This window comes from Scleropages formosus, chromosome 7, assembly GCF_900964775.1.
Source record: "Scleropages formosus chromosome 7, fSclFor1.1, whole genome shotgun sequence".
Taxonomy (NCBI): domain Eukaryota; kingdom Metazoa; phylum Chordata; class Actinopteri; order Osteoglossiformes; family Osteoglossidae; genus Scleropages; species Scleropages formosus.
The window spans coordinates 31,322,172-31,379,536 of NC_041812.1; the positions used below are offsets into that span (position 1 = coordinate 31,322,172).

The 57,365-nt window shown below is 42.7% G+C and overlaps 1 protein-coding gene across 1 annotated transcript; it reads right to left on the bottom strand.

Moving 5' to 3' along the window:
• Window positions 1–1,729: 1,729 nt before the first annotated feature.
• Window positions 1,730–55,624, bottom strand: LOC108942003 (fibrillin-1-like). The gene is made up of 66 exons (XM_018765006.2): window positions 55,380–55,624; window positions 54,741–55,009; window positions 53,271–53,353; window positions 51,960–52,058; window positions 51,206–51,301; window positions 50,911–51,006; window positions 43,889–44,086; window positions 42,660–42,785; window positions 41,109–41,234; window positions 39,703–39,855; window positions 37,983–38,243; window positions 37,588–37,728; window positions 37,167–37,286; window positions 36,460–36,585; window positions 35,881–36,003; window positions 35,024–35,146; window positions 34,100–34,252; window positions 32,939–32,992; window positions 32,728–32,853; window positions 32,504–32,629; window positions 31,658–31,777; window positions 31,076–31,213; window positions 30,822–30,872; window positions 30,414–30,539; window positions 29,752–29,979; window positions 28,353–28,478; window positions 27,991–28,119; window positions 27,766–27,891; window positions 26,910–27,035; window positions 26,650–26,772; window positions 26,074–26,199; window positions 25,571–25,696; window positions 23,072–23,194; window positions 22,863–22,985; window positions 22,523–22,648; window positions 22,161–22,283; window positions 21,886–22,008; window positions 21,573–21,740; window positions 21,380–21,448; window positions 21,072–21,197; window positions 20,388–20,510; window positions 19,965–20,123; window positions 19,819–19,890; window positions 19,506–19,631; window positions 19,140–19,262; window positions 16,027–16,152; window positions 15,799–15,915; window positions 15,396–15,521; window positions 14,752–14,871; window positions 13,974–14,099; window positions 12,723–12,875; window positions 12,312–12,374; window positions 12,080–12,205; window positions 11,879–11,998; window positions 11,658–11,780; window positions 11,145–11,276; window positions 10,577–10,702; window positions 9,548–9,754; window positions 9,166–9,291; window positions 8,932–9,054; window positions 8,085–8,201; window positions 7,600–7,728; window positions 5,401–5,520; window positions 4,631–4,862; window positions 4,135–4,318; window positions 1,730–3,021 (listed from the first exon to the last, which is right to left on the bottom strand). The coding sequence occupies exons 2-66, from the start codon at window positions 54,899–54,901 to the stop codon at window positions 2,641–2,643; spliced, it is 8,697 nt and encodes a 2,898-aa protein (XP_018620522.2). The 5' UTR covers window positions 54,902–55,009; window positions 55,380–55,624; the 3' UTR covers window positions 1,730–2,640.
• Between the last annotated feature and the right edge of the window lie 1,741 nt (window positions 55,625–57,365).

Genomic DNA, 57,365 nt, shown 5'->3' on the forward strand with positions numbered 1-57,365 from the left:
GGAGCAGTCCAACTCTAGTTACGAAAGGTAGCACATTGGTTAGTGTTGTATACTCTTACAGCAGTGGGGTAAAAGCTGTTCCTGTACCTAGCTGTGCGGGTTCGAATAGACCCGAGCCGTTTTGCAGATGGTAGGGAAGAGAAGAGCGCCCGTGCTGGGTGACTATGATCTTTCATGATGCGCATCGCCTTTCTGAGGCAGCGCGTGGTGTAGGTGTCCTCGACTGCTGGTAGCTGTGTGCTAATGGTTTCCTGAGCTGTTTTGACCACCCTCTGCAAGGCTTTCTTCTCCTGTACGGAGCAGTTGCCACACCAGGATGTAATACACCCTGTGAAGACGGACTCCACAGCACACCTACAGAAAGTGGTGAGGACTGTAGTGGACATCCGGGCTTTCTTCAGACACATGAGGAAGTGGAGATGTTGATGGGCCTTTTTGATGGTTGATCCTGTGTGCTCAGTCCATGTGAGGTTGGCAGTGAGGGTGACCCCTAGGAATCTGAAGCTGTTGACCCTCTCTACAAAGGCCCGTCCTATGTAGATGGGTGCCTGAACCGTATCCTGTTTCCTGAAGTCAATCACCAGCTCCTTAGTTTTACTGACATTGCGAGACAGGTTGTTGTCCTGGCACCGCTCTGCCAGGAGCCTCACCTCCTCTCCGTAGGCCGTCTCATCGTTGTTGGTGATCAGACCCACAACGGTGGTATCGTCAGCAAACTTTATGACGGTGTTGGAGCTGTGCCTGGCCACACAGTCATGTGTGAACGAGGAATACAGCACCGGGCTCAGGACGCTTCCCTGTGGAGTGCCAGTGTTGAGGATAAGTGGGGAGGAGGTATTACTGCCAATCCGCACACGCTGGGGTCTGTTGGTGAGGAAATCCAGGATCCAACTGCACAATACGGCACTCAGTCCCAGCCCTAGTAGTTTCTGGATCGGCTTGGTTGGGATGACAGTGTTAAATGCTGAGCTATAGTCTACAAACAATAGCCTTGCATAGCAGTTTTTATTATCCAGGTGAGACAGAATGGTGTGAAGTGTGTGCGATATCATGTCTTCGGTGTATCTGTTGTGGCGGTAGGCAAACTGCAGTGGGTCCAGAGTGTCTGGGATGGTGTCCTTAATGTATCCCAACACCAGCCTCTCAAAGCATTTCATTGCCATGGGGGTCAGTGTCACCGGGCGATTGTCAGTAAGGCAACTCACTTTGTTCTCAGAAACGGGGATGATGGTGGTGTTTTTGAAACAAGTGGGTACAGTTGAGCTTTTTAAGGAGGTAGTGGCAATTTGTCTACATTTCATGTCTTCATCCATCTGTTTTGTCTGGGTAGCTAGTCGTGTAGTGGTTAAAGCCTTTGGATCTAAAGGTTGCAGGTTCAAACACTGCTGTAGTACTCTTGAGCAAGGTATTTCAATGATTCTATATGTGTACATCAGAGCATTGGATTGTTTAAATATAGTTGTAATTGTAGGAACATAATGGGTTTTACTGAACCAAACAACTACCTTGTGTCACATCTTTAATACCGGTGGTTCTTGATTTACAAGGGCTGTCCCATCAACTTTATTTTCAAGTCCTCATGTTTGATCATATCTTGTAATGACAACTGCTCTTTCTACTGTATGATAACAAGCTGGCTGTGCTTTTTTTGGCTGCACCCTTTGCATTCTACACTTCCTTACACAAAAGATTTAATCTCAAACAGGTAAAGAACAACACAAAGTCACACTCCTGTTATAATCCAAAAAGGTTTTATTGTAAGGTTATGGGAACTGGACCTGTGTGTATGTGTGTCGGACAGTGAATGAAGAGACACTGGAGCAGGAAAATGGATCCCTTGATGACATCTCCAGTGGCAGCACTGAATGTTCTTATGGAGATGCGTGACCTTCAAGGCCTCAGTGCAAATACATTTGAGTCACAGGAGTCCTCAGATTGGAATACACAGTTAAACGGAAAGAGCTGATCATAAAAGCACCATAAGGAGACCCTTCCATAATGGGCGTCGCTTAGTTTTAAAAGTTTTTTGATTAAAAAAGTTGCATGATTACAGTATAAACACTCAATTTAAATGTAGCATAGATATAACATGACAAGGCATATCTGACCCAACTTTGGTTGGCTGCAAAGAAACAATCTTTTGACAGTAGAAAAGTTGCATGGCTACTGCATTAAATATTACAGTGCATTTGTAAATCTAGAATGTCATGTTGCTAGCACCAACTGATATAATACAATGCTGTTTTAATTCAGTGAAGGAAATGGAGAAGCAAAGTTATGGAAAAAATAACAGTTCCTTGAACCTGGACACATCTTCAGCCTCTGCTAAGTGGCGATGGGTCTCAGCAGCAGTGCCTTCTTATGATGAACGTGCCTCACGATGCATCATAGCATTCAACATATCACTGTACAAACCCTTATTGAGGACAGCGTTCACAATGAAGCCTGAGGAAGTGGTTGCTTCGGGAAGGATTCTCCTCAAGCCTTTTCATTTCCTTTTTGCTATCTGCCTGAAGAGCATAGTGCTGCCTTGTAAACCGATTACGCTTCATAAGAGATTATATTCATGATATGTGGACCTATCTTTGCAGTCCCTTCATTTCTTACCTGGCGAGCTAATTCCATGGTTACCAGATGCTGCTAGTGAAAAACAATCTGCACCTTCATTTTCAGCATCTCTCCTAGCTGTCCCGTGAGGTAGTCTTTGTCATGTTGGTCCTCCAGCCTCATCAGATCCATCTTGGTGTACAGCGGAATACTGCTGACTTGTAAGTAATAGGCCCCAGGAAGCGGCATCTTCTTGGTAACATGAAGGTAGCTTAATCCTTCCTTGTGGTTGATCTTGAAGAAACCCTCATCGTTCCCAAAGTCAATTGCATACCGGACATGTTTGGTGAGAGCGGACAGGGCTGGGACAAACTCCAGCAGGTGGTCTTTCCTGTTCAGGTCAGTGAGGTTGAAGTGGAACAGCATAGTGTGATCAGTGTCAATGCTGGCAAGACTGACTGACTCCTCTTCACTCTGTAAAATCCAAAACAGTTTCTGTTCCCATTACCTGTATGATAATTTAGAAGAGCCCAAAGTTGAGCTCGGCAATGAACCGAAGCTTCTAGTTCTCTGACGTGCCCGTGCGCGCACATACACGCACACACAATGTCAACAACTGCTTGTCCTGAGCAGTGTCACAGCAAACTGGAGCCTAACCTGGCAATTCAGAGCACAGGGCTGGAGGGGGAGGCCAGGACAGGATGCCAGTTTGCCCCAAGACACCACAAGCAGGACTCAAACCCCAGACCCACCACACAGCAGGCCCTGGCGAAACCCACCGCGCCACTGTACCCCCCTTACTGAAGTATGATTTAGCAATTTAGAAACTGACTGCGCTCCAGAACTTCGCATTAACAATCGCAGATGTTTGGAATTTCTTGTAGAAAATCGTGGCTAAAATTTCCTTGACCTGCACAGAACCATGCAGAGCAATATAAAACAATGAGTCCCATACATTTGCAACCCATACATTACAAATCCTCAAAGTGTCTTATTTAACAAATGTTATCAGTGTGGGTTGAATTCATTTCTGGCTTACTCTGAACATAAACTAGCCCAGTTCTGTTTTCGTTAAGACTGGATCACAGATGTGTTTATTCAGCTCTGTGATTCTTTTCTAGATTGTGGTTTTGTAGATTTTAGCAACTATCCTGTAAAGTGTTCATCTGTTCCCGGGTATTGTGTACAACTTGTGACTGCTCATTCCAGTCAAGTTTTTCCATATTTAACAGATGCTGTCAACAAAATATGTCTCACCTGTGTCTTAGCAATTGTAATTATTATTGCGTTATTGGAGTTTTTAATGTCATGCTTCCATTATGTCACCCATTCCTGCATATGTATATTTGTGTTAAATTATGTTTAATAATTCTAGTGTTTGCTTAAAGTTTTAAACAGAGAAGAATTTTAGATGTGTGTCAGTGCTAACTTATCCATATATTAACTCCATGTGTACATTAATGCATACATTCATATATTCCCATAATCCTACAAGTTTGTTTCTACTAATTTTGCTTGCACGACCATTGTTCTTTGGTTGCCGTAAGGGAAAGAGGGAACATTTTAATCTGAGAAGCATCAGGGTACCTCTGAGCTTCCCAAGGCCTCATGGTCTGTTTTATTAGCACTCCTGCGTCTCCTTCCCTTTCTGGGGTAACCGTTGATTTTGCACTCATAGCAGGCTTCAGGAGAGAGGGTGTTGTCACTGGCTTCTCCTTCCTGGGCTGATGCCAGGCTTCCACCGCTGAAGCCCAGTCCAGACACACAGTGCCTGAGTATGAACAGACATGGGGAGCATCAGGGTAGCTGCACATTAACACTGACAGCATGTTTCAATGCAAGTGTAAGTGTGGGCTGCATGCACTTGAAAATATTCATTCAGTAGATGACATCTAAAACCTATACCTCAAAGAAAATGTAGTGACAAGAGACATTGCTTTCATTGCTTTCATTTTATAAACACAGTTATAGTTTTCAGTGATGGGGGATGTTTATGAACATTAACATTTAGGAAGTTTTATAATCCAGCTTTGCCCTGGCCAGATGAAGACACTAACACGTACACAATGGCACCGATGCTCACCCTTGTCCAGCTCGATAATAGCCTGGGGGGCAGCCACAAAGGTAGCCCCCGTCAGTGTTGGAGCAGCCATAGTTGCAGGGGTTCTGAGTGGAGGAGCACTCGTTAACATCTTGGCAGCTAGCGCTAGCCTGCTGGAAGCTAAAGCCACTGGGACACAGGCAGCGGAAGCTCCCCAGAGTGTTGTGGCAGGAGGCCTCTCCACACACATTGCTGTTCTGGCACTCATTCTCATCTGCTCACAACAGGACACAGGACATCAGCAAAGGCACATTCAACTGATCCAGAAACAGTCCTTAAGCCAGGCAGATTTCTGAATAAAGTGACGAGGGAAGGGTTGCACAATCTACATCAAACTCATAAGCAACAAAGCAGCACTTTCTATAGAAGTCTAGAACTGGTCAACTCCATGATATTTTAGTTCGTCAGTTAAAATCACTGAATTCTAAGCCGGAATCTAAAAGCATTTTTAAAACGTAGTAAAACTAACACACATATTTGCTTCTATTCCAACTAAATATCATTTAATACTTAAAGTTGAAAAGTTCAAGGCGATAAAAATGTTCTGTTACTCGGAGCAAGTCTGACAACATAAAAATAAATGGAAAATCACATGCAAAATAGGCTGTTTTCTGGTATGAACAAATTATATGTGAATGAGGTACAAAGTGCAAAAAGTCTGGTTATTCACAGCTTTCATGAATAATGCAAGAAAGAGAGTGTGACCGCTGTTGACTGACTGTTGTCTCTTAGTGCTCCTTTTTAGGACTCACCCACGCACTGGTTCCACTGGTAATGCTGCAGGTAGCCGTGGGGGCAGTTGCAACGATAACCCCCAACCAGATTCTGGCAGCCATGCTGACACCGGTGGTTCCCATCACATTCATCCATGTCTGCCAGGGGGTGCAAGTGAGTCATGTTAACAGACCAAAAGTTTAAATCAGGGGTTTCCAACCTCTTTTGGCCAAGGCCACAGTCATTACTGTGAAATGGTTTTAAAGGCCACGCATGTAAAATCTGCAGTATGTAACACACTCAGTGTTAAATGTCTAAGCTGAAAAATATTTATTTCACAACGGTTTTAAATACAGTAACTGTTCCAACAAGACAATATTATTGTTTAATCATTTATTCAGTTGAATTCAATTTAATTTTACAGAGCGCTCTTCTCACGCAGTGACACAGAGGGCTTGAACACAGGCACAGGACAAAGAAACAAATACATCTGGATACATCAGCTAAAAAAACATTAAAAAAAGCAATACATCAGACAATTTATCTGCTATATCTATGGACGTATGATACTTTTCTTGTCAGATAGAATTCTTGAAATGCCCAATAATGAGAAAATGTTAAACTTTTCCTTGAAGTTAATCACATGCTGAAAATCGCCTCACTCCCAATAAAAATACTGCCGTGCACTGGCATCCTGTCCTGGAAATCAAGGTCAGTAGAATATGGAACGTCAAGCTAAGGTGGTACCAGCAGTGAAGGAAGCTTTAGGAACACTCAAGACAGGCTGCAATAACAGCATGGAGATGTTCCCAGGGCAACTGATTCAAACTGAACTTCAGAAACTTGTACTAATGAGAACTGCACATACTGTATCTTCCACTAAATGCCTGGATGAAATTCTTTGCTCTCTTTTTGAGATCTGAATTAATCAACAATCAGTTGAAATATTTGACTGAGTAATAATGGAACAACAATAATAATAAAATTGGAACCAATATGGTGAGCCATAGTCTGTTGAAATAAAGTTACTATATTAGCAAACTGCAATTTTTCCCACTCAAAACATTCTTTACAAATTTGCCATCCGACATCAGTTTCTGTTTCTGTTTCTGTTTCCTTCCAACAATTTCAGCTAGTACACAACTTCCTTTGACCAGTGATTCTGACTGGGGGGCTTGTCTTAAAACCAATTGCTGTTTCCAAAGTTTATTCATTAGTTCAGAGACCCTGTTTTCACAAAATCAGATGTGAATTCTATCTCTTTGTGTCAGGTAAGATTGGTGACTCTAAAGTCACACATAGTATGTGTGTGTGGATGTGTGTGTCAGTGACAGAAACTGTGCTTCACTGGAAGATGGATGAGTGACTCACTGTTAGTAGTGTATCAAGCATTGTAAGTCACCTTAGGTGAATGAGGTGTGGGCTCATATTACTATGTAGTGTTCATTGGAAGTCACTTTGGAGAAAATCATCTGCCAAATGAATAAATGTAAATTTTGAAAGATAATGAATATTCTGTTGCATATCTTTTAGCTTTTTTTTTTCCTAAGGAACTGAAAATGGAAGCAAATTGACTTGCTCATTTCAATTCATATCACCCATCTAGTGATGCACTTGGTCACATTATCAGTGATCTAACTCGGTGACACTGGGTGTTTTGGGTCTTTCAACATCAGACACTCTTACCCACTAAAGAAGTGCAAACGTGTCATTCCCTCATTCAAAATGTCTGACATTTGTCAGAAACGTTTCTTTTCTTGCTTGATTTGGAAGCCATTTTCAGCACTCAAATTAAAGTAAATCTGTGTTATTAAAAAAGAGTTCTGTAAAACATACAGCCATGATAAAATCAGAGAATACAAAAACAAACTGCAGTACACAGTTGCCGCTGAGGATGACTGAGCTGCAGCTGAACACAATGCTCAGACTCCAACGTAGACCTGACTGGGGACAGCAGGTCCACCATCCTCTGCCTGCTGTTGACCACTCATCCTTACTTGCAATGGCATGCCATAACTATATTACATATTATTATATATTATATAAACTCAAACTATTACTGTAAGATTCAGTTGAATTTATAGTATTTATTGAGGGTACAGTATATTCTTATAATTTACAACCATTCTTGCATGCTGCATGTTGGACATTACTGGTTTAATCAGCATAAACATGTGATCTGTATTTATCTATAAGTAGCCACAAAAGTTTACTGGATGGACGAGAGACCACCTTACCTTCACATTTCTGTCCAGTCTGGTCCAAGGAGAATCCACGTTGGCACTCGCAGTTGAAACTGCCGGGGCTGTTCTGACACACTCCGTTGGACCCGCACAGGCCTGGGTCGGTGGTGCATTCATTGTTGTCTGCCCAGAAAGAAACAAGGCTCTGAACTCCTCCTGTACTTTTGCTCCAGTCAGAGGGTCACATTTTCCCATAATCCCACAGTCATTTATCCAGTGACCGATCGGTTCTCCTGTGGCCTTTCTTGACGAAGGCCTCCCTTATGCTTCCAATACTAGAGGACAATTTTTACTCCAAAATGAAATCATAACAACTAAAGTTACACTGGACAAATGTAACTGTATCCATGGTAACAGACATTAAAGAACACATCAGCTAAATACCCTTAACTGGAAACACATTGATAACTGAATATCAGTCAAGAAACATACTGTAATTTTCAAAAGCACTAAACTATGAAACTTGTGAAAGTGCTTACCAATGCAAGCCGTGTGGTGCTGGGTGAACCCGGGCGGACACTTGCAGGTGAAGCCTCCAATGGTATTGACACACAGGAACTGACAGTTGTGTTGTTTTGTAGAACACTCATCCAGGTCTGGGTGAGCAAGAGCACACAGGAGGATCTACTATATGGCATCTGAATGGAAGGTCCCCTCTAAACCAAACACAGGCACATAGTGCTAACTCTCGCTGCAGTAAAAAAACACTGCCAGTTTCCCTCAGACACTACTTATGCACTGCCAGTTTCCCCCAGACAGTGCGTTTCTTCATAGTGAAATGCAGCGTCTGGGTAAATAAAATGTGCATTTGCCAAACGCTTGAGACGTCACCTAGGTCCAAAGCATACACTCTGACCAACAGCGAGAGGAATGAATTCCAAATAAAGTCAGTGAAACTATCTGTGCCTCCTGCAAAGCACTGCATGAAGTCCATAGTTAACTAACACTGGCAAATACAAGTCCAGGGAATCAGGGCACAGAGCCAGTGGATTGCTGGCCTTATTTGATGCTTTACAATTCTATGTGCTTTTAACCACTTTGCTTAAAAGTGCTATATCAAGAACCTTCCTTGAATATGACCATAGACCTTCAGCTAACAAGCTGGTGTCCTTAATCACCGTGGCGCACACTGACTATTATGTGTTATGTTTAAAAAGATAAATGAAAATTAATTCAGTAATAAACAAACACTAAGCGCAGACAGAAAAAGCTGTTGTCTAATCAGCTGACAGATCCATAACGTTCACTCCAGTGTCTCCATACAGACCAGGAAAACTGCTGGACAACAGATAATGTCCCTACCCCGGCTGGTGAGCAATGCGTTACCTCTACAGCTCTTGCCATCCTCCTGCAGGAGGTAACCCCTGGGGCAGGAACACAGGTAGCTCCCATCAGTGTTCTTGCAGAGGAAATTGCAGGGTTTTGGTGCCTGGGCGCACTCATCCACATCTGCAAAAGCAAGAGCAAATCTATATTCCTCTATGCCTAAATGTGGACAGTCATGTGGACAGATTGCCTGTTTATGTTTTCCAAAGTTTAGGCCAGCTGTGAATTACTTACCTATGCAGGTGGTGGCCGTGATGTCAGTAGTGTAGCCTGGCTTACACACACAAACGTAAGAGCCCAGAGAATTTACACATCGGCCATTGCGGCACAGGTTGCCCATGACACGACACTCATCAATATCTGGGAAAAAGCAAAAAAACAGTGGTTGAACATGACCTTCCATCTCACAAAAGTGCATTGTAAACTCAAGCCCATGATCTGGGTTATCAAGTGCCTCCTGCCACCTGTATTGTAACTGAAGGAAAGTTGTTTGCCAAAAAACATAAGAAAAGTTCTCTTGGGATAAATCAGCAGGTGACTGGTGGTAGATGCATAATAATATAGCAGACATTGAAAATATTTGTGTTATAACCATTATCAATGCATCTCCTCTCACCTTTTCCATCAGTGGTGTAGCCAGGCCCCAGTGGGCACAAGCGCTTGTACTGGGTGGTCCCCGGAAGAGGGCAGAGCTCGCAGTTGGGCCCCCAGCCACGGCCACCATTGCAGCAACACTCTGACTTGGTGACACTGACCCGGTTGCTTGATGTCATCTGACAAAGGGTCTGTAGCACCTCTGTGAAGCAGAAGCCTTGTCGGTTGTCTGCAGAGAGAGAAAGAAAAAGCAAAAAAGAATATTTACTAGGCACAACGTCCTTTGCTGAGAGACACTTCTGTCCATTCTGCACTAGAGGGAACAAGAATACATAAAAATTGCGAGAGAACGAAAAATATTTGCAGATTGTAAGTTTTCATTTTCTTGGAGATTTTTACTTTAATGTACTAAAAACACATGAGGGGAATAAATACAGTAACAGAAGAAAAAAGTTTTGACAGACCACTTTTACTATTGTGATTGTGTGACTTCTGACTGAAGAAGTCTGAACCAAAAAGTCTTTGCTGGCTAACATGGAAGAAGTTTCTCAGGCAACACTGACAGGGCCGAAGAAACTTCGTGAAATTCTGACGTTAGAGCGGGAGCATAGATAAATTACAAACATCTATAATTTTGTTGTATTGCACAGCAGTACAATGACAATAAAGTCTTCAATTCAATTAAATTCAAATCAATTCAATCTTCAACGCTAACTAGTAAAAGAGAGGGTCAGCACATACCTACAACTATTGCCCAAAAGTGTTGACACTATGGATGAAGTGATGAAGGCACAGTAGACCAAGTAGGGGCACTGTTGTTTTACCCCGATTGGCTACACTAAATGTTCAACTTTATAACTGAAAAAATGTACAGTTCTGTAGATGCTTACCATGAATAAAAACTTATTCTGTAGATATACAGTAGAATATACTTATTCTGTATTTTTTATACAGAAAAAAAAATTTTAAGGTGGATTTTTGAGACACTTTCTGAAAGGTGATGGAAGCACAAGGGATTTCCAAGTGTGTGTCCACACAGTGTAGTACTCACCAATACACTCAGTCTGCGTGGGGCTGGCGATGAAGCCCTGGTCACATTTGCAGCGATAGCTGCCCACCGTGTTCTCACAGCGGCCGTTCAGACATATGCCTGGCTTGGCTGCGCACTCGTTCAAGTCTGGCAGGAAAAACAAAGGTCATGGTCAAAAGTTCTGGACCAAATATGCTGGCAGCAAATGACCACATCTGAGACAGATTTTGTTTTGGAAGGTCCTTTTCTGTAAGGGCAGTTGAGATCATATTCCGTCATTTTCTGTGGTGTAACAGGGTCACTTAGCGATGTACATACGCTAATAAGAACAGCATTTTAACTGTGGCAATGTAAAAGTAATCCACTGGTGTTGTACTGGAGACTTTTTTTGGACCAAAAGGTCTTCAATAGGTCTAGCTCTCTCATGTTTTACCTTAGAACAATTATAAGATTTTAGGTATTTGTACATTTTTTCTTACAGTTTATTAATTTGTTCTGGCTTGAGTTTAAAAATGGTTACTACAGCAACATTAGCAAAGGCTTAGCCCAAAGGGAGAGTGACTACAAACAAAATGACAGCCTATCATACCCATGCAGCCTTCCCCATTGGGTTGTCTGACGTAGCCAGGGGGGCAAATGCACATATAGGTGCCTATCAGATTCTTGCAGGTCATTCCCTTGCTTTCACAGTCATCAATCCCGTCCTCACACTCATTCTGATCTGGAAGACAGAGAACAGGGTTTACATGTTGTCCTTTTTCGACAGGCCACAGAGAGTTGAGTGATGAGGAAAACTTTATGGGTGTGTAGGGGCCAAAGCCATCAATTATAAGGCAGAATTGGACACAGCCAACGCTACCCTGCAGGACTTAATCTGGTGACATGCTTAAAAGCTAGCATGGTTTATGTGTGAGATGTAAGTTATACTGTAAAAGAAAAACATTTACACTTACAAACATTACTTTACAGAAGTATCTGTTTCAAGAAACATGGGTCAACAAAGTCCATACTTTGCTTATTGTTGACAATGGAGTTCTTTTCATGAGTGTGTCCAGACTGTATTTCCCAACCTATGGTAGTGGGAATGATGGGAAGCCATTACCTCTGCACATCCTCTTGTCCTCCCGCAAGACGTAGCCTGCAGGGCATTTACACTCATAGGAGCCCACTGTGTTGACGCAGCGGAATGCACACAGCAGGGGGTTCTGTGCGCACTCGTTCACATCTGGAGTTAAGGACACCACAGACATGAGAGTGTGGCATAATGGAACATGACTCTGTTATGTTGTCCTGATGCCAATATGCAAATTTAATTTCATGTACCTTCACAGGTCATCATTGGCCCAGGTTCAAAGCCTTCATCACAGGCACACTCAAAAGCTCCAACGATATTTGTGCATGTCCCATTTCCACAGGGGTTACCCAATTCACATTCATTGGTATCTACAGAAATGAGAAGTTCCATCACAAATCCCAATCTATATTCACAACTGTCAGGATTAGGATAGGATAGTTAGCGCTCACCTTGACAGTTGTTGCCTGTATAGTCTAATCGGAAGCCAAAGGGACACTCGCAACGGAAGGAGCCATCCGTGTTGATGCACTCGCCATTATTACAAATATTGGAGCTTGACTGACACTCGTCGATGTCTGGTTAAAAAAAAGATTACTCACATGTGGCCTAAGCAAAACTGCGAACTTCAAGATAATATGGGACAACCGTTAAAAAAAAATCTAAAATCAAAATCTAACCCACCTACAAGAGAATCATCTGGACCAAGAATCTGGCCAACAGCAGGGCAGAGTAACGAAAAGCCCTCTAGAATAAAACACATTGCAAGTCTGTAAGTCACACTGCTATTTTTGGACTAGAAAATCTTTTAAATAGACCATTCTGATGACATGTACATAGTCTGACACAGTGATATGGAAATGCCTGTCTCTACACATCAAAAATTCATCTGTAACACTGGCAAAGGCTCTCTGCTTTTCATATTTCCATGTGTGAAACCAAACATTTTCAACAAATTAAATTTTCAAATGAACATCAAATTTTCCAGAGAGTTCTCTAAGCAAAAGTACTAATAGGCAGTCTTGGAGAAGTACAAGTGTGGTCATAGCCACGCAAAACAGCACTGAAGAAGAAATGGTAGAGACTTTTCCTCACTCTCTTGCATGGTAGGGCAAATCTCGCAGGGGTCACCCCAGCCTTGGCCAGGCATGGCACTGCAGCAGCACTGGGCCTTGGTAGTATTGTGGGGTTTTGGGGATAAACAGCGACCGTTCTCAAACTTGGTGTAGCAATAGTTCACACGAATGTCTGTTTGAAGAGAAGAGTGGGAATGTCAATCTCAGAACAATGCACATCTCCTTCAAAGATGCCAACACCATTTTGGACGTTTAAGCTAATTAGTTGGATATAGACAATGCAAGCAAAAGCAGTATTTGATGCTACATTTGAATCTGCAGCCTGCTGGTGGCTCTTTCAAAACTAGATTCTAATACGCATTCATTATGTCAGCTGCAGGTTCTTATAAGTTCTTGAGCTGAATTTCATCAGAAAATACTGAAAAATGTAAAAGGGTATTCATATGTTCCATAGTATGTATTAAGACCCATTATATGTTATGATATTTATATTAAATAGATGTGGCAGCTTGGTGTGTTATGTCATCTCTGAACATGGAGGAGCTTCTCTTTTTCCACCAGACAGGAATGGACAGAACATGACTGGATCAAAACCTTCTGTTTCTATGCCCGCCTCCTTGTACTTAACACCAATACTATCTTGCCAACCTCTCACAATTCATACATCTGGACGGATGTTTTTTAAACTCGGAGGGAAAATTTACATCCGAATGACATCTTCCACACCTGCGTACTTGGGAGGATTCTGTGGGTGGAGAGACTCACAGGGAAATACGGGTACACAGAAACTATACAGTAAATAATATATGGTGCACTCTTATAATATAGGAGAGACGCTCCGCCAGTCAACACACTCCCCCAGTCCCATGTTTTTAATTTTCCAAAACTGCGATACTCCCAGTTGCACTATAGAACAGCATGAGAAACAACAGTGAAATGTATACGCTTCTCCCTTACAGCTTGTTATGTCATCTGCAAATTATGGTCAAAAGGCTGCTGCATGACACAATGAACTCTGCATCAATTGCATAGGTGGGAAGAAGGAAAGCAGACACACCCTTGAGTACGGCACTGGGAAAGACACAAGGAAACACCCCTGGATACTGAAGTGGATTATATGCATGGGCAAACCGCGGGGTACTGCAGTGGGGGGAGACATACAAATATACCCCGGGTTCTGTAGTGAAGGAAACACAGTGTAGCAGGAAAAGAATCTGGACAGTATACCAAGACAGTATTCTTCCAAAACAAGTGATAAAAAGGAACTCACCCACACACCTGATCCCCGACGAAGACAGCTGGAAGCCTTCGGGACATTCGCATTTGAAACTGCCCTCCGTGTTCGTGCACGTGCCAAAGAGACAGAGGTCTGCATTCTGTGCACACTCGTCAATGTCTGCACAAATCAGCACAGGTTAACAAGTAGCACTGGTAATAAATGGAATAGAAAATAAAGGAAGCCTGTTGCCCAACTGGTGTCTACAGCCACAGTTCATGTGTAAGGCCTCTGCAGGGATCCCAGGTCATGTTTGGTTTTAGAATTACTAAAACTAGATTTTACTGTTATTTTGGAGACATGCTGTGACCTTGGTTTCTCCCATGTTGATGAGAAAAAAAAACTGCAGCATATGGGATGCATTTCTGTAGTCATTGATGTAACAGGGAATATTACTGCGGTAAAAGATTTTTGACTGAAGAAAGACTGTTTGGGGGGGAGGGGCAGTGGCACAGCAGGTTTGGCCGGGGCCTGCTTTGTGGCTTGGGGTGCCTTGCGACAGACTGGCGTCCTGTCCTGGGTATGTCCCCTCCCCCTTTCAGCCTTGTGCCCTGTGTTGTCAGGTTAGGCTCTGGCTTGCTGCGATCCCACTCGCGACAAGCGGTTTCAGACAGTGTGTCTGAGTGTCTGTGTGTATGTGAAAGACTATTTGTGAGTTGTTTATGGTGGCTGATGAAAAGTACATAACGACTATCTGCTCTGGTATCCTATGTTTTACTTCATGCGTAAGTAGAATGTTTTGGTTGGCAACTAGCACAAAGAGAATATATACCTCGACACTGCTCATTCACCAGGTAGTAGCCAAATGGACATATACACCTGTACGTTCCCTCTAAGTTCTGACATGTTCCAGGACCACAGGTGCCCGGGTTTACCAAACATTCATTGACATCTGTTGGGGAAATACAGAAAATAAAATATTTACATACAGTTCTAAATCGAATCTAATTGAATCCAGTCTTGTTTTTTTTTTTCGATTCTTTAACTTCAATGTTAATTTGCTTAGAAGATTCAGAAAATACTGTGGCATGTCCCTTTCATCTTGGTTCTAGTATTTCTCCAAACAAGGAATAGAATTTTGTTTGGTATAAACACTAAACTAGACAAGCATTGTGCTCTCATGTACAAACCAGACAGAGACATACACAAAGAGTAGGAGTCACATCAACTCTGTCACAGGCTATCAAAAAAGAATCAGATCTAGTGCAAAAGAATATAACTGATCTCACTGATAACAGACACTGAAAATTTAATAACACAGATGCTGCAATTTGCATATGTCTTCCCAAAGAAACCAGGAATGAGTAGAAAGCAGTATAGACAAAGTGAAATGTTGAAATGGTGTTTAAGGTATTTTACAACACTGTAGTGGACACCAAGAGATGTGACAGGACTGAATGGTACAGGCAGTCTTACCAACACAGCTCCTCTTATCAGGTGAGAGTTCAAAGCCATCATGACAAACGCACGAGAATGATCCTATGCTGTTGAAGCACATCCCATTCCTGCACACACCCCTTTGTGTAGCGCATTCGTCCACATCTGTCAAAAGATTCAGCCAACACCGTCACACAGAGACCAGTTTTACATTCACAAGGAGCAGTCACAAAACTGGTATACAACATGTTCCACAAAACAGTCACAAAGAGACATAAAACTTGACATATACACAGCAGACTCACAAACAGGTATTTTCAGACACAAATAAGCAATATGCATTGCGACAGTTACTCAACACTGCACAGTCTGCACATTGATTTGTATGTAGTGACAAACAGGGAAAATAGCACACAACAGAAAAAGCATTGTCCTTGCTCACCAACACAGTCGTTATTGTGTGACAGCTCAAACCCAGGGTTGCACAGGCAGCTGTATGATCCCACCGTGTTCTTACACGTCCCATTTCCACATGGCTGCCTTTCGCACTCGTCCATGTCTATAGTGACACCAAAGAGCCTGTTGACAAACACCCATACACCCACACTTCCGCAATCTACCCGCCTGCTCAAAACTAGGAATTGGCTTGAGGAAAGCAGAAAAGACTCACCAATGCACATAGAGGAATCTGAGGTTGTTTTGTATCCACTGGGGCAGATGCAGCGGTAACTCCCCACCACGTCAATACACGTGCCCGGACTGCACACATTGGGATTCTCTATGCACTCATTGCGGTCTGTGGGAGAGGAGAGGATGTTGGTTATAAAATCAGATCTTCATAAAGGTGACGTAGCTACAAAATTAAACCTCACTTGCTTTAATTGAGCAAAAAGGGTGAAAATGACCAAACATTAAGAGACACCAGAAAAGAATTGTGGTCATGTCAGGGTCCATTATAGAATCAGTGGCAGAGGACAATGACTTGGCTGCTGAATCTTCCCCACAACAGACTCTGAAATTACTTGCACATTTTCCCATTTCCTCTCAAACTTAATCAAAGCATGGCATTAGACTAAAATCCATCTACAATCCATATACAAACACTCCCATTTTTAATTTCTCCACTTACTTGCCTCAGTGATGTCTGTGAGGGTGTAAGAGAATCACAATGGTGACTGTCACCCAAAATATATTTTCTACAGGGTTAATTTCAAAGCATTAGATTTGAACTAGTGTAGCTGGCCATTGTACTGAGTCTCTTGATTGCATTTTCATTGCAAATAAAAGGAGGAAGTAAACAGGAACCAGACTAGTGCTATGTAAAAGAAATTATTAAGTCCACATTGTGAATTGGCGTCGGTTCCTGAAAACAATATTCCATTGTTTTCACATGGGGACATAGAAAAAGAACCCATAAAAATAACAAGTGATTTTGAGAGTAACAACCATACAAAGTAATGTGCAACTTGACTGGTTCACGGCCCCTTTACTTTCCTTTTCTGTCACTCCTACAGAATATTTCCCTGCAACTCTCCACCTTCATCTCTAAGATTATCAGATACTCACTCTCCTCTCGCTGTTTCCCAGTTCCCTTCAAAACCGCTCTTATTTCACCTCTGTTAAAGAAACCCTCCCTGGATCTCAATTCGGTCCAAAACTACAGACCGATCTCCCTCCTTTTTCCTGTCTAAAACTCTAGAGTGGGTGACCTGTGATCAACTGTCCAATTCCTCACCAGGAACCATCTCCTCAATGAATATCAGTCTGGTTTCAAAGTTGGTCACTTCACTAAGACAGCCCTTCTGGCTGTGTCTGATGCTCTCCAAGCCGCTAGAGCTGCCTCCCTCTCCTCGGTCCTCATCCTCCTCGATCTGTCTGCAGCATTCGACACCGTCAACCACCGGATTCTACTCTCCTCTCTTAGTCAGCTTGGGATCAAAGAAGCGACACTAAGATGGTTTGAGTCCTACCTATCTGACAGATCCTATCAAGTGGTCTGACGGAGCTCTCGTTCTTCTCCTCTGCCTCCCTCAACCGGTGTCCCGCAGGGCTTGGTATTGGGTCCTCTTCTTTTGATCTACACTTCCTCCCTCAGCCCTGTCATAGCCTGCCATGGATTCAAATACCACTGCTATGCTGACGATACCCAGCTCTTCTTCTGCTTTCCACCTGAAGCGTCAGACATTTCCGCACGCAATGCTGCTTGCCTGTCGGACATCTCTGCATGGATGTCTGATCACCACCTCCAACCCAACATCTCCAAAACAGAAATTCTTCACCTCCCAGCTGGCCTGTCCTCCTGTCACGATCTAATGATCAAACTGGACAACTCACTCATTTTGCCTACCTCCTCGCCTAAGAGTCTGGGAGTAACAATTGACTTGAGTCTGTCTTTCTCTCAGCACATCAACCCGGTCCTGCGGATACATCCAGCATAATATTCATAAGATCCTTCCTTACCTCACTACCGACTCTGCGCAACTACTTGTCCAGGCCATGGTGACTTCCCGTCTGGACTACTGCAACTCTCTCCCATGTGGCCTTCCTGCTACTGCCATCAAACCTCTGCAGCTGATACGGAACGCTGCTGCACGAGTTGTGTTTGATTTGCCAAAGCCTTCCCATGTATCTCCTCTACTCATTTCTCTGCAATGGCTTCCTATAGCTGCCCGGATCAAATTCAAGACCCTGGCTATTGTCTACAAATGGATCAACAGAACTGCTCCCAGCGATTTACAAGACTTGATCAACCTCTACACCCCAACCAGACCCCTTCGCTCGTCTACTTCTGCTCGCTTGGTGGTCCCGCGCACGAAAAGTAAAGCACGGAGGTTCTCTGTTCTGGCTCCGCTGTGATGGAATGACCTTCCCCTCTCACTCAGAACTGCAGAAACTCTGTCTACATTCAAGAAGGGTCTGAAAACTCACCTTTTCTGGACCCACTTCGCCAAAGATCTCTCCAGCTCATGTATGGTGTGAATGTTTATGCACCGTAACTTCATGATCATCCCCAGATAAGCCTTTACACAGCAGCTACTCCGGCATTCTATGTGAATGTTTGTTTGTGTACCTTATTATAAAAAAAAAAAAAAAATTTTTTTGGTAGGATATCATCAGGATTCATATCCTGAATTTTCTTCACCTACTCAAGAGATGAATATCGGTGCATCAACTGGAAAGTAATAAACTAGGTTTACTTAAGAATCACGTGTCTGCAGCCATGTCTCTTTTCTCTTAATTCACAAATTGTATTTTTGCTGAGATGTATGTTGCTTGAGGGGTGCGGTGGCGCAGTGGGTTGGACCGCAGTCCTGCTTTCCGGTGGGTCTGGGGTTCACGTCCCGCTTGGGGTGCCTTGCGGCGGACTGGCGTCCCGTCCTGGGTGTGTCCCCTTCCCCCTCCGGCCTTACGCCCTGTGTTGCCGGGTAGGCTCCGGTTCCCCGTGACCCCGTAAGGGACAAGCGGTTCTGAAAATGTGTGTGTGTGTGTGTGTATGTTGCTTCGGAGAAAACCATCTGCTAAATGAATAAATGTAAAATTGCTAAAATGTCATGGCACGCTTCCTTAAGGTTTCTTCTTTGATGTTCAGGTTGCTTTGAACCTGGGTATTACTGTAAGTGGTGTGCAGACCTGATTTCAGCCACTGTTATACTGCTTGCTTTGCCATAACTGTCTGTGTTGTAGCTTCCAGAAGTTGACAAAAGTACCCAACCCTTTAAAGTTGTAAGTTTACCAAAGGAACATAAGCAGTTATCAAACAATGATTGGAGAAAGTCTGCATACCAAGGCAGTGGCCAGTGGAGGTGAAGCGGTAGCCAGGCTTGCACTCGCAGCGGAAGCTCCCCGGCAAATTCAAGCAGCGAGCGTTTTGCTGGCACACAGGCCCATTCTGGCACTCATCGATGTCTAACACAACAGGGAGCGAGACAGTGCAGGTAGTAAAACATGAGGAGGACAATTTATGTAATGCATAAATTGTACTTTTGCTGAGATGTACATTGCTTTGGAGAAAAGAGTCTGCTAAATGAATAAATGTAAATGTAGGACAAATGACAAGGTACTTCTCACAGATGGAAAGCTTTCTGTCTCAAGAGACTGTGCCTCCAGCAGTCTGGTGAACTGGCCCTATCACACATGAGGTGGACTGACCTTCGCAGATGAGAAACTTGTCGTTGTAGACGAAGCCCATGGGACACTCGCACCTGAAGCTCCCAACCATGTTGATGCACACACCATTTTCGCATATGCCTGGAATCTCCCTACACTCATCAATGTCTGGCAACCAACAAGAAAAACCTGTGACGCTGCTAATTTTTCACAGGAGAATATCACCAGACAATCCACATAGCTAAAAATCTTTCACAAGATAATCCGCATTGTTAGTGGACTCACTTGCTGCTGCTGCAGCTACTACTATTACCAGTTTACTACTGTCACACTTCAGATAATATTAATACTTTACCTATAATCTTTCCAGTGTAGATGTCAATGTAATACCCTGGTCTCTCACTGCCACAGAGAATGGTAAACTCATCTGAGGAGAGACAAACAGCACAAGATTAGCAGTCTATTTCTAGCTGGTAGGCCTACCTGGGTGCCAGTACTCACTGGTACTGGGGACTGGACACTGTTCGCAAGGCTTGTTCCAGGCCCGGCCAATGTTGTATGAGCAGCAGCACATCTTCTTGGTCATGTTGAAGGCGAGCTCGCCGTCACATGTGCCATTGTCCGAATGGTAGTTCCTGTAACACAGGCTTTTCCGCATATCTGAGGCAAAAGAAAACAAAAGCTGTATGAATTTGTCTCTTAAGTGGGTTGTCATGGTAACTGCAAAATTAAAAGCCCTCACACAGTTGTGCTTAATCTTTTTTTCACAAAAAAATGAGCCAACAGGCTTACATCTATTTGCTAAAAAAAGTCACACTGGTCTGCAGTATATTAGAAAAATAGATGTACAATCAGCTAATATACAGCTAACACCTTGTGCCTTTACGCAAACCCAGAGGTAAACAGACACATGCACGCACTCACCCATGCAGTTGTTTCCACCATTGACCTGCATATAGTCTGGGGGGCAGATGCAGGTGTAGTTCCCTATGCTGTTGTAACACTGGCCAGGTCCGCAGATCCCGGGCCTCTCACACTCGTTCACATCTGGAGCATAAAGGGAGGAGAGGAGAATCATTCTTAGTCTACAGCAACAAAATTTCCACAGTTGTCTCCATTTAAACTAGTCTATGACGCCATCTTAAAAACATACATGGAATGCCCCTTGTCTCTGCAAACAATTCTTCAGTGTTCACATTCAGAGAACAGGCCTACATTAAAAAGACATTAGGCACAGACTTTTTATACTTGTTTCCTGTTCCCCAAGGAACAGACATCTGAAAGCTTGGCCATCTCTGTCACCCAGCAGCATAGACCAACGCAGAGGCCCCCTTCCCACATGTTGGCGGAGAGCACAGTCCCTGTGCAGTGGCTCACACCAGGTCCACCAGACACAAGGCCATGGATTTCAACACTAGAGCTTTGCAGCCAGGCCGCAGCCATTGTTAATTTCCTGTAGTCTCTAAAGATATGCTCTCAACATAAACAACCAACAATAAAACATCTGGTGACAACAAAAGATTTTAACAAGCTGTTGCCTCAATTCTAACAGAACTAGTCAAACTCCAAGCCAGACTGGGCTGTGTACAACTTGGTTCAGTTCAGTACCTTCACAGATCCTGGTGTCCTGGTTGAGCTCGAAGCCCCTAGGACACTCGCACTGGAAGCTTCCAAAGGTATTGATGCAGTTCCCCCCTTGGCACAGGCCTGGTAGTTCCTGGCACTCGTTTATGTCTGCCAAGGTACAGGTGCACAAACGGCACATACACAAACATCACACAAGTACATACAGACACAGAGGCAAACCACACTGTGGTTAGTGTTCTGCTTCTAGAAACAAAGCAAAAACACATGAAGGAGGTGACCTGAGGGAAACACAGCTGTGGATGCCCAGAGTAAATCAGAGCTGGGCTCACCTTCTAGAATAACTGTGATGGGGTTAGGGCGAAAACCCTCCCCGCCTGGACATAAGGTCTTGTACGCCGCTGAAAGAGGAAGAGCCACAAGAGGAAAATCTCATTAAAAAAGTGTTTGATGTCACCTGTTACAATAAATATAAATGAAAAATCTGCACTTGTACAGCACTTCAACATAGCCAGTCCAACTCACAAGAGTTGAGAGAAGGACAGGCTTCGCAAGGATTCCCCCAGGCTTGGCCCAAAGAGCAGCAGCAAGAGGCCTTGGATACACCCACTCCGATCTCATTGGAACAATGTAGGCTTTCAGATGCGTCGCCTCGGAAACGTACATCCAGGTAACAGCTACCAGATCGAGTATCTGGAAAAAGCAGCAGGTATTACACTTTCTGATTGCAAAATCCCTAGGATTAAATTTGAAATTGTTCGTTGTAGAGAGTGGAAACACTTTTAAAGAATGACCAGACTTGCGAAGCTTCTGCGTGCTGTTTATTGCAGTTTCTCACCTACACAGCCAACTTTGGTTGGATTGAGTACAAAGTCTGGAGGACAGTTGCAGATGTAGCTGCCAGGAGTGTTCACACAGATGCCACCGATGCACCTCATTGGATCTGCACACTCATTGATATCTGGAAAACATAGCGCAACACCCAAGTGACTCATGATGAGAGTGTCCGCCTTAGGAGGTTAGGCAGGAGGGGCACAGACCCTCAATAACAAATGAAACTGACCAAAACTTTAAGTTGAAAAGTTGGATTGAAAAGACAAAAAACACAGTTACCTGTGCAGTTGGCTCTGCTGACGTCCAATTCATACCCTGTATGGCAATAGCACCTGAACAGACCTTGCATATTCTGACACCTTCCATTGACACAGACGCCCTCAAAGGAGCACTCGTCAATGTCTGTAAAGAAGAGATAATATACTCTTGCTTTTGGCAAAAGACCGCAGGAGAGAACTACCAGTGTCCACTGTCTCATGTTAACAGCACTTGTGACAAGTTTCAAAGAAACATTAACTATCACATATTAATGTCACATGACTGCAAACACTGTCGCATGCAAATGCTCCGTAATAAGTCTGTGTGTAATGTGTTAACATGTCAGGGCCACACCTCATGTCCCTTGCGATGGCCTCACGTACCTTCGCAGGCCTTGCTGTCCAATGTGGGAATGAAACCCATGTCACACTCGCAGTGGTAGCCACCCGGTACGTTCAGGCAGTTTCCATTTTCACACAGATTGAGGTTGTCTGCACACTCATCGCTGTCTGTCAGTGAGAGCACCATTCTCCTATGTCAACTTCCACCAACAAATTATTACAGCTCCACTAAAATTATTAAACTTTTTTAAGTTTTAAGATTTGTACAAGTAAAGAGCGATTTCTAAGAGATGAATACGAAGCAACTAGCACTGCCTTGCATTCTGTCACTGCATATGCATGTATGAGAGCGTGTATGTGTAACATATGGTGTCACCATTACCTGTACAGGAGAATCCATCCCCACTGAAACCCTCCTTACACAGACAGCGGTAAGAACCCATGGTGTTCTTGCACTCTGCATTGTTGTTGCACATGTGGGTGCCATTGGAGCACTCGTCCAGGTCTGAAACACACATCAGGGATCACTTAGGTCACATGGCCACATCATGGCTCAGGAGACATTAGAGACTGTTCCATCCAGACACTGACCTGTACATTTTATCCCGTTCCCAATCCACCCAGGCCCGCAGCTGCATTTGAAACTACCGGCAGTGTTGGTGCAGGTGGCATGGCGGTCACAGTTGTGAGCTCCAATCTCACATTCATTTATGTCTGCAGACAAGACAAAATATTTGTTCCAAGAGGAAAGTTAAAGTGGAACATGACTAAACAGTCTAGGGGCTGACAAAGAGAAAAAGAGTAGGGAGAGAAGTGACATATTAAGTCAGGCTATGTGGAGCGGGATTCTGTTCAAATGAGGTTATGGGGGTAACCAATTTCCCGTCTGAAAGAAGGAACAGCATTTCCTGCCTGGTATTTAGTTGACATCTGTAACTTCTGGTGACCTACATAACCAGTTGGCATAGGCATTCTGTTAACAATCAACACCACAAACTCTGGAATTATAAAACCAACCTAAATAGTGTCACAACTGTTCCATTTCAACAAGCAAACCATCAAGTCATTACTGTCAGGTTACTGTTTATTGTTTAAAAGTAATTTAATCCCACCAGAATAGAATGGAACTCTGGAATGGAGCATTTTTTCTGCTGCACACTGTGTTCTCCAGTGCTGCAGAACAGAATTGGAACCCTCAACAGTCTCCATTAAACAGAAGAAAACAAGCTACTGAAAAGCATACTACAAAGGATGCTAAACATACAGGTTCAGGAGGTGAACAAAATAACCTCATCAAAATGACAAAGATCAATGGTCCAACCCAGAATTCCTTCGCATTCTGGAGGGATTAATGACTAATGATTCTGCATCTAATAAGCCATTTAAGTATCATAACAAAAATGCAATTTTCAATCAATTCACACTTCGTATGAGCAAAGGGTATATACTGTCACAAATCTACTGGCAGACATGGTCACCCATTTTATCTCAAACCAGTCAAAAGAATCCTTAAAGTGAAAAAAAAGAAAATCTGGAAAAGGAGTGCTTTGGGCCAAGAATGCAGGAAAGCCCATAAACTGGACGCACAAGCTATTGCATGCAGAAACTCTGTCATGGTCACATAGCTCTTGGGTTCCAGTAATGACAAAAGCAGACTGGAATGGCTTTAAAGAGGCCAATGCTTTGCACATGAGTTGGGGGGCGTTGCTTGAAGAGGTATGTATCTGTCCAAGTAGACGAAGAGTGATGACTTTGGGCATTTGGAACCCTTTGTGATTTCAAACAATCTGTTGCTCACTGCCGACTTCCCATGTGGACTACAAAGCCAACTCCAGGAACATAATCTAACACAAGCCAGTAACAGTGTATTTCTCATACCTTTGGGATTACCTCAATAACCATGCCAGAAGCTTGATTTTACTGCCCTTTGACCTTCTTTCTATAGCAAATGTACCTCCAGGCTACACCCCAGAAAACATAAAAAAGTGCTATCTTTCAGTCAAGGCAATGACCTGCAGCTGCATCACAGAACAGCTCCTCCTGTGACAATACTACAGACAGAAGTCAAGATGTGGATTCTTTAGGAGTTTCTGGGATTTGTGTGTACAATCACTTAATTTTTTGGTACGAGAAATGATCTTAATGGCAGTCCTAAAAATGTCAATAGAACAAATACGGCATCACTTTGATCAATGGACACCAGTTCACAGGCATTGAATAAAGTGGAATTAAATGACAGTGGGGAGGAGCGGTGGTGCAGTGGGTTTGGCCGAGGCCTGCTCTGTGGTGGGTCTGGCGTTCGAGTCCTGCTTGGGGTGCCTTGCAGTGGACTGGGATCCTGTCCAGGGTGTGTCCCCTCCCCCTCTAGCCCTATGCCCTGTGTTGCCAGGTTAGGCTCTGGTTCGCCGCAACCCTGCTCGGGACAAGCAGTTGTAGACATTGTGTGTGTGTGTGTGTGTGTGTGTAAGTAAATGACAGTGACCCGTCCTTTACAGGGATGCGGACACACCAGCATGACAGACAGTCGATATACATACAGTAATGTACATGTCAAGCAACTTGAAGAGGTATCAACATAATGCAATGGCAAGCATCTGCTTTAAATGAGAGTTGAAAAGTTTGGCAACTTAATTTTGTCTTTGTTGTCTAGGCACATTTTAACAACAGTACCATAGAGGTGGAAAGTTATATTTTCTTTTTCAGACTAATTTGAGTCTAAACAAAAATAATTTAAGAAGCCTCATTAGCCGCTTAGAGGTCTTCAAGCCACATCTGGGCCTGCTATGGAAGCAGCTAAAGTCTAAAGGGCTCTAAAGACAGTGATACCTAAGGTCAGGGGACACTTTTTCTTCTGCCTTCATCCTCCTGAGCAGTTTGCTTCCAATCTCAGCTAATCTAACACTGTAACCCATGCAACAGCACCTCTGTCTCAACTTTGACATGAGCTTCATGGAAGCAGAGGCCTGTGAGCTGTAACACTAACACCAGTTCTTGATATCTTCAAAAGTCCCATTTCATAGTGGTAAAACCCAAATTCTCACCCTGGCTAGACCTAAGGGCAAGTGTGCAGGCAAGCTGGGGGGTGCATACCTGTGCAACCAGTGGTCCCTTTCCTGACAGAGTAGCCCAGGTCGCAGTGGCAGATGAAGGAGCCCTTTGTATTCTCACAGTTGCCACTCAGGCAGATGTTCGAGTTGAGCTCACACTCGTCCACGTCTACAGATTGGGGTGGGGTGGTCAGTGGGGAGACATATTTCACAGGCTAAAAATTCTGAGGCTGTTTGTTCAGACCAAAAAAGGAACCCCTCACTTTTCTAATGAAACACCAGAATCTGATTTCATCAGGCCTGCCAGGCTTGGATTTATCAGTCCAGGCCACAGAATTTCAAGCATACTTATCATGCTGTATAATACCTTTTGTACCTTCCAATCACTTCTGCCCTGCAGGGCAAATACAAGAACATTCTCCATAAACATATTGTATGTGCCGTTCACTATTTATTAAAGAGTTATGAATATCTGTTCCCAAAATGATAAATGAATGAAAAAAAGAATATCCTATATTAACTGTTCATTACTGAAAAACATATTACCAAGACATGATTTCATGTCCTCCGAGGACATGAAGCCATCAAAGCACAGGCAATGGTATTGTCCAGGGATGTTTGTGCACTGGCCGCCATCACAGATGTCAGGTGTGTTCTCACACTCGTCAATATCTGTAAAGAGGGGAGTGAATGTCAGCAAGACCTCTGGAATGTCAGGAATGAGGTGCAGGTCTACAGACTAAAAACCATGAGCAGAACAAACAAAGAAACCTGCATGAACACCCAGGTAAACTTGGCCAAAGTGGAACAGCTGCAATAATATGGGGTACCACAAAGGTCTACTGTTCAGTGGAAGCCATTTGACTTATCTTTAGCAATCTTCCATACTGCAATAATTTTTAATAGTCAGGTGTCTGTAAAGTGTTCCTGTACAGGCCGGGAAGCTTTTTACTCACAGTGTGTGTTCCATCAGTACAAACTCCTGCCAACTAATGGCTATTTGTGACGATCCAAGACATGCACAATTAACCATATATCTCTTACTGTAAGAAGGCAGTAGTTAGCAAATTTTCCTCACTTTTTCACCAGATGTGAATACATGCACAGGCCAGAAATACTCACCTGTGCAGCTCCTCTGGTCAGGCATCAGGGCATAGCCAGTGCGACAGCTGCACTCATAGCTGCCTTCGGAGTTGGTGCAGAAATCCTCACACCCCCCATTCTGGATGGTGCACTCATCAATATCTGGAAGCACACATTTAAGATGGCACAGAGTCAGATTCCCACGAGAACTAATGACACTCAACACTGACCAGAACACTCACTAATATCAACCACTGTGGACTAATAATAGGTGGCAATTTTACAGGCGTTACTCATACCGACACAGGAAAGCCCGTCTTCTGTTGATTTGTATCCTGTGTCACAGGAGCACTGGTAGCCTCCTACCATGTTCACGCAGTGCCCGTTCTTGCACAGTTTGTCACTCAGTTCACATTCATTGATGTCTGGTAGGAAAACAGACAAGCAAAAGCAATTAAGCATTTCCATGCCTGCAGATTCACACCTTAATAGGCAGCTGGGGCAAAGGCAAAGCAGTTGTCATCAACACTAAGGATGTTTTTCTTCCACTTGGTTATAAATAAACCATGCCACTCCTCACCAGGGCATTCTTTCTCACATACAGATGCTGCTCAGGCAGAAAGATGCACTAAAACAATCTACAAAATGATGTCTGCACAGATGTCTGGATATGGTCACTGAAGTCATATTCTTTTGGGGTCTTATATGGAATTGAATACATCTGGGGTCTGCTTTCAGACAGATTATTTATTTTCTCTTATTCAAGACCTTTGTGGCTTGAAGCCCTAGCTGGCAGTGAGCTCTTTCCATCTGTAGAACTGGAGCTCATTGCAGCACCTCATCTCCTCCACTGCTGGAGCAAGTTCCCCTGGGCCAATGGACAACCCTGTCTAGACACCTGCAATCTCAGCTACTCAGACACCTTTGGACGTAGAGCACTTGAATCTCTTTCTGGCCATCCAACAATAACTAAGCATGTTTTTCCACACAATTGCAGCAATGTGGACCTTGATCTAGATATTACACCCCTGCCTCCGTTCTGCAAAGCCCTTCTAAGACACCCACAACAGTTAACAACATCAGAGAATGATGCAAAATCTCCAAGCTTCAATTACTGAAGACAGATGCTGCAGAATAACCATCCAAACTGCTTACCCAGGCAGGCAGATCCATCAGGAGCAACCTGATGTCCTTCAGGACAACTGCACTGGAAGCTTCCTTCTGTGTTCACACAGTCCCCCCCATGGCACAGCAGCGGGTTCTGCTCACACTCATCAATATCTGTTTGGTAGAGACCTGGATGAGCATAGCACTGCCCCTTGTTGGTTGACACTCACAAAGCAGTCAACAACCTCTCAGCATCTACCCTTGCATGCTCACCCATGCAATTCTTCATCATCATGAAACCGCTCTCATATCCTTCAAAGCATTTGCACTCAAAGTCCCCTGGTGTGTTCACACAGGTTCCCTGGCCACACAGGTCTGGTGAGATCTGGCACTCGTCAATGTCTGTGGACAAGTGACAACAGTTAAAAAATTATTACTTATTGCTCTGGTAAGCATTCTTATCGATATTTAACATGAGAACAAAATAAAAGTATAATTTTGCAACAGAAACCCAATTCAAATCATTCAATCATTTGAAGTCAGAAAAGTGAAAAAACAGATAATCAGCATAATAAAAATAACTGATATATCATAATATTTAAAACGTACTGAACTGCTGTTGCAACTTAACTTACCTGTGCAGTTCCTTTCATTGGAGTCCAAGGAGAAGCCACTGTCACACTTGCACCTGAAACTGCCAACAGTGTTCCTGCATTTCCCATTGGTGCACAAACTATGGATCATCTTGCACTCGTTGATGTCTGGAGAACCAGAGTGGGATAAGGGAAAGGTAAAAGGTAAAATATCCTTATGCAACAACAGAAGTTAGAGGTGAAAGGTTATGCTGGTTATATGAAAGTAAAAGACAAGGAAAGTAAATGTTATCATTTATTGTCTACTATATATTGTTTACACACTTACATATGTATGTATATATGCATTGTTTTTTAACCTAAACAAATTATGACATTACAAATTATAGATTATAAATTACATTATAATAATGCTTTTATTTATAATTATTATACTTATACTGGGCATCACTGAATTTTGTGTGATGTGTGAGGTCAGGATCATGGAGGCACAGGTGAGTACCAACACCTTTTTTTAGCTTTGACCAGGGTTCTCTAATGGACTTTCTTATTTACACCACGCCATAAATACTCATGAAAATACTCTTGACTCGCATGCACCATATGTTGTGTTCTCGCTAACCCAGTGTGGCACCCCTGGGCTACGGGGGGGGATCAGGAGGAGGGACTTTAGCACACCTACAGCTAATAATTGCCCCTATTTTATCTCAGCTTTCGAACAGTGAAGCCGGAGGCTGCAGCTGAGTGCGAGGACAAACCACAGAGAGCCACAGTCACTAAACCTCGCAGCTCAGCGCAGCTCGCACAGCATGGCACAGCAGCTGCACCCAGGGTCGGATGAGACCACCTTCCCCTGCACAGTTCCCCCTTCCCTGACCCACTGGACATATGTAAATAAAGAAAAGTGCATTCACCTACTGGATGCCTCCTGCAAATTTGTGACAAACTCAGACACGTGTATGAGCCATCCCGGCTCACCAGAGGGAGGGGCTGCCCTCCACCTTGCCATTCAATATTTGCTAAATAACACAGTCTCGTGCCGCTGTTGCCAGTGATAATGAAGGAATCCAAGACAGCTCCTAACCATTCAAGTTGCTGACATTTACGTTTATTCATTCTGTGGACACTTTTATCCAAAGCAACGTACAACTTCAAGTAAATAAAAGACTTAGTTTATTTCACCAATACACACAGAGCTATGGATGCAGTCCAACACCTCAGTTTTCACCAGCATACATGACACAAGTAACTGTAATTGATAACGAGCCCCTCATCCAGTCTGTGTCACCTTCAACTTACGGACTTTTTGAGCAATAAACCAGCTCTTAGCCCCTTTTAAGTTCATAAGTCAAGGAGAAACTGTATGTAGCTAGTGTGTAACTAGTGTATAATAATAGATTGTGAAATGCAATGAAGCAAAGTGACAGTGGTTTGCGCTGACCTTTGAGGATAGGCTTTCCATTTACAAAATCACCCCTGTGGGAGAAGCCTGATCCGCGTGGGCAGAGTAGGCTGTACTCAGGACTCCCCTTCTCTGGGCACTCATCACACTCAGGACCCCAGGCTACACCCACTGAGCAACAGCATGCATCAATGCGGTGGCGACCTGGGATCGGAGAGGTACAGCGCTCGTCTTCATAGCTCAGGTAGCACTGCTCAGTGCGTTGGTCTGAAAGGAGACACATACATACATTTTCATTCACATCATTGTGAGAATGTTGCAAATGTTGATTCCAATGCAATAAATTACTCTTAAACCCAATGTTGTGATTAAGAGAATTCCCCCACAAGTTCAGTGTTTCACTATTATGCAATCGTGAAGGGATATTTTCCTTAAAAATGTCCTGCAATATTACCAAAAATACAGAGACATACATAGAACCACAGAAAGACAAAGAGGGATACAGTTCAATTTGTATGGTACCAACATCAAAAACCTCAGTACTAACAACATTGGTGAGACAGGCTCAGAGCTGGGCTCTGTGCAGTGGGATGATCCCCCCGTGCTGCAGCTAGTCATAACAGATCATTTCACAGGAGGGATCAAGAACAACAGACCAGAGAGTGAAGTCATAACAAGAACTGTGACTGGGGAACTCCTACCAATGCATGTTCTGCCAGAAGTGTCCAAGGTCTTTCCACCGGGGCATTGGCAAACAAAAGATCCCACCGTGTTTATACACTTCCCGTTAATGCAAACTTCGGGAAACACCTCACACTCATTTACATCTATCACAAAAAAAAATGAACAACATACCTCACAAAATGTCATAAACATCGAGGAGACATTAGACAGCACAGTGAAAGTTCACTCTGAGCACAATTATAAATTCAACTATTTACTCATAAAACATTCTGTAGATTAGACAAATTCATATATAAAGCTAAAAAAAATTTAAACATTTTAAAACAAAATTTAAACCACTGATTTAAAAAAAAATACATTCAAGCATAAATTTCAGTAGAAAGCATAGAATCAGTCAATTTCTCTGAATCCAGAAATAAACTAACCTTCACAAACTGTCCCCCTTACTCTGGCATATCCCTTAGAGCAAAATGGATCTGAAAGAAGAGGACAGGAAGATAAGATATCTGAGAGCCACAGATGTGCCCCCCTCAGACATACACGCAACAACATCCTATGGATTTGTCACGGTGTGTTGTGGAAGCATAAGTCATCCATTCAACACAAGTAAACACCTTTCTGTGACTATGTTGGTGGAGGTCATGGGTTCAGGTTTACAGAGTCTAGTCCGTGTTCTCACCTGGTTGGCACCGAGCACACGGGCTGCCCCAGGCTTCTCCTAGTGTTGCACAGCAGTGTGACCGCAATGTGGCCCCATTGATGTTGATCTCACAGTGGTTGTCAATCACCTTCAGCCAACATGAACCCTTTAAGGTTTCTGCAGATCAAGCAGAAATAAAGGATGCTTGGTTGTTTCAGGACAGGAGAATGGGTCATGATGTTTAATGTTAACAGAACGCTATTGTTATTGTTATTTTCTGACATAGTTTTGTAGCTTAATGAAAAACAAACTGGTGTGAACTTGTGGCACTGCATGCTTTACCACAGATAAGTCCTCAGACATAATTCAGGCTTGCCCTTTCAGTACATATTGGGCCACATCGCTCTGTCAACCCACAGAAGCAAATTATCAGCCAATACCAAGATTCAGCTTGCTGCCACACCCACTGTTACCACCTTGGCACAACACAACATTCAGTATGTAAAAATATAATACACACACATTGTGTTGCACAGTAACCTTGTAAACAAGGATAAGCATAGATAAACACATTACACTTATATACACATTCAGATTACCATCATGCTGACACTGACATACCTACACAGTGAGTTTGTGAACTGTCAAGCGTGCTGCCTGGTGAACACTGGCAGAAAAAGGACCCGATGGTGTTCTTGCAATCACCATTTATACAGGGGTTGGATTTACACTCATCCACATCTGCGAGAAACACAAAATGAGTTTCACTCCATATCGATCCATCACCCATCAGTTATCAATAACCACTTGTTCAGTGCAGGGTCTTGGTGCTCTGGAGCCTACACCATGGAAGCACATTGCATGAGGCAGAGTAGACTGAAAAGGGTAGCAGACCATCTCAGAGCAATCACACACACTCATTCATTCACTCATTATTCACACACACATAGGCTAATGCCAATTTAGTCATACACTCCACAAAATGGAGCGCCTGGAGGAAACCCACATAAACATGGGGTGAACTTGCAGACTCCTCACAGCTTGACCCAGACTTCTTTACACAGCGACCATTCATGCCCATGTCAGAACCCACAACTCGCGTGAAGTGCCAGCTCTTCCTGTTGCACCCCCATGTTACTCTTTACTTCACATCTAAGTAAAAACAGTTTCGGTCCACAAAGAAATAGGAAGAAGCTGTCAGTTTCAGCCCTAATCTGAGATATTAAACATAATCATCTTCACTCTACATTGTGGAAAGAAATATGTATTTAGTTTTCTTCCATATCTGCAGAATGTACAGCCCCTGCACCCGCATCCAGCTGTTTTTGGTCTTCGAGGCCTCTTAAATTACAAAAAAGGCAAGGCAGGCTAGCATCCTGTGATTCCAGAATAGGCTCCAAACCAGCACAAACTCTATCTAGGATAAGCAGTTATCATTGGTGAAGAAGAGACAAGGCGGGTGATGACCTTCACAAACATCAGATTCTGGCTGAAAGACGAAGCCTCTGGGACAGGTACATGAGAAACTGCCAGGTGTGTTCCTGCACTCCCCATTATCACACAGCAGCCGGCTCCTGGCACATTCGTCGATGTCTACAGATGGACCAAAACCAAAGCTGGTCAAAGGCATCAATACAGCATGAAGCTGCACAATGCAGAAACAGCCAGCCAAAGACGAGCAAGCCACCCACCTACACAGCGCTTGCCCGTGGAGTCCACCTCATAGCCTGCATTACAGTTACACTTGTATGTCCTCATCATGTTCTCACAATTTCCATTCTGACAGATTTCTGGGTCCAAAGCACACTCATTTATATCTATAATGTAAAAAAGGAAAAAAGTGAGGCACCCTATAAAATATATTTGAAGTTTATAGAATGAATGACGCCCAGTGACACCCACCTCTGCCATCGCTAGTGATTCCTACTCCATTACTGCAGAGCGCCTGGAACTCCGCTGAAAGACAAGCAAAGGTAGCATTTGCTTTCATTTTCAAACATGACAACATGTCAGACTCAACATGTGTTAAATGTACTACATTATTACTGACTGTATGGAGAGGGTACCCTTTCCTCAGAGAAAAAATTATGTTCTTGTGCTGAATATGTCAGGCTGGACTACAGTATTGTTTACTATGCATCTTGTAGACAGTAAATAGTTTTACCCCAGTATCAGAAAAAGACACAGAGGATGATATGGCGATGTGTTTGTTCATTACAAGGACATTTTTATCTTTAACAGAATTTTAGGAAGAGTACAAAAATAAAAAAAAACTTCAAAACGGTTGTGGAAATGGCAGTTGAATTATTCTGAGGCTGTTGATTGGCAAAAAATATTGATGTTGACAAGAAAAAGAATGCTTTTCTTTCTAACCCCGTTTGAAGGAGCTGAGACCAGCTGTCCCAGAGGAAGTCCTCTGTAAATATGACCACACATTCGTAGAAATTGTGCTTTTGTGACTCACTTTACTGAAATCCAGAACTGGAGAAACACCACCATAAATATCATCTTTTGTCTCTGCTTTTTATTGTGAGAACAACATTTCTGCAACCAATTAAGCCTGACCATGGGTTCAGGGAGTCAGGTGATCAAGGATGGACACTATACAATGTCTGTCTCAATTTTGGTGTTCTACACAATTTTCCATGCAGTAACCAAATGTGTTGGCACCAGTGGTCTTCTAATGTGAGTGCAGCAACACTGGTTTAGCTCCTATTCCAGATGCTATGATCTGTTCAAATGTGTCTGACATCCCGATCAGCTCACTGTGTTGATGAGGAAGATAAAAGCTAATCTAGCAGTGTGTTGTTTGGACAAAAGGAGGAACTACTTCTAGAACTCTGGAAAGAAAAGCTGGCTGGTTCAATATACCTTCCCAAGACCTTAACAGAAAGCAGAAAAAAAAAAAAAAAAACATCTCCTTGGTTATTTGGGTACAGATACACCCAGTGCTATCAGTTGTTGACTGCCTTACATAATCTCACAGGAAGAAAATACACCTGCAAAGCAAGCAAGGGACTCATACATTTGCTGGAGGGAAGTTATGGAAAACTGGCACTGTACCTGAGCTCTGTGAGGGGCAAGGCTGGCAGGGGTCCCCAAAGGCGTATTCAGGGTTTGAGCAGCAACACTCAGACTTTGTGACAGCACCAGATAAGGGCCGCACACACTGGCCCTGCTTATAGCCACCATAGCATGTGCTGCGTGTGTGTGTGTCTAGGAAGAAACACAGGGAGAAGAGATGTGACTTAAGGCTTCTGTTTAATGGAACAGCATGCTAATTGTGTGACAGTGACAGACAGACCTGATGGAATGTTCTTCAAAAATGACCTCACAATAGTTGTTCTTGTGACTAACATACGGATGTTCAAAAACTTCGTGGATAACATAAAAAATGAAGACATAAGCAGTACACAGGAATCCACATACAGCATTAACAAATGGAGAAAAAACTGACATGAACATAAAGTAACTGCATGCCATTGTACAATTTTGATGAATTTCTGGGTGATAAGAGACAAGAGATTAAGCAACATGTATTGAAGTCTGGGAAATATTACGTTTTTACAGTGAGAAAGTTAAAATCGATTCAATTATGTATTATTCCAAATATTTTTGTTGTACATTTAATCTAAGTCATACAAAATGTATGGTATTTATGCAAATGAATGACTCACTAACAAACTTCCTGTGTAAATTATTTTTTACAAAATAATTAATTAGAAGGATATATAGGAGTTTTATGTACCTACTCGTGTGATGAACATTGGTGCATAAAGTGGAAAGAAACAAACTAAGTTTACTTAAGAATCACATGTCTGCAACTGTCTCTTTCTCTTAATATAATGCACTAATTGTACTTCTCTGAGATGTACGTCGCTTTGAAGAAAAGTGCCTGCTAAATTAATAAATGTAAATGTAAATATAATCCCAAGTGTCAAGGAGTGGGACACAGTGATTCAATGTGCAAACAGGCATCAGACTTACCCACACACACACGTCCATCCAGTCCCACCGCCAGGCCGGACATGCATTCACAACGGAAGGAACCCTCTGTGTTTACACAGCGGCCATTCATGCAAATGCCTTGAGTTTCACACTCGTCAATGTCTGCAGTTGGATGGGCCATGAAGCCCAGGGTCACAATTAAGAAAGCAAATCAAACTGTTAGAGTCACATTACTTAAGAGTGTATCTTACAAAACTTTTAATGAGTAGCCCATCTTCATAAACAGAGAACAGTCTACACTCAACAGCAGGTTTCTAGCAGATGATGCTTTGGTACTGCCCAATATCGTCTACTTCTTTCAAGACCTCTGCTTCCACTGCACTTACTCTGACTCAGTTCAAATAAAGAGTGATTGTGTATTACAATTCTAAAATCAATTCTAAACTTATTATGTTAAAAAGAAAAAAATCTGAAGACAATAATAAAGCTATTATTTTTCTACCAAAAGCTGCAACTTTAAAAAGAAACAACCATATTTAAAAATCTTGCTCCAACACATTCATTTAATTACATGTTATTGCGCTATTACGTATTACTGGTACTGAGACACTGCAGGAATTCAGCTGTCTCTAGGGAAATGGTCAAATAAACAGACTTGCTTTCAGAACAGAAGGGATGTATTCTGCACCCTGATACCTTGCAGCAGTTTGTGCTCTATTTCTCTTGAAATCCAGGTCTGTAGTTTTTACCTTATTGTCTTTAAAACACATTAACTTCAAAAAGTGCAGCCACAAGAAAGTGACTTTCTGCTTAACGCTGCAGAAAAAAACATGCTTCTTCAGTGTGGCTTCTCTGGCCAAGTAAAATGGAATCTCTCAATGCCACAACCGACACACCTGTGCAGTACCGTCCAGTGGAGTCCAGGATGAAGCCAGGCTTGCAGATGCATTTGAAGCTGCCATCTTCATTAATGCATAGTCCATTTAGGCAGATGTTTCTGATCAGGCACTCATCTTGGTCTGAGAATAGCCATGTGGAAAAAACCTTGATTAGGTACTTAAACATTAAGGAACACATAGCATGTAGAAGGAATCTTTAAGACTGCAGGACATCTGCTGTCTCAAAGGATAGATAAACAGACCAATATCTTCATTGCTCTTTTTTGCTGTCAGAGTTCTGATGCAAATCTTATGACTGACGAATCTACAATGTAACAGCTCCAGTACAAGCTCTGTGACTCTGGGTTGTTAGTTACCCTCCACCATCCACTCACAATCACACTCTGCACTTCTCCTCATAATATAGGTAATTTATCGCAAAAAGCTGTAACACAACGACAAGAAGACACCAAAGTCTACAGGTAATAATTAAAAGAAATAATTAAAGTCAAGTTGAGACACCAGAATCAGAGCAAACATCAGGATGGAAACAACAAAGCCAAAGCATCAGTGTGACGATGTCGCCAGGTAAGCGACCTTGGCAGTTCTTCCCATCAGGCGAGACCTCAAAGCCGGCATTGCAGACGCAGTGGAAGCTGCCATCAGTGTTGACGCAGCGGCCATTGTTGCAAATCCGCCCATTGGCCACACACTCGTCCAGATCTGAAGGACACATGGGAGGTTTTGGAGGATGTCACTGAATCCCGTACTTCATTTACAGGTAGTCCTAATCCCACTATATCTGATACAGTCTGGCCTCAGAGCAGGAAGAAAGTTCTGAGCACAAAGGGATTGAGCTTGTCTTCAGAACATTAATAGTTCATGTTCCTATATAGACAGTGCTGTTTTACCTTGAGAAGAGTACATCCCCTAATTCATTTAACATCTAGCTTCAAAACATGATGAGGTAGCTGTTGTACTCAAAGATTACAGATTTGAATGCCAGTTCCAGCTTTAACACCCTTGAGCAACATACTTACCCTAAAGTTATATGAATGGGTAAATAATTCTAGGAAGTGTAACATTAGAAGTCGCTTTGGAGTAAAGTGTCAGATAAATGTAAAACTACAAAAATAAACATCATCTATGTAAAAACTGCCTATTTAAAAGGTAAACTAATAAACATTAAAATTCTTGGTTTTGCATTTGTTTGGTTCAGTGTTGTCTAGTTTGGATTTGTGTGGTTCATTGTTGTGGGGTTAATTGCACTGAGGTGTAAAGTTTTTTTGTAAACTTTTTCTCACCCCGACACTCGGTCCTAGTGGCAGTGCTCTGGAACCCAGGAGGACACTGACAGAAGTAGGAACCTGGCGTGTTCACGCACTGGCCATGTGTGCATGGGTTCCGCTGACACTCATCTTCATCTGGAGCACAGCGGCATTGAATGGATGCACAAAGAAAACTCAGACCACATGTCACAAAGCTGTCCTTTTAGAGCTTGGTGTTACAGAACAATTACAACTGATCACACAAGCACAAATTCTGTCTGAACACTGTGGAAGTGCTTTGAGAATGATTTATGAAAGTGACAAAGAATTTAAACATCACAGTTAAAAGCTTTCTATAGTAACTCGGTGGACATTGGTTTACCCCTATTCTGCCATCATTTATGTCTATGCTCTATTAAACTAATAATCTTAAGTGCTTTGTTTTACAGCAACACACCTACACACTCATCCTGCCTGTCCTGGCGATAGCCCATGTTGCATTCGCAGCGGTAGGATCCAGGAACTGGCACACAGCGGCCATTCAGGCACAGACGTTGGTAGACTTCGCATATGTTAGTGATGTTTTGGGGCAGGATTACTGTGGGAGGACCATAAAGCGAACAACCATCTTAGAGCAGATGCAAGCCACTCTACAGCTAACATCCTGAGAGGAAAGCTTGTTTTAAATTAGACCAATAGGTACTTTAAACTGTACAGACACCTGGGTTAGAAATTAACAAAATGAAGTATAAAGTTAAGCTATATAAACCATGTTTCATTAACAGTCCAGAATGCTATTTTTTCAAAACTGAAAATTATTGAGATCTTTTCACACTTTGTAAAAAGACATACCTGGAGGATGGACCTGGAAAGGAAACCGGATATCTGGTAGGACGGGTACTTGAGGTTGGCCAGGACCTCCACCCACATATACTGTTCCACCTGGCCTTCCAGGATCTGTTGGACTACCAGGACCACCATAGATGACTGGACCTCCAGGTCCCAATGGACCTCCAGGTCCCAGTGGACCTCCAGGTCCCAATGGACCCCCTGGGCCTACTGCAATCCCAGGGCCACCAAGTTGGACCTGAGTGCACAGATTCTGGTACTCCACTAGAAGTAAAAAGGATTACAGAAAACTTCAAACCTCAAAGACCCAAAAATCTTCTGAAGCATAAAAATCAAACCTCAACTTGTTCCACAGACACCCACACACACACACACACACACACACACATATATATATTTCATTACTGAAAAGCACTTCAGCACAAACAGAGAAAAGCAAAAATGAATCCCTGTAGCACAAAGAGCTGATGCTGTTGACATGTGATATGACCATGCAGGTTGGGAGATGGATTTTTTTTTTGAGAGCTGTGCAGTCCCAATATCCCTGCACTACACTCCAGCCCAGTTGGTAGCACTAATAAACATTTTCTTCATCTGTGTTCTCTTCAGTTATAACATTCTTGGCATTTGTTTTTGCCCTCCACAAATGCCAAAAAGACCTCTAATTAAACACACTTAATTGTTCATTGAAACCCCATGCATCTGTAAGGTTTACATTATTCCTAAAATGTACTTAAACTATAACTTGCTGTCCTGAAATTCAAAGTTGGAAGGACAGCTGGTAGTGTAGTGATTAGTGCAACTGCCTGCAGACCCAAAGATTACAGGTTTGAATCGCACCTACAACTTTGGAGAAAAGCTCTAGGTACATGAATAAATATAAGTTGTAATACTTTCTACTCTAAACAGAAGTTGGAATGGTAAAATGTACAAAACACAGTTGATTTATTTATTTTCATTTAATTGTGCCTTAGTTTTGGGTAGCAAATTAGGAAGAATATATTTTTATTTATTTGCTGGATTTCAGCAAATATGTTTTTTTTAAAACTCAAAATGTAATTAATATGGCCCTTAATGACAACACAGGTTTAGTTTGCAGAATAAATTATACTTCTGCTTTACACTTAAAAAGACAGCAGACAGCAAGTATAGTACAAGAAATCCTGGACTTGTGATATATGTAACCTAAGACGACCCGTGCCTGTGACAGCGATCCCATCAACCTTATATTATTTTTGAATCCTGATGTCAAGTCTTAACGCCTAACAACAATTGGTTCATCTGACAAACTATAACATTGGCTGGCAGCGCTGACACAAGGCACCCATAGTTCTTATTGACTCAGTAAGCCATTGCATTTTATTTACAAAAAACATTGTTTTATTTACAAAACTTTTTGTTTGTGATTCCGCTAAAGTTACTTTTTTTTACGTATGCTAGCAAGCATAGACATGAGTATTCTGGTGGTCCAGAAGAAAAAGTAAAAGAAAGTACATTTAAAAATTCAAGTTAAAATACTGTACTGTATTTATCTTACTATTATTCTATATTTACATTAACATGAATAATTAGTGAAAAAATGTAACAAAGCCTTGTTATACATACATATATACCTATTAAATTATATCCTTATGATTTATATAATACAGTACGAGAAGGCTTACGACTTTCAATAAAGTTGATGAAGTTTGCAGCTATTAGCAGCAGCTCTAGAAAAACTGACCTGTTCCTGCCACGGGGCACAGCTCCGGAGTGGACCCATCTGACCAACACCTGGCTCTATCACAGCAGCACTGTATTCGAGTCAGTAGCTGGGAGTTCTGGTTGGTGCAGCGGCCATTCTCAAAAGTGGCAAAGCAGTAGCCCACTCTGCTGTCTGTATGGGGACGAAGAAGCACACCACAAACCCAGGGTCAGCAATTTCCACATTATATGCTGTGCTGGCAACCAAGGAGAACAATGTATGTCTATGAACTCTTAATAGTCAAAACATCGCTAGCAACAACCACTGTCATCAAAACCTGCTGCCGAGAAAAGTGATAGGGACACTTGGCAAAGGAGCTGTTCTTGAAAGCACAACTAACTCAACAGCAGAAATTATTTTCAAACGTTCTCCAAAGACTTGGTCCCTGGGGCACAAAACAAGCTCTCTGTCCAAGATTCCGTCAGTGCGGTCTGAAATCTAGGCAGAAATCAGAATTGTTTTAATCTGTACTTCTTTTTCAGTGTTTCAGTAAAAGGTTAGGGCATGTTGTCTTATAGGGTCAAGACTTAAAACTGTCCTTTAAAACTCCAATCTGCAAGTTGGCAAGGTCCTTCTTCAGTTAACTGCACTACATTTTTTTTTTTACATTTGTTTAAAGGATTGAACATCTCTTAATGGTTAATATATACAAATGCTACTAGGGGAAATAACTTTCTTTTTCACACTCACACTGTGGGAAAGAACTTCTACAGTTTCAGTGTCACACAGTCATAAAATTCCCAAGTCCAATTTTCCGTTGGAAGGTAAATGTTTCAAAATTTGAAGCTGTACTCAGCACTGCCAAGGTGAATTAGTTTGAACTATGTTTTGTGAATAACTACAATGTTTTGTAATAAAAACCATAAGCGAAAGGATCTTTTTGTATCTTTACTGTCTCCTGGATAAATTCTTTCCCTAGACAAACCCTATCCTCATTCATCTTAAAGGTAGTGGTGTTTGTTTTAAATCTTTCTTTGCCTTGAAGTCAGCACTGTGGACTGATGGTTGGCAGGTTTATGTAGTTCTTAGCTGTTGATCTGGGCAAGGAGGGGGCTTCATGACACACATCCCTCATCCTTATCCATTCACAGTTACTGAACTGAATTCCTATGATATCAGAGGCAATGAACTGGTCTAAATTCTTGCAGTTTGAAATTGGAGAGGAGACAGCCACAGTTCAGCACAGACACTGCCAAACAGGAGTGAGAGGCTATCTGAAGACAGGTTTTTTCTTCAGCCATTCGAGAACCAGTCCATAGGTTTAAAAATGCCTCCTTACTTTCACTCTAGGCATAATTAAGCTTTGGTCTGCACAACCAAAGAGATTCCACTCCCTAAACCTCAAAAGGGAACAATCATTAAGCCCTCTCGTGGCTAGTCCTTACCAATGCACCTGGAGCCATCTTGGGATGTGAGGTACCCCTGAGGGCACTTGCAAAAGTAGCTCCCGATAGTGTTAGAGCACTCGCCCCCACTGCAGACCCCAGGAATAGTGACACACTCGTTCACATCTGAGAAAAGGTAGAAGGAAACAGATCCATTTAAAGCCCTATTATGTGTTGATTTTAGCACACTCTTGTATTAAGATTATCAAGAATGTTATAATTGCCAAACTGAAGCAACTTAAAACTGCAGATGTGACATAAAATATTTTATCAGTAGTATAAGACCAGCGCAGAAGACATTTTTATGGCAAATCTGTGAGTCAGCGTTAACTAGGGTTGCTGGGATTTTCAGAAAACAGTTCTCTACATGAATTCATGTTAGCAAGTACAACTGAGGCGAAATCTGATATTTATGTCTGAAGCTTCAGAACTGTTCTAGAAACCAGCTTATTTCTTCTAGGCAAAATGTAACACAGACTTTTAGCTGCAAATGATCACCACGAAGACATCTTTTACCGTTTTAGCAAATCTAATTTTGCAGAGTTATGGCAAGTCTGGAAGTCATCACAGTTCTTTGTTAATCGGCCAATAATTTTTTTGAGTTTTAATATCTAGTTGAACAAGGCTTTCATTTAAGTGCTTCAGAGATGCAAAAACTAACTTTATAGGAACTTGTTTATTATAACACAGACAAACAAACATTTAAAATACCCTCATTCTAGATGTCTTTAAACTTAAAAATCAAACTTATTTGTGAGCCAACAAACAACTTTCCATTTGAAGGGTTTGCACTTCAACCTAATCACCATGAGCCTTTGTGATGACTTGTCTGGTTTCTAACAACCGTGGTCCTCTCTGTGTACCCCAGCAGACAGCTCAGGAAGCACAGACACACCCATGTGGGAAAGACCAAACTTTCTCTGTGATGTTGAGTCTGTGGGATTTAGGAATGGAATGAAAGGCAAAAAACTGGACTAAAGAATACAAAAAAGATTGCACTGATTAACTTTACTCCTCTACATTCAGGCAGGGACAAAGGATTTAATATGACAAGGACAAGGTTACACAGAACAGAAAATATTTTTGTGCATGTCCATCAACCGCCTCATCAGGTGTTGTAAAAGTTAAAACACTCAAGCATATACCTGCTGCTGGAATACCTCTGTATAATGTGGTTAAGATGAAAAGTTGTATTGAATATCAAGATGTCTGAAATGAGTGATAATACACACACACACATTTTCAGAACCGCTTGTCCCTTACGGGGTCACGGGGAACCGGAGCCTACCCGGCAACACAGGGCGTAAGGCCAGAGGGGGAAGGGGACACACCCAGGACGGGACGCCAGTCCGCCGCAAGGCACCCCAAGCGGGACTTGAACCCCAGACCCACCGAAGAGCAGGACTGCAGTCCAACCCACTGCGCCACCGCACCCCCTGAGTGATAATATCAAAATAATATTATAATATCAAAAGCTTCATACACTGCACGGAATGAAGGCGTTAAAAATAAATAAATAGCAATAATGTTTTACTGCCACACGAACCTTACCTTCACACTTCTGAGAGATTTCGTTTAACTTGTGGCCAGCCGGGCACTTGCACTCAAAGGAGCCGATGGTGTTGATACAGTTTCCACCCTGACACAGCCCAGGAATGGCCTGGCACTCATCCACGTCTGCCAAGGACCAAGAACAACATCTTTTACAAATGCAAGACGTATGCTTTCATTTTCCAAGAAAGAATCCGTCTCTAAGGGAATGCTGCCTCTGTAAGCAGGGATGTACAAAAAATAATACAACAACACAGCTGAATTTTTGGACTTAGGTATACCAGTCTGTAATTATAACTTTTTGGTCTTTCCATGCCTGGAGATTTTAGTGTTAGATAGACTTTTAAGGTTGAGCAACATGACTGGCAGTTCTATGCCTGACATCATGGTAATAATAACTCTGCAAAACCTTTGGTACCTGAAAAAAAATGCTCAGCTGATCTTAACTGAAACAGTTTTCAGGGTTTCATAAAGTTATATTAACTCCAGTCTAGTCTAATTTGGTATCCTGTAAGAGGTCTCCAGATTCTTTCAGGGCAATTAGACAGAAAACAATAAAAAGAAATGGAAGTGGTATGTTTGAGAGGGAATATAATGACCTCAGAAGGAGGAGCTGAGGAGGTAAGAACAGCAATATTAGAGGAAAGGGGAACGCTTCCCAAGGAGCAGGACAGGACTCTAAGAGTCACTTGTTTAAACCCCACTCAGAGACACCCAGACAACGTGCCATTTAAACAGCTGGCGTTATCACTCAAGAGGCTAAAGGCAGCACATGGACCTTCCAAAACACACTGGGAGACCAGCCCATTCCACATCTGGAGGACCTCTCTAGACTTGACAGGCCCTAAACAATGGCTTCCACAGGGAGTCGCTCAATAAAACTTCTGTGGTGGTTCCACTCCTCCTCCCATTGCATTCAGAGTAGAGTGCTACACCGAAAAGTGGAGAGTAGCTCAATTCATCTCAAACTAGTGCAGGGTTCCAGCCTATTAGGGGCTGTGTACTGAATAATTCAGTATCTACTCAATAGTAATCCCTAAAAATGTTATCATTTGTAACCATTCTTAACCTCTGACAAAACTGAAGAGATTTAGACAGGACACCATTTTATTCTATGTTGTCTTTATGAACCCTAAAGTAACCCAATACATGGACTTTGAGTCCAGAAGACACAGTAACTCAGCTTGGAGCTACAGTGGTGTAGCACTATGTTAGAGGACAGGACCTACCTTGACACGCCCCGGTGCGATGGTTGGGAATAAAGCCCCTGCGGCATGGATGCGGCTGAGCTGGACACATCTCGCAGGGGTGTCCCCAGGCACGCCCCACAGTGGCACAGCACAAGCTCTTTGTGCACACAATGCCGGTCAACTGACCTTGGCACATCTGGTTGCTCACGGAGGCAAAACAGGGCCCCGTCCTGTAATCTGCAAAACATCATACTGATATGACATTATTTAGCTACTTAGGAAGCATTGTTGCTAAAGCATCTCACAAACACTTGCCACACCAAGCTCTTTTATTAGCTATACCAGGAAGTATTTCATGGACTCTATTCAGGTTAAGTAATTCATTCAAGCATACAAAGATCCCTCATGGGGCCTATATAAAGGACACACTCCAAGTAAACAGAAAGTAACTGAATATTCAGTTTTATTTTCCCAGAAATACACAATGCTCCAAAAGAACATCCACTTATACATAGTCTGTCTCCAGATTTCTCACAGACACGCAATAATATTGAGCAGTCTCATGACCTCATTACCACCTCTGCTGACTGGAGGTTTTAAACACCTCATTCAGTCTCAGCATTAAGACACAAAGTGCTTAGTTCATACAATTCAAATGAAATGTAAACTAAAGATTTACATCAGCAGTGTGTGAGCCTCACTGCTTCTAATTACATATGGGAAATGTCCAAATTCATAAAGTGTTTCCACATTTTTTTAAACAGACAACAGACAGCATAGGGAAAGAACTCGAAAGCAGAACAAAATCATGCTGCATTCCAAAACAACAATTACCCAAACAAACAGGACTCTGTGCACGCTCAATAGCAAAAATTCCAAGTGTAGCTGGTCATGTACACAGCTTTTCCAGCACATTCTTCTTTTTATTAGCATATAAAATATTTGGAACAGAACTTAGGTCATTCTTTAAGCACTTTTCCTGTTGCAAAATGCAGCAATGGCCGAAAGCAAGTTTATTGTCCACAATAGGGAACTGCCAGCCAGCTCAAGGTTGTTCGTTCGTGTTCAAGTTTGAGTTCCGTTCAACTTCAGCATACAGACATTGAGACTCCAGCTGATTCCTGACATTCGTTTTTTTCCCAAAATGGACAGAAAACCAAATGTACTCCATATTATGCTGAGGACCTGATGAATTTATGACAATAATTCAGATAGACCACCAAGTTCCACAGGGTGAGAATTACTTGATTCATTACACTGCAGCAATATTTCAAAGAGAAAAATGTTTTACAATGCAGCATAGCAACCCTTTTGGTTGAAACAGCTAAATAAGGTACTGAAAGAAAATCTGACATCTGTCCATCCAGGCATTATCAGTAACCAATTATCCAATGTCGGGCTGCAGGGTCTATCCCAGAAGCATAGAGTATGAGGCAGAGTAAACCATAGAAAGAACACCCTTTCATCTTAGGGCAGTCACACAAAAATTCATCCACTTAGATGAAGGGCAATTTAGAGCCACCAGTTCACTTGAAACACATCTTTGGACTGTTGGAGGAAACTGGAGCACCCTGAGAAAACCTAAGCAAAGACAGGGAGAACAAGCAAACTCCACAAAAACTAAGCCAGACTGTAACGCACATCCAAACCCACAACCTAGGAGCTGTGACACATCAGCACAACTTGTTGTGGTAATATTTGGAACACAGCTTAGTTCATTTTATTTTCATAATTTAACAATAAGCAGACAATAAATGTGCTTCTCACCCATGGCTGCATTTTGCAACTGGAAAAGTGCTTAAAGGGTCCAGTGAGCTCATGTTTCTTCATGTTCAGGTCTGAGCCTTATTGCACCACTGTGCCATCTTAACAGCTTTTGGCACATTTGTTTACAAATCTGTGAATGTTACATACAACCTCACTGCTACTTTTAGGAGGCCATCAGATCAGCCAGGAATTGCCATATATGTGCTCTTTGTATGTTTACAAAAGTGAGATGCAGATGCATGCATGTTTAGGCAGTGAACTGACACCCAACTTTGTAAGAACTGTGGCTGTGCCTAGCTGCTAGGCTATTGGAGCACTGCTCTGTGGGGACTGCAGAAGTGTCCTCCCAGCGTTTGCTCACACGTCACGTCCAAGCACAACTGTGGGATCCCACAGGCTCTCTCCAAACATCTGGGAGCAATCAGTCACGTGCAGTGCCAAGGCCCACTCATTCTCAGGGCTCAGAGGAGAGCAGCGATCGATGATGGGGGGGGGGGTCACATCACCAAAGTTTACAGACTCTGCAAAAGCACAACATCACCACCCATTCTTTCAGCCCTCTTTCACGAAATTGCATCAAATGTCTCCCATCTAGCAAGGGCAAAGTCGTGGCTATTCTCACCTTGGTGGGCCTGTGTCCTGGACATACATTTAAACACATTCACACAGACAAGCAACACACAACTGACTCAGTTACTTCTCGCCTCAGGTTTAATTTTTCTGCTGTAATACTGCAGAGTCTGACAGAAATCCTATTTCTCTTCTTGGCAGTGAGGTCAGTTCTCCAATTTATCTTCTTGAAACAATACATGAGGTGAATGAAACAATAACCCTTCAATTAATTGGGTTATTTATACTCTTGACTTCAACTTGGATTTATTAAAATACACTCCAAGTACTCTAACTACACTATGAAGGTTTGTTGAAAGACCACTCCTCTTTACATCTGCTGTAGTCCAGAGCTGCCACATAAGGATTCTGGCCAATTACTGTTCATTTCCTCAGGAAGGAGCAGTCATCTGAAGAACGCAAGGTGTGAGACATACACCTTCATCCTGCTCAATCATCTAGTGCTTCAGAGAAGACAGCGATATCTCTGAGTTATCTCAGACCACTGATCAAACTGAGTGTTCTGGGGCTGGCTGACTGCCACACCTCAGAAAATAGTTAAACTTTTTTTGACTAATACATGAAACTAAATGACGTGGAACCACAGTTTAAACTTCTGGTGTGTGCTCTCAGAAAAGCCAGGAGTTGCCACATAAATGTCTCGTCAACACTTAGACATATGGCTGTAAAGCTGAGTGTACACTGAACTGAATATTTAACATCATACGTAGCGGTTTCTGGGGTCCTCATCTGTTTGCACGTCATCTGATTCTGCATAATACGGAAACCGGTCAGAAGGTGACTAAGGTTGAACCTGCAAGTCTGCCAAAACATCAGCAGTTCTGGCAGACTTGCAGAACTGCTTGCAAACTTGTTGCTGTTTAAAGAAGGCTGCATTGGCTGAGGGAGCAGAATCACTAAGTACTGAAGCGTCTTGGATGCAGCGCAGACCTTTCCATTAACTGGATGACACAACTCACTTCAACGGCTTAAGCCAGTTAATAATTAATATTCTCCTTCTGCACTGGTGTAGCAGTTAATCACAGTCAAACTTGTCAAGAAGCAAAGGCTGTTCAAAGCCTTGGTTGGACGTTCTCCTGCTAAAAACAAAACAATCTGTGCACTGACGTGTACCTTTCTGCATGAGCAAGGAGCAGCCTCTACATGCCCCTCTCTGTGCGTGTTCTGGGGATTGACTTCCTTCCAATTCCAACACAAATTAAACTAGTGTAACTGGAGCTGGCTATATTCATTGCAAAGACAAATTTGTCATGCATAATTGCTACCCAACAGGAAAACGCTTGGAGAAACAAAGTTGTAATAAGATTCACCAGATAACGGCAAGGAGGGCTGGAGAGTAATGGAGTAACCAGAATTCCTGAAGGTTAAGTTCCACTTTGCCACACGCAGACAGCACATAAGTTTTCCACAGCAAGTATGGCATGATATTATCACCATATACACATACACACACACTTCCTGAACCGCTTGTCCCATACAAGGTTGCGAGGAACCGGAGCCTAACCTGGCAACTCAGGGCATAAGGCTGGAGGGAGAGGGGACACACCCAGGATGGGACGCAAGTCCGTCGCAAGGCACCCCAAGCAGGACTCGAACCCCAGATCCACCAGAGAGCAGGACCCGGTCCAACCCAGTCCAACCCACTGCACCACCGTTCACCACATACAGATAATCCTTTATGTTAAAAAAAAACTGAAATCAGGGAACGTGAACTCATACTGGACTCAGTACACATGTAGCATTTCAAACATACAATTTTAACCGAAGGAGCACGACAAGGCCTCACTAGTCCCACTGACATGAGTCACATCACCCAAACAACGGAAGTTATTTAACCACACTGAAACAATGACTGAAATACTGATTTAACTGAAAACAGCTAAACAAATAATTCAGTGTATTTGAGATCCCAAAACACAAGGAATTCATTTTTAAGAAAACTATAACTGACTCAGAAAGTCCATAGGCAATATAATGAGGTATTTCCAGGTAGAGTAGCAAAAACTGGAAGTATGTCAAACAGGCACATGGAGGTAGCGTTGATCATGTTTCTAACTCAAAAGAACTACAGACAAAAGTGTCTAGAACCACAGCTCAGCTGTACCTCATGAGTGCCAACCTTAAATCAATAAATTTATTGTAAAATTAAGAAAAAAAATTATCAGTAACAGTACAAGGCACAAGGCAAACAGGAATCAATCCCTGTAGGTTAATTCAAAGGTAACCAGGTTTCTAAAGTGAAAATGAAATGAAACTTTGGAGATGCGAGTACACTGAAGTACACCTGGCGTGTAGGACAACAGTCAAGCAGCACCCTTCAGCATTTGCATCTTTGTAAGTTCCTTCCCAAGTTTAGAAACAGCCAATATTGGATGTGAGGATAGAAACTCCAGTTGTATTTTGTCTTCCTTCGGTTTAAATACAGAAAAAATTTCAAACCAGGGGGCGTGGTGGCACAGTGGGTTGGACCGGGTCCTGCTCTCCAGTGGGTCTGGGGTTCGAGTCCTGCTTGGGGTGCCTTGGGATGGACTGGCATCCTGTCTGGGGTGTGTCCCCTCCCCCTCCAGCCTTTCACCCTGTGTTGCTGGGTTAGGCTCCAGCTCCCCGCAACCCCATATGGGACAAGTGGTTTCAGATGGTGTGTGCGTGCATGTGTGCGTGCGTGTGCGTGCGTGTGCGTGCGTGTGCGTGCGTGTGCGTGCGTGCGCGTGCGTGTGTGTGTGTGTGTGTGTTTCAAACCTTAAACAGATCCATGAGCTAAAAGACACCCCAATCAAGTGGTGTATCACATATTCAGAAGGCTTAAAGCAAAGTGGGTCAAGGTCTGGTAAAACTGAGACTGTTTGGCTGTAACAATGAGGAAAAAATGGAAGACAGCTATGAAAACTTGTATGCAGTGTATCTCCATGCTTCTAAAAGCCTGGGTGGTACAAAGTTTCACTTGGTGAAATGCCATATTTCTTCTCCTTAAAATACACCATTTTGATTATTCATGTGGGCTGTTATTTAACAAAACATTCAATTTTTCTTGTCCATCTAATCTGTTTCACTTAAAAACAAAAACTGAGTAACTCCAGCATGCATGTGGAACCCAACAGATAAAATACAAAAAAAATTAAAATATAAACTATTTTATATAAAATAACACACACACACATTTTCAGAACCGCTCGTCCCTTACGGGGTCACGGGGAACCGGAGCCTACCCGGCAACACAGGGCGTAAGGCCGGAGGGGGAAGGGGACACACCCAGGACGGGACGCCAGTCCGTCGCAAGGTACCCCAAGCGGGACTCGAACCCCAGACCCACCAGACAGCAGGACTGCGGTCCAACCCACTGCGCCACCGCACCTTATATAAAATAACCTACATGAAAATCTAATATCAAATCTCCACAGATTATAGCTGGGGTGATGAGTTCAAAAGCGTATTTTTGAAAGACCATCTTTCTGGAGTGGAAGTGGATTGGGATACAGATTGGGATACAGATATTACACTGTTACTGGTTCTCTTCTTGACTGTATGTTTGTAAAAGCTGTGTTCATATCCTCTGTACAGAGTTGTAATTACGTATAATAATAATACATGAAAGGGGCTCATATATAGTACAAAAAGGAGCTGAAGTAACCATGAAAGTGCAAAGAGCCAAAGGAGCGATGTTCTCCCACCCTACTAATAATAGAGTGTTGGTGGCAGAGAGTGTGAGAGTGTATAGTGGCAGAATAAATATTTCCTGACTACAGCCCTGTCTAAGCCATTTACTTCACCCATAGCTACAACATAATTTCCTTGAGGGAAGAGATTCAAAGAGTAATGAGTGCAGCTCCACAAAGCATCAGGAAGTGAGGGAAGCAGACCTCTAATAAAAGCTGTGGTGAAAGAACAAGTATTTTTTCTAAGCTAGTAAACAATTCCAGAAACTGCTGTGTAACAGATTTTTCTTCTGTTCTGTGCTTAAAGATTTCTAACACACCAGTGGATTTTATTGTGTCAAATCTCAGTCGATGGACTGGGACATCACATGGGACCAGAGAAGACCTACAGATCACAAACACGCTTCACTCAAATTGGCTTATTTTTTAAAGCTTTGAAGTGATTTCCCTTGTCTCTGTACACGCAAATGTGGAGATCTCTGCTCTGAAAAAAACTGTAGAACATCCAACTGTCCATTACAAATCACAGAGCCCTTTAAAATAGCTAGAACCAGATGTGTGGAAAACAATGTTCTCTGTCTTTGTGAGGTTGGAACTAAGAGCAATTGTGAGACACACACCAAGGGAAGGCCAACGGAAACTAATGTCAAACATGCGGAGAGATAACCTTGAACACAGTCTGAATAGAAAAGCTATCATTTAAAAAAACCACTATAAGCAGCTACTTGTGTAATGTGTGCTGGTTTATACAGTGGTATGAGATGAACTGAACTCAAGAGTCATGTCTTGATCAATGCACTGTTGCATTGTTTTATGACATGTACATCGCTTTGGAGAAAAGCCTTTGCCAAATGAATCAATGCAAATAAATGTAAATGTGAATAAATGTAAATGTAGCAGGAAAAGTAATGTAGAAAACCTTGTGCAACTATGGCTTCCATTCCTTAGACTTCATTTCAGGGTAAAAATGCAGAAGTCAACTACCTTGAAAAGAGCTCTCGAGCAGCCTACCTCTCTCACACTGGGCCCCAGTGAATCCATAGGTGCAGGCACAGCGATTGGGAGCCACACATCTCCCCCCATTCAGACATCCATTTTCACACATCGCTGAAGAATGAAGCATAAAAGCAAAAACTGAGCACTTATATCACTCATGCTAAACAGAAAGGAAAAAGAAATACTTTAAAGAAGCTGCAGCTTCACAACTCTTATTATATTCTAAACCACAGTAACCGCTAAACAAGTCTTGCAGAAAGGGACCAAAGCTTTTGTGGCCATAGCAATGACGTGTGAGTGTTGTCCTTACGTTGCCCACAGTGTGCTCCGCTGTAGCCCTTCTGACAGAGGCAATGGTCCTCAGCACAGGTGCCTCCATTCATGCAGCGGATATTGCAGTGCTGAACTGTGTCAAAAAATAGATTCACAGGTCATAGAAATTTGCCAATTGATTGCCATTTGTAAGTACCACTGTACAGCATTAAAGACTATTTTGATATAACCGTTATATCTCGGTCCAAAATATTTACCATACCAAAGTAACATTATCCTTATTTCACAAAAAAAATGTATTTATATATTTTGTGTATTGAAAAAACTCAACAGTACATGCTGGCATGGGCTAGAAAAGTTTTCAAGTATGCCTTAACAAAGACTAATTGAATCACAGAACAGTACTGCGGATTTCTGTTCTTTGAGCTATAAGAAAAACAGAGGGGATAAGAAGGGACAGGAAATGACATCATCTGTCAAGCAGCAACAGAACTTTAAACCACAAATTCAAATGAAGCCGTCTTCTGCCAAAAGCTAAATCACATCCCCAGTGAAAATCACGGACATTTATTCTCAATCATTAAGAAGGGAAACACACCAAAAAAATTCCCTCAACACTTAAAAAAGCCCTTGAAGAGTAAATGTGATTGGGTTTTGTTTTTCCACACAATCTGATACTCCTTCCCATGAAAGTAGTAAAAGTGTAGCCTGATGTAATGGAAGGCCTCTGTCTGTAATGTTCAGTTTCGTACCTCCCGTGGCTGCCATGGCTTTTTTCTATGAATACCTACCTGATTTTGAGCCACAGGAAGGCGCGATCTGTCCACTGGGGCATGTACACATGTTGGGTCTGGAGCAAAAGCCGTCCCCACATGAGCTCCGGCAAATAGCTGGCATGAATCAAACAAAGCAGATCAAGAAAAAACTGAGATGTCAGGTTTCTACAGTGGAGTCAAGCACAAAACACAGTAACAGTGAAGTCTGACTACACATAGGCAACTGGGCAATACCTGTATAAGACAACCTGCACAGAAAAGTCAAAGTAAAGCAACCTACAAGTGTCCTACATCTCTGGGAAATCCTGCAGAAAAGCCGGGAAGACATGTTGGTAAATTTTCTCCTGAAAAAACTAATTTCCAGCAAGTGAACTAACATTTTTCAGTAGCACTGTATATACCACATACAAGATGAGAACAGCAGTGATGTGAAAATGTATGTTTCATTCTTTGAACTGATGCTCCTTTATACTTCAAACTCATTACTGTATTTATGAGGGCAGAGTTCACAGTAGGTCTAAGGTCTACAGGCAATGAAGCCGTAGCCCAAACAAATGATATGACAAACAAAAGGTCACTCCTCTCATTCAGAGAGTGTGTGTCAATCCAACACGCTCACCCGATGAGATCAAACTTAAAGGATGACCATGGTCCTTTCTTCTTGCTTTCTGGTTGTTAAATAAGTATCTTTACCAGGACTGGCTCAGTGCATGATGTTTGTGAAACCACAATCACCAAGTGGCGCACTGACCAACAATCATCTGCAAATTATACCTCATGTGGATAGGGATGGTATTGTTCTAGTTAGAAAAAGAAAACTTAAATACTTCTGGCACAGAACACTTGCTCAGAGAACCCAAGGAAACAAGCTGGCCACTGCACAGAAACCTTCAAAACCACAGAACTCCACAGTCAAAGCCGCATAACTAGACAGTGGTTTGTCGCTGTGTGGGTCCTGATGACGTTACCCTTCTTTACTAGTTTGATCATTGGAAAACACAAACATGCCCTGCATTTGCATGCTGTTTTTCCCTGGTGTATGTTTCTTTTTTGCATTCTTGCATTGTTGTGTCGTGCAGCATGCTTTCTGTTGTGGGTGTGTCAGGGCAATATTGAAAGAAAACATCCACCCAGAATTTTTTTCCTCAGTCATCCATCTGCTGTGGATGAATGCAGAAACTTTTATGCCATTCCTTCAGCCAAATGTAACATCAGACCCTGACAACAAGGGGCTTAGTGGCAGAAGGATGGGGAAGGCATAACAGATTACCCTCACACTGGCAAGTTGGGTGGACTGAAACCCACAGATATCAAGACTGTACGTACGGACAATACACTGGTTTCCCCCGGAGAGGGTCTTCCATCCGGGACAGCAGTAAGCATTGAAACGCGATCCACAAACATTAGGTCTAAACAAAACAAACAGACAAACAAACTCTCCTCAGTGAATTCATGCTGTGCTTCATTTCTTTGTACAGACTCATGCAAGGCTCTAAGTCTGCTTATTTAAGATACTTAGTCCAGCAGAGAGAGAGAAGTTCACAGCACTGACTGTGCTGATTGACCATCCACAGCACCTCAACGTAATAATACCATCTAGTGGCTTGAATTTTTACCATCGGAACATAAAAAACATGACATTAAAAAATAAAGATATAAAGCAAGGCAAAATAACCCAACTGTAATCGCTTGGCGCACATTGTTTCATATTAAAATATAAATGGATCGTTTTGCTAATGATTGCCCATAACTGTTATGATTCACCTCTGAAAATATCTCTTCATTGTTTTATTTATAAAAATGTTTCCTTGCAATCATCACGTACACCTATTTGTTCTTCCTGGTTGCTGAAATTTCAGTAAATGTCTACTTTGACTATTGTTTAATGTCTGTAAGCTGCAAATGACTCCTCCATTAAATTCACTTTTTTGCTGTGCAGTGTGTTGCGTGTAACCTTATAAGGTTTGGAGCGTTGACAGGACAAACACAGTACAGAGGGACCAGTTAAAAATACAGAAAAGATACACGTTATTATATAGTTTAGGTCAAGAACTGGAGGGACTAACTGACAGTGGAGTTGTGGCCTTTGGACCCAAACTTTCACAGGTTCGATTCCCATCTCTGGTTGTAATACCCTTGAACAAAGGTACCTATCCTTGAAAAAAAAGAAAAAAAATTGCTCCGCAGCTGTCAAAAATGAGCAAGTAACTGTAAATACCTTAACACTGTTACTTACTGTAACTCGTTATGGACCATAATGAATCCAAATGCAACTGCTGCAGTGTAGTGTTTCGCAGCGCTGTCAGGCTAACCATCCCCTCTGTACCTTACTAAAATTTTAGCATTTAAAAGTTTAACGTATTTTAAACAAAACATAATGCGCCTGCGCGTTTGGTTACAGCAAGAAAACTAAATGGAAATGTATGGAACTGTCAACGTAAAATACTAAGCACACCTCGAAGATGCGCTTCTGTAAAATGGTCCTCTCACGTGAAGTTGTAATAAAGTCTGCAGAAATTAAGCACGAAGCGTGTTTGTGAAATACTGAAATATTGAAAAATCTTCCCAACACACTTCTGACTTCAGCCTCGACGGCCAAACCTACGACAGGCGGCTGAGGGGATTTTGTAGTGTATTATGTTCAGGAAACGGCATGATTCAAGACTCCAAGTCCCTCAAATACTGACTGAAAACGCGAGCGCTGCTCTTTCGAAATGATGTGTTATCCACACATGCCGCAAAAGAGCCTTACTTTTCATAATTACTGAGAAACGCCGCTTGCGCGACATGTTTTACCCCTTCAGCACATCTGGAAAGCCGCCTCTTCGCTTCGCCCGGCTCGCGCGCGGCGCTTCCGTCCCGCCGTCCCGCGCGGCAGCGCCTCGCTCCGCTACGACGGACAGCGACAGCACGGCCGCGAGCCCCAGGGAAAAGCGCAGCAGCCGCCCGCGCCACATGACCGCTTAGATGTTCTTCTCGCGCCGATCCACTTTTCAAAAGAGACGGAAGGGGTGATACGAAGCGTTCCGATTCAGAGCTCCTAGTCCTGGGTCCAAGTTGCCGCCCTGGGCACAAGTCAAAGTTGCGAAGACAGAAAGTTTCAAGTTTTTCCACTCTGTCAGCTGAGCAGCCCAGAGAGTGCAGAGGATTCTTCAAAAATGTCACCTAGATGTTTGACACCGCACTCCAAAAACACATGATTATGTCAAGTTAAAGTCACCTATTCCTAAGTAAACTATGGCAAATGTACATCGTGATGCTACGCTACATGTAACATGTACCTCCTCTCCGGAAAAGAAAATATTATGTAGAGTTTACATTTAAACAGCTGCTGTGGAACTCGCTGGATGGCAGTAATAAGGCCAGTGAAAGGAGAAGATAATTTCATGAGTAGTAAGTCGGGTGAGGAGCGTCATCACCATCTCATTACTGTACCTTTCTCTCAAGGAGACGTCTGAGTGACCGCCGCGAAGGACATTCAGGGCAGCTGGGCCATTCTGCAGGGAGGGCTGAGATGAGCTGCTGCCTCCCTCTCAGACTCCACTCGCTTTTTCTCACTCCCACCCCATCCAGCCCTCCGCCTCACCCCACAAAAGCCCGCGCCTCCTGCCTCGCGCCTCCGCTTCTCCTCCGCCGGTCTCGAGACAGTGAAAAAACTCGCCGGAAAGAACAAGCGAAGGCACCGGCGGCTAAACAGTTAGTTTTAATGTTTATAAAATAGACACATTCCAGAAATTTCCACGGTAAATGAGTCAGTCTGAAAGCCCAGCTTTTTTTTTTTAAACTCTAAAATGGGGCCATTAAGACTGAGTTGTACCTGTGCGGGCTTATTTTGTGCTCGCGTACTCAAGGAACAAAGCGAGAACTGCATGCAAAACATCGAAAGCTGGCGCTAAATACAACGATTTTCTCTCAAAATAGACACTGTTATCAATACAATAGCGCAGCTGTAAAATTTCACAGAAAAAAAAAAAATCACGGAGACGTTATCTTAACCAAAAAAAGTGGGTAAATAACAATATATGAAATAATCCGTGAACACAAATGCAGCTCCCAGCTGTTTTAGCTCCTCTGTTTGCCTAGTGGCTCAAACAGGTGAAGAGCAGCTCCTGCTATTAATTACTGTACTGCCCATATTCACTCTTCCTTCATTCTTAGTTGTATCACCCTCCTAGGTAAAAAACATAACGTTTTTTCTTCACTGGAATAAAGAAGAATGTTTCAGGAGAAAGGTTTACATTCATAAAGCCATTTTACTTCCCCTTACTGTATTGTGTTACTTTTGCATACCAAAGTTTATGGGGTATAATGCTCTGCACATAGAAGTACTGTATTGTTGACATTTTCCTAATTTTACCTGTTGCTCTCACCCACAATGACTTAGTTGACAAAAAAATATAATACTAGACAGTAATACTCAGAGTAAAATGATCATATCTTTAATCAGACTCGATCGTTATAGTGTCTGGGTCTGTTTATTGGTTTGAAAGTAAATATAAGGTGGAAGATCATTTACATTTTTTTTTTTTAGCAGACACTCTTTTCCAAAGTGACTTCCAATGAACTCTATGTAGTGTTATGAGCCCACACACCTTATTCACTGCAGTGACTTACACTGCTAGATAGACTACTTACAATGGGTCACTCATCCATACATCAGTGGAACACACTCTCTCTGTCACTCACACACTATGGGTGAACCTGAAAGATGAATAAATAAGAAACTTCTATGATAGCTGTCATGTCTCCCTGCAGAGGTCAAGAGCTGAGAAGGAAGAAATAGCAGTTATCTAGTCCTGGGCTTTTTCTAATATGCATTCATTACTTATTAGTTTGTTTTTGATAACCACTCGTCCTAAGCCTGGGAGGTGGTCCAGAGTTTATCCCAGAAGCATAGGGCAGAAAGCACAGTACATCCTGGATGGAACACCAGTCTATTTCAGGCCAATTCATATGTCATGAATTACATGTTTTTGGGCAGGGAGGAAACAAATGCAAACATGGGGAGAACTGTCAGGGACACAGGTGCAGGAGACCGGAGGTAGGACCCAACTGCGGGATTGTTTATTGTTTGTTCGAAGGGCAAGGCAAGAATTGTGGTTGGGAATAGGCGAGTGTCAATGACTCGATGAACAAACGTCGTATGAAGGGATGTGGTCGAAAACCGAAGCCGTGGTCGAGGTCTGGACGTCAGGACTTGGGGGGGAGGAGACAGGGCTGGGGCAACGAGACAGAAACACAGGACGAAGGACGAAAGATGCAAACGCAAAGGGGATGGTTGTCTCAGAGAGATTCTGCAACCCGGGAGCTGTGGCGTAGCTTTTTATATTTGACCCCGCTAAGTCCTGCCAAGTGTGGTAGACCACTGTGCGGTTGGGGTCGTGATAAGATCATGCAAAGTCCACACAGAATGGCCTGAAT

What these genes read in the sequence shown, in the direction of transcription:
- LOC108942003 (XM_018765006.2), bottom strand. Translation starts at nt 54,901, where the DNA reads ATGTGGCGCGGGCGGCTGCTGCGCTTTTCCCTGGGGCTCGCGGCCGTG. An exon ending in TCGCACCGGGGCGTGTCAAG is followed by an intron (nt 42,786 to 43,888) that starts GTAGGTCCTGTC and finishes GGTCCTTGGCAG; the next exon opens with ACGTGGATGAGTGCCAGGCC. An exon ending in CAAGTTTCTCATCTGCGAAG is followed by an intron (nt 19,263 to 19,505) that starts GTCAGTCCACCT and finishes CTGTTGTGTTAG; the next exon opens with ACATCGATGAGTGCCAGAAT.